Source organism: Anarhichas minor, unplaced genomic scaffold, assembly GCF_050575085.1.
Source record: "Anarhichas minor isolate MPS153535 unplaced genomic scaffold, ASM5057508v1 ptg000011l, whole genome shotgun sequence".
NCBI classification, from domain to species: domain Eukaryota; kingdom Metazoa; phylum Chordata; class Actinopteri; order Perciformes; family Anarhichadidae; genus Anarhichas; species Anarhichas minor.
Window position 1 is genome coordinate 10736528 of NW_027466457.1, and position 71400 is coordinate 10807927.

At 43.0% G+C, this 71400-nt stretch overlaps 4 protein-coding genes across 6 annotated transcripts; 1 reads left to right on the forward strand and 3 right to left on the reverse strand.

Annotated features, from left to right (window-relative positions):
* Positions 1-1233: 1233 nt before the first annotated feature.
* On the reverse strand, positions 1234-10972 carry gxylt1a (glucoside xylosyltransferase 1a). 2 transcript variants are annotated; one of them, XM_076089403.1, is made up of 8 exons: positions 10620-10972; positions 9990-10082; positions 9103-9286; positions 8737-8868; positions 8398-8649; positions 7709-7832; positions 6925-7097; positions 1234-3767 (listed from the first exon to the last, which is right to left on the reverse strand). In XM_076089403.1, exons 1-8 carry the CDS (start codon positions 10835-10837, stop codon positions 3606-3608), a joined length of 1338 nt encoding a protein of 445 aa, XP_075945518.1. In that variant the 5' UTR covers positions 10838-10972; the 3' UTR covers positions 1234-3605. The 2 variants fall into 2 exon arrangements, with proteins under 2 accessions (XP_075945518.1, XP_075945519.1); XM_076089404.1 differs by lacking the exon at positions 9990-10082.
* Positions 10973-11673: 701 nt separating this feature from the next.
* LOC142947664 (YY1-associated factor 2-like) lies at positions 11674-15022 on the reverse strand. Its single transcript, XM_076089405.1, has 4 exons — positions 14874-15022; positions 14389-14517; positions 12740-12892; positions 11674-12619 (listed from the first exon to the last, which is right to left on the reverse strand). The coding sequence occupies exons 1-4, from the start codon at positions 14960-14962 to the stop codon at positions 12379-12381; spliced, it is 612 nt and encodes a 203-aa protein (XP_075945520.1). The 5' UTR covers positions 14963-15022; the 3' UTR covers positions 11674-12378.
* Positions 15023-15825: 803 nt separating this feature from the next.
* LOC142947665 (uncharacterized) lies at positions 15826-30156 on the forward strand. 2 transcript variants are annotated; one of them, XM_076089406.1, is made up of 10 exons: positions 15826-15934; positions 16611-16676; positions 16866-16939; positions 17423-17644; positions 18069-18130; positions 20448-20510; positions 20801-20955; positions 23597-23676; positions 24306-24440; positions 29365-30156. In XM_076089406.1, coding segments are annotated over exons 2-10 (987 nt in total). In that variant the 5' UTR covers positions 15826-15934; positions 16611-16675; the 3' UTR covers positions 29560-30156. The 2 variants fall into 2 exon arrangements, with proteins under 2 accessions (XP_075945521.1, XP_075945522.1); XM_076089407.1 differs by having other exon boundaries at positions 15864-16054.
* Positions 30157-30832: 676 nt separating this feature from the next.
* Positions 30833-37224, reverse strand: prickle1a (prickle homolog 1a). The gene is made up of 7 exons (XM_076089967.1): positions 37036-37224; positions 35121-35234; positions 34127-34264; positions 33181-33384; positions 32766-32952; positions 31801-32673; positions 30833-31695 (listed from the first exon to the last, which is right to left on the reverse strand). The coding sequence occupies exons 1-7, from the start codon at positions 37222-37224 to the stop codon at positions 30833-30835; spliced, it is 2568 nt and encodes an 855-aa protein (XP_075946082.1).
* Positions 37225-71400: the final 34176 nt, after the last annotated feature.

Below are 71400 nucleotides of genomic sequence, written 5' to 3' on the forward strand. Positions count from 1 at the left end.
TGTGTTGGGCCATTTGCCTCCGACTGTTTTAATTTATGCCTGAGCTTTAAATTGCTATCGAACATTACGGAGGCCAAGTGGTGCAAGCAATAACATGAATAATCTATCGGCAGTTCCTGTTAGACCGAAAGAGAATGAGACCTCCATCACCCTTATACTCAGGGGAGTGAAACCAGGCAGTAGTAGCATTAGCCTTTCCCCTTAAAAACGCTATATATGCTTCGCACATTGAAGTTGTAAACATCCATCTTACTAAGGGTTGCGTTTGACGGAGGTCAATAATGCCATTGAATATTTCTCTACAAAGGTATAATCACAGGATTGTGGCAGAAATAAATTGACCTCGTGTAGGTCTTTTTTTGCTCACTCAGCAAACCAACATAAGCACTCCTTAACCCCTAAAAGACAGTGTTGTGAGATTAGTACCAAGAGCGTCTATCACAGTGGTTCTCTATTAAATATATGAACCAGAGCCAGCTCATAAGCCTTTCTTATAGCCATGTTAATTAGCTTGCAATACAACTAAAAGCTTTTCTGCAAATCTTAAAATATAGAAGATATTTTCCCAACTCAATGCACACTTGGTCATTTCTCAGGAAGAGAAATGCATACATCGAACAGCTTCTTAGAATAGTGACCACTTTAAATTCATCATGCACATCGATTGGCTATTCCAAGCACGTCTGTCAATCTGACTGTGAAATGAAGAGCCAGAGGCTACTGGACCCAGACACATCGGCTTCTTTTCGGCCATCTAACAACACTTTCTGAAGGCTTCACACTCGCACATTAATTCCTTATTTTTAGCTTGCTGCTTCCTTCCGGGACATGGATCATGCTAGCTTTCGCTTGGAGTGAGTTGGCAACAAGTATAGTTTATGTAAGGTGGTTCTGGAGGCTGGTGCACACGACTTAATAAGAATACTAAATAAAATGGAAGAAACTGAGAACCGAGCAACTGAAGGAATTTCAGTCAAATAATTCAGTTACACCAGAATTAATTAGCCCTATTACAAAGAGCACATTTTTGTAATTCCTTACTTTTTATTGCAATACTCTTATCAGTTCTCTTAATAAAGTCTATTTGTAGCCCAAAATACTGTGCATTTACTTTAAAACCAACAAAAGGAAATTTAACACCATATAACATACTTAAAAGCTGTGTCACATTTAAAAATAGAAACTTATCACAAGCGTATTTTAGAGATACTACATCACAGACACCATTGGAAATGCTTTTTTAAAAATATTTATTTCCCATACATTTGATATACACTTGAACGTCTGTGCTGGTTTTCAGTGAAACATTATAATCACAGATATGATTTTGTGATATGTTACAATCCCCAATGTCTCACATCAAAAGTGCAACTTTTTTGCTGAACCTGTCTTGGAGCAGATGGCGCTTGATTGAGACCTAACTGCCGTCTATGACATTGTTCCAGTTATAATATTATGTTCATATTGGCAGTTACTGAAAATACTTAAATGCTCATACAGTGTACAGTAAACAATTATTTGACAAACTCCCGTACCAGAGAAAATGAAATGATAGCCTCGTGTTACAGTTACAAGGTAGACATCAAAAGTGCTTCCTGTCACAGATGTCCAACAATAATGAATACACGTTTAAAGTATTCTTAATGAGCATCTGTTTTCTTCACTAAAAAAAAACAAGACAATTGCTGTGAAACTAACAATAACCCTTTTTTTCCCCAATATATACTGCAGTGACTAAAACACTAGTACAAAACCTGTATGCACAATTATATTAAAACAGCTCTAATAAAATACTCTGGATAGGAGTACATATTTAAGTACCCTGCTGTTTCTTTTTTCCAAAAGACCTGAAACAACAAAGTGATTGTAGGTTCTTTCTCAAAAGTGTCTGTGCATTTCCCACCATGGTGAGGAAGCATTTGTGATCCGATAGATACGTACCAACATTGGCTTCACAGAAGAATAAAAAACATAACCTGTTCCACAGACCCTTCACCATTACTAATCTTGATACGCAGTTTGTCAACGGACGACGGTCCAGTGTTGACCCGAGTCTGTTTGTCATCCAGCTCAATGTCTCCACAAAGGGCAGTCTTACATCGTCTCCGCCTACCAAAGGTACACCAAAGTAAAGTTTAACTACCATCGTCTATTTACATGCATGGGGACGTATCGGAGGGTCACGTGGTGTATAACGCGCTGGCATTGGTCGAAATTCTGGAGGAATAAAACCTCGACCGTGACTCACATTCTGGAGCTGTTTACTGGCGGAAAGAGAGGTCCGAGGTTATTACTACTTTTTAATCTTTGACCAGCAGCAACAGTGAGTGAACCCCCTGTGTGTGTGTGTGTGTGTGTGTGTGTGTGTGTGTTATTACATTAGCAGAGCAGAGGCCTGTACTGCGAAGCGAGTTCAACAGGGTATCTTTTGGTTGTCTGGCTTAACTAACCCTAACAACTGTGATCCAGCTAAACGGTCCCACGAAGCTGCTCATCAACTCGGTAAATCCTCTCAGGGTTTCTCAATCTGGCTATGAGTGCGGTCACATAAAATGTTTGCAGCATATGACCAATCATAAACAAGCAGAGTGTGTGAAAGCATAAATTAGTCACGGCCCCATCTAGAGCGCGAGTAGATCTGACTACATTACATCTGGGTATTCTATTAAATGATGTTGCTTAGATGTAGTCTTTCACAATAGAAGACACTTTATTCTAAATGATGGCGTGCATGACAATTTTAGCCTTATTTTTTCAGCTGCAACCCTGGACTTGGAGCACATAAAATATAGCATGAATATTACAAATATTATAATACAAATAGTATAATACTAATAAGCCTGATATTAGTGTAGTCTAATCTTTATCCAGTTTGAATGTCAACGTTATGAATGAAGCTTCGATCTATTCAGTACAGCCTGACTTACAAGATATGGAAGTCTACTTACGTCTTTAAATCATTATAGCCAATATTTTTTATTTTTTTTGCTTTGAAGTCTGTTTCACGCTGCCGGGGTTGAAGCAGAAAGAATGAGGCTCAAATATTGGTCTAGATGAGGCAGTGGTATTATGAACCTTCACATTTACGCACAGATTTTTTGCCAGCTTTCCTTTCTGCTTCTGGCAGTTAAATATGTGTTGCTTTCACCCTGGATTATGACTTTAACTTCTTTGTATTTGTGTAATATTATCTCACGATCCGTTCGCCAGGCTTTGATTGGTCAGTAGGCGGTGCTTTTAAACAAGTTGATCTCTTATATCTCGAACATAACCTGCTCCGGAGCCGCCCTGAAGTTACCTCCCAAAACCCTAAATCCTGCTTCTTAGCACAGGCCCCAGCTGCAGCAACAAGCGCTCTGTGCATGTGTTCCTGCTACGAACCAGTAGACACACAACCTCTGCATGTCACCGTCCCAATATGAGGAGCCACCCTAAAGACTTTGGATTGGCTCTTCTAAGTAGCTTTTATTTAAACTCTATAATTCATTCCACCTTAGTTCTAGAAAGGGAACCAGAGGGATTGTCTGCAGTCTGTGGTTGAGACGGACTTGTGACTCTACCACAGGAGCGTCTTACATCCAAGACTCTGCTTCCACATCTCATGATCATCTTCTCTGTGTGACATCTGGTTGAACAGACGCGATGCTCTGTTTTAACTTCTTCGTAAACAGGTGACTGGCTCTTCCACAGTAGGTATTCGTGGTGGTCTGCAGCGATGCTTCCAGCGGCTGCAGCAGCGAGGTCTCCATGTTCTCACCGAATGTGTACTGTGAGGAAGAGAAAAAAGTCTGCATGCATTATATTTCTCATTTCAGAATAAAGATCACAGCTTTGAACATCCAGTTACGCGTCTTTCATTTCAGCTCTTCTCCCGACATTACTCATAAGAGACTCAACGTGTTCTTTTGTGTGTTATATTATATACCTGTTGCGTGCTGTGGCAGCCATGATGGGACAATGAGAACCGCATTCAAATCACAAAAATGAAGTGCCACATTTATCACTGTCACTTCCAAGACAACAACATTCTGCATTTGATTCATAACCGTCAATTCAGAGTGTTTGGATGATGAATATCTGTTACTACAACTATACAAGAATGCGCTCAGTGAGGCGTAACTGCATTGGTGGGAGCTACAGCTGCAGCATTCCAGATATGCTTCATTATTGACTGCTTTTGTGTCACCAAGTGAACAGCAAAGATAAAACTTCCAGCCCTTAAGCCGGCTAATATAAGCAGCGACGGCTTTTGTCACGTACAGTATGAAAATAAGGATGCGGGCCTTTTGTTCTCATATCTAGGCACGCCATTGTTTTACTGCACTAGTAAATAAGAAGAAATCACTATTTTACAGCATCTCATTTGACTCCAGTTTGGCCAAGCATTAGGTAAGTCAAGGCACACTTTCTTTATTATCTTTCATATACTGCAACAGGCAATAAAGCACCATTAACAGCCGCCTATCGATTTTTTTTTGTGGATGCTGTGGGTGCTTTGTCCACACAGCCATCACGATGTCTCAAACTAGCATCAGCACTAAAAATTTTACAACTCTTCTGTGGGCTTGGCTGCGTAATGGTAGCGCTCTTTATTGCAAGCTCCTCTGCTGGCTGGGAGAACTGGGCTGACTAAGGAGCTCTTGGTGGGATGGAAATGAGACTTTCCTCCAGAATTGCCTGCTCCAGGCTTTAGGATGCGGTCCTCCAAGGACCGAGAGGGAACAAAGTGGGAGGGGGCCCGAGGAGCTGGAGCAACAGGAAGCGCGGATAAAAGCTTCAACAAAATATAGCAACAAAAGGACGAAATGCTCTTCAGTCACACTGTGCCCTTTCCTAATAGGCTAATTGTACAACAAGGTCTTGTTTATTTAATACAGGACTCGTTTATGATTACTAATGACAAACCGCAGCACTCCTCCGCCTCCTAAAACCAGGTGGAGTCTGGCATTTAGTGTCTTGGATGCTTTATGTCTGTGCTGTCGGAGAGACTGATGGAAGCATGAGGGCCGAGTGCCCCGTAATGAAGGCCGCTCGTTTACTTAATGGCTGAGAACATTGCCCGCGCTGATAGTGGCCAGGCTGGGCCCTGTGGCGGTAATGGATGGAGACCAGCTAATGAGGCTTCCCTTACTCCCCCGATCGCTGCCTGCATGTTGACCGGTGTGCTGAAATCAACAAGAGCCGATCGAAGGCGAGCCGCCAACGCAGCAGAGAGCTCTCCGGCTGACTTGCTCCCTCGTCGATGACGGATGTGTGGCGGACTCTTAAGCTATGAAAGCTGAAAAAACGCATAAATAACGCAAAGTCAATTTGACAGATGTCAAACTTTTGTTTTAATCCCAGTTCTGTCTTTATTTTCAAGAGCCAGAAACGCACTGGCAGCGCTCTTTAGGGCGTCGTACCAACTTAAAAGGAAATGTTCAGAGTTTACAGAAGGCGTAAAGATGCAGCCAGGCCTCACCAGCTGTTCCAGGCCAATGCACAAAACCAAGAGGAGGATATTACAGCATGAGGGTGGAGATTATTGTCAACAAATCCAATGAAAAGACCAAAACAACAATGAATCGCTCCTACTAACAAGCATTGTCTGTGTGTCCCAAATCTGATAAAAGCTTATCGCTCTCTGCCAAAGACTTCCATTGATGTCCAAGAACTTTTAAAAGCACATCAATGAGCAACACAATTTCACTGGCTGTTACGTTTCTTCACTTCATCTTCTTTTAGCCTTTTATCTGACAACATCTAAAGCGACTGAAGCAGGGTGGGGCTGATTTGTCTGGTTTGGGAGAGCTGAGACAGGATGACGGAAATGAGTAGCAGGCTATTGATTAAGCACTGCAATGGCCTGGAGTGCCTATTGATAATGTAATGACCACCAAATAGTCTGGACCGACACAACTGCCCTCTAAAGGCACAGAGGGACCAGCGAGGAAGCATAGAAATGGTTGCTCCTCACTTAAGAGTGGGCGGTTATACTGCTTTCATCACCAGTTGCCAGTATCCACGCTCAGCCACAACATGGATTTTGCAATTCCTGATGAACTGCATCACTCCCACACAGTGTATAATGTGTATGGTTGTGTCCAGGCTGCTGCCGGTCCGTTTTAGCAGGTTCGGGCAGCCACAAAGCCCGCCTGATGTCCACACAGACAGCATTGCTGCTTCGGCCGGCGCTGCCACTGCCAGCCCTTATCAGATCATTTGGTCTATTTCTGCTGATAAAAAACAGGCCGCACAAGCTCTAGATGAGCCGCTGCTCACCGTCCATGTGTCCTTTTTTTACGGTTCTGGTCCAAAAGTGTCTCCACTCTTTCTTCATGTGGGTTTGAATATAAAGGTTATGTCAGGGTTTGGTTTCTTCAATGATGTAAATTATTTTAAGTGTAATGTTATTCTCATTTCTTGTTGCTGAAATCCAGGTTATAAAATGCACTCACAACTCAAACCAACAGCATGGCTGTTACTACACATTTACATTACGGGGCAGGCTACTGCTTCCAAAACACGTGCAGGTCTAAACCTCATCTTCATTCTTATTTGGAGCCAATAAAAAAACATCAGCTTTTGTTCCCTCACATTGCCAATAGAGGGAGAATTGGTAGAATCATGTTTTTGAGTTGAGTATCCCTTTTAATTTTATAATATCCTGATACAGTCACCATAAAAACCACTAAAAATACCGTGATATACATTTTAAGTCATATTTCTCACTCCTATCCGCACTAGAATAAACAAAGCCTTTCACAAATTACTTCCCCTTACATTAAGTTATCCACTTAACTGTCTGGAATGCTCTTTATAAAAACGACTTCATTCAATTCAGGAATTTTTGTAGAACACGTTGATTGTTAACCAATAAGAACCCTGGAGTTGTTGATTTGACTGTAGAACAACCACAGACTCCTTGTTAGAGGCGGACTCTACCTTTCGGATGGCCTCGTAGACGGCTCGGAAAGCCGGCTGCTTGTCATCATGGTAAACTCCCCTGTTACCATGGAGAATGAAGACACCTTCTCGATCGGCTTGTTGACAGTTGCTGCTGTAGATGCAGTGGTCCGGACGGTAGTTCCACTGGCAGGGAAACACATACAGGCTTTCTGTAGAACAGCAAGAGACAGAAGAGACATTCTTCTGATATGTTGCAATACCTGTAGGCAGTAAGTGCTATTTGACACAGGGGCACGCTGAGATCATTGGATCATATTAAATCAACTGGTGGTAATTGACCTCGTGCAGTCTCTCCACCTTTGCAAAGGCCCTCCATGATTGAGGGATTAATAGTAGTTTTGGTCCGGAAGCTCTTTGTGGATGGAACCACAATAACAAGAAATCAGATGTGTGCTAGCATGTTGTTACTTTTGTTTTTTAAGGGCTGCGCCAATGCGGTGAAGCGTAGAGAAAGCAGGAGAGAGAGATAGAGATGCTGAATATAGTGCAAAATTCATTACAGGCGTTGCATAGTTGAATATCGTTCTGTTATCGTGGACACGTGAGGACCGTTATCGTGTAGACTACAAGCAGACAGTGACACGCTTCATGTGGTTCCATTCTCCCCCAGAGCAAAAAAACCCAACAAAAAACGAACATCATTACAGTAGAGCATTAATTTTAGGACCTATACAATCATATTTAAGACAGGTTCAGACATTTAACTCCATGGAATTTAAGAGTCATGACAAAAAGTGATGCAGTATGTGATTGCACAAACCTGGATTATGGTGAAATATGATATTAAGAAGGTCCTGGTCCCCCCAGGTGATGTTGAGTTTATACTTCTGATAAAGGGGCATAAGAATTTCCTCCCACTTCAGTGCAACTGTTGTCATGTCATTCTAGAAGGAGACAATACAGCAATCAAGAGAACATTCATACCAGTTTGCATCAGGAAGTCATAAACAGCAATTCTGCTAAATGAATCACTTAGTCAACACTTCACATCAACTCAAAGAAACTGTCTTGTCTTTCAAGCGAGTTTGCTCATTGTGACGGTTTAGAAAGGTATTACAAGAGTGACCTCAGCTGGTCAGTCTCGGTGGTACAGCTGCTCCTGAAGCCTTCAGCATTCTCAACTATTGTACAATGTCTACATTTCACACATCTCAAGATGTCTCAATGACTAACTGAATGAAGAGATGTTGTTTGAAAACTGAAGGATTAAATGTTCAGATGAAAGCTGCTATATGTGAAGATAATAAAATAATTATTAAACGATAGAAAGATTTCTATAGTTATCTATAGTGATAATAATAACAGGGAGAAATTGCATAGTTTTAAGTGAAACAGCTTCAAATTTCCTTGGGGGTTCTTGGGGATCCCCAAATGGTAGAAATTCAGAATGTAACAATGATTGCACTACACACACACACACACATAAAAACACAGCTACCTGCACATTACCTTAAAAGATTTCTCCCTGAGGCGCGTCATGTTCATGAGCATGACCCCTGAGTTGATGCCAGTCTTGCCATAGTAAGGGTGGCGGGCAAAGCGGTTGTACCAGCCGATGCGTGGCTCCTCGTGCTCCGGAGCCATGGCCGCTAAGTGGCTTGAATTGAACTGAGAAAGAAGGGCCCAGATGTCCTCTACTGGCTGCAGAAAAATGATATCCGTATCCACGTAGAGCAAAGAATCCACCTCCTTCAGAATCAGCTGGAAAACAGAATATAAAAAACTCATGAGCTTGCTAAATGTGTTATTGTTACAAGTTATATGCAGTAAGGATGAGTCTAGACCTACTGGCAGGAAGAGCCTCTGGGAGGCACAAGGTTTGAAGAGCTTCTTCCACTCTTTTGCATTCGCATTAGGAAACGTGATGGGGTAGATGGTGTAGTTAAACTTGGTCTGTACTGTCCTGGGCCAGGAGTCCAGCTTGAAGAAAAGATAGCACAAAGAAAGGTTTTACATCAACAATATCCACATGTAAGATTTTGACTTGAGTTGCACACCTTGTGCAATGGTTGCAATAAGGCCTTCTTAATGTGATTCTCTGACAATAGCATAAGACACAGTCATAATGGGCTATTGCTTTAAGAATCTATGTAAAACCTGAACATGAATACACAAGTATATGCAAGTCCTGGTGTTGTAGGGGAAGACACTTACAGCATTTCTGAAGTGGTCCTGTAGATCATCCTCAGCAAAGATGTAAAAGTGCAGAGGCTTTCTGCTGAGGAGAACAGCAGACTTCAACATGGTAAGAGTCTCTTCTAGCCGGGGGCCACAGGCCACCACAGCCAGGTGACTTCTCCCATCGCCATGCTCCTTGACTTCAGAGCCTGATCTCTTTCTAAGAGCCAAGACAAAGTCAAATAAATCAGTAATCAAGCTCAGTTTGTATTCATACAACAGCATGGATACACTGACAATTGCAATAGTAATGAAGATACAGCAGGCTCAGCTGACTGGTGCTCAGCCATGTAGGGTTGGAACCGTCATCGGGTTTAATGAAAGGTAGAACAGGACTATCTCTCATGAATGTGGTAGTATGGCAGGCCTACACAAATACACAATAATAATTGACTAAATCATGTTAATTTTGTACAAGACTCTAGTTATTAACATTTGCATCTGATGATGCAAGCATAGGTTAAACTTGATCAAGACAGAAGTCTGTAAATAAGATACTGGTATGTTTAGTGGTGTGTATGTGTCTATCTATGATAGCAACATTGAGATTTCAGGTTAAAATGTGATATAGAAGAAAGTACTTTTTTCACCACATTAGCACTGCCTTTATGTACTCATGATCATGAGATGGCTTTACTCTAACAGCTCAAAGTGTTGTCAGTATGTGTGTTTCTGAGAACTGCTTGTGTTTATGACTTCATGATCAAGAGTAGTTTCAAGGTACACTGTGAGTGCAGCAATAGGCCCAGCCTTTACTTTGAACCGTTGACCCATGAAGTATGTGAGAGTTGCAAGTTGAAGTCTACTGATTGTAAATAACATTGGTGTATATATTAATAAGAGATGCACAAAATCAGTCATACCTAATAGATGATTCCAATAAGCAGTTCACTCCACAAACATCAGCAGGCAGTCTCCAATATGGATTCCAGTAAGAAACTGACAGTTTTCTACACCTGACAGAATGAAAACATGATCTTTTGGATCCTCAAAGTTAAATGAATCTCTTAGACATCAGACATGTTTAATGATTAGATCTGCCCTGAACTACCTCCTACAGTTAACGTTAGTTGTTAGTTAGTTAGCAGTAATGTTAATAGTTAGCTAGCTAGTCAATTATCTAGCTAACAGGTGGTAGCGTAGCTATATATTTATACAAGAAAGCATTAGCAATGTGAAACACATAACCTTATAGACCGTGGGTGTAAAACAACACAATTAACAGGCTGAGCATATTTTCAATTTATCCAGACAACGTTAATGATTAATTATCAGCTCGGCTGAGTAGCGTTAGCCATGTCTTGCGTTAAAGATAGCTTTAGCATGTCAATTAACGTTTTAAAAAGGTATATAATGTGTTATTTTGGTCTAACCTAACATTCACGCTAACCTTATAGCAGCTAGCGTACAAATGTAGGTAAAGCTAAGTTACAAATGTGCTCAGTAATGAAATGAACGTTTGATGACATAGATTAGCTAGCTAGCCAAGCTACCTGTCAAGCCCTTCATCGCGGTCTCGAAGGCCTGCGAGTCCGGGCTTTTTCCTGAGAAGGTGCCCGGTGTCACGACTGCGCCTGTCGGGTATCCCCTGTTCGTTCAGGTCCCAGCCGTCTCCGTCCTCCAAGGTGGAGGCTAGTTGATTGAACACATACAACAGTGAAAAGAAGGTGCTGACCATGCATAGGAGAAATGCTTGATGATAGCATCGCATTTTGCGTTTCCAGTTTTATGCGCTAACTCAACATTTTTGTCGTTGATCTTAGCTACGATGCGAGCTTAACAAATCTATCTCACAAAATCAAGTCAGTAGCTACACCGAAGAGCACAGTTAGCTGTTTACAGTTGTCTGCCCCACCCACATCTGTTACACGTGTTTAGTTTGATTAACTATCTGTCAGTAACGTTACTGCATTAGACAGACAGGTAGATACCAACGACTCAAAGCTCACCGCAAAAGTACATACAATTCCTGATGTCACACAGGATGGGAACACCGAGTCAAACATTCTGGTAAATGGTTAAGAAAGTGACTCAACCAAATTCCCATCTTCTTGGCTTGTAAGTTAAGAATGAGGACTGTGGAAGTGGTGTGAACACTGAATACAGCAACCAGACCTTTGCTAAAGTACATCAAGGTTTCACTTATGAATGGTAAGGACGTAAAGTTAGTTACTTTCCATCATTGCTTCTCAGGGCTTTTCTTTCAAGACAACTACAGCAAAGATAAGGAGCATGTTGCAGGGTACAAAACAAACACCCACATACAGTACGTTGAAGTGTGTGTGACTCATTGATTGACCTGAACTGGCTACGAAGTCTTTTGCCTTTTCATGTCTTGCCTTTATGGAACGTATCGGTCATAATGAGGGTAAAAAGGTTAACAAACGCATTCAAACATATAATCCATTGACTGTGGGGTTGATAAAGCAAATCATTCAGGGGACATAAAAGGTATGTTCCGGTAAAGCACCGTTTAAGAAATCCATGTGTCTTATGAACTGTTCCTGTTTATGATGAAAACAATTAAATAAAAACATATCCAATATATATCTACAACTTATTTTATTTAACATTATTTTACAATATAAACCATTCTATAGATTAAATCATGCTTATCTCTACCAAGTGAATGAGAAGCATACTTAGAATAATTATTCAATATTTTTACTCAAATGTTAGACAGTAAAAAAGAAAAAAAAAGAAAAGATGATTGCATCCAATGGCATAAAATAAGAGCTGAATGAAGCCAGTGACCAGCAGTGTTATGATTTACTGACAATGGAAAAGTGGAAATAATGCTAAAAAAAATGTTATCATGAACATAGAACGCCATTAAGTGCAAATAACGATAACAAAATACAAGGATAATCTACAATTCTGAGATGACTTTTTTTCTCTTTCTTTCACAATGCATCAAGTATTCTGTGCAGCTACGGTCAACCCGGTGTGTTGCTGACGCAACATTGAAGTGTTAAAACATAAGTAACCACAACACGTGGCAGAAATCCAGGATTTAATGCTACTGTTCCTTTGTTTCCAGTTCATCAGGACAGATCTCGTTGCAACAGTTCTTTGCGTTGAGCACACAGTCCTGAATCCTGAATTCTTTATCATCGCGGGGAGGCAGTGAAAAATACAGCCCCCCCAAAAACAGCTATCACATTGGAAGCTATAGTATTATTAATGCAAGTCGAAGACCAATCTCTGATTGAGGCTGTAGAGAGTGCAGAAGAATGGGTTGTGCTAAAAAGGTTAGCGAGTCTCTCCGTTAACCGGCGAGGCCTCCACGTGGGGCGAGGAGCATCTGGAGACCCCTCGTTCAGTGTTGTCGGAGCTTGAGCCGCTTTGACTGTGTTGGTCCGCTGAGGCAGCACTTGTCGACGTGGACGTGGGTTTGGCTTTCTCCTTAAAGTCTGTGATTATTACTGTCAAGTCTCCAACTGTGACCTCTAGATGCTGGGCGCTGCTCCTGTCTACATTTTTTAACCTGGGCCTGGGGAGGAGACAAACAAACAGAAACAAAACAGATTTGAAACCTGCTCCTCAGAACACGATACGTCGACCAGCAACAAGATCAAAAGACCCCCGAATAGACGAGCATGTGCCAAATTACCTCATCTTTTTATGGTTTTTCTTTTTCAGTGTTGGTTCTTTATCACTCTTGTCTTTCTCTGATTTTTCTTTCTTCTCCTTTTTGGGGAGCATGGGTGGTGCAAACTGTTGATTCGCTTGCTGTGCAACCAGCTGAGAAACAGGCCGTGGTTTTCTGAAAGAGACAAAAACAGTCAATGGCCGTCATAGTTACCTTCATATCACGGAACATACGAGTAGGGTGAGCGTGTGGTTTGACTACAAAATACATCAACACTTGAAATGATGAAGGCACTTAAAAATGACAAGGTACGTGCACGAGTTAGACTGTATTTCCTGCGTCGTCCTAAGGGGCTAAAACCTTGAATTTTTTGAGTGTACCTCCGAATACAATTTTAAATGGAAGCTCATGAGACTGTGGTGTAGTTTGTTTACAGCTTAACGTTAGCTTTTAACTTTTGTTGATTGAACTCATGCTTAAAAAATAAAAAAAAAAATCAGGAGTATCATAAACATGTGTGAATTTTTATTCTGCAGTAATCCACTGGAATAATCTCATTGTTTTTTTGTCGAGGGAACCAGTGCAATGCTAATATCTGGGGTTGGCCTACCAGCACTCAATTTCTCCCTTTCTTCTCCTACTTTCATCATTTTAACTTTACAAGCTTCCTAATTTCATCTTTTTAAAGTTACTTTCTGCTTTTGTTTTAAGAGCATTGGTAAAAAAAAAAAAAAAAAAAAAGTTCAGACCGATTCCCCTTTATTTTTGGTTAGAGATGAATTTACCCCCATTGGGTCTCTCTCTATTTCTGTGATAATTCAATACTGGCAGACCGTCTGTGACACAAAACAAAAAGGGATCGGGACTGTGCAAGATCATTCTCGATAGCACCACTGTGCAGGTAAAACTGCCCAGATATTAGTAAATAGAGGTATTTTGTGAGATGCCTTCGTGGACCCAACTCTCGGGCTGTAAATTACCCTTTTCTTCTTTTCTTACACCTTTCTAGATATAATCTGTGATGTAGTCCTACAGAACAGATTTATTATGCTACCCTATATGATGAATTCTCCCCATCTAGCACATAGGTACGTCTTTGGCTTAAGTACCCAAACATACACTCAGTTGTCAGTTCATTAGATCCACCTAACTAAAACTACTGTAGTCTAATACAACAGCCCTGCAATAAACCCTGGCTCATGCTAGGTTTTGTGTTTTATAGATGTATTCATTGAACTCTATGGACATTGTGGAGACTTTGGATTATAATGATGTTGATTGTATTGTGTAATACTGAGTGTAACTTCTGACCCCCCCCAACACACAATAAGTTTTATTAAAATATTTTCATTTCATCTTTTTTCCCTTAAAGGTTATTAAATTTGCTAAATTCCCATAAACAATACTAAAGACATGACCTCATTGGTACTGTAGATTACTGTAGTTTACGGGCCTGCACTCTCAACTGTCCATAAAGTTAAATCAGCAACTATCTAAAACCTTTTCAACAAAAACTGGACATTAAACCCTTCATAAAGATAAGATTTTATCGCAACTTGTTGTAATGGATAGTTGTAACGTGACCTGATGAACCTGCAACTGAGCGTACAGTTAAAATAGTCCTGCGGAGCTTCGGTTATTTAGAAATGAACGGCTCCAGCAATGCTTACCGAGTTGACGTACCCTTCCTGACATCACACATCATGCACTTGAACGCCTCCGCGGTGTTCTTGAACGTGCACACGCTACAGTCCCAGTACCCATCGTCCGCGGCAGAGGGCTTCGATTGCCGCTTTGGCCTTCAGACAAAAACAAAACAAAAACACTGTGATAACGCCATGTTTGCAATGAGCGCAATGATTTCAAAAGAACCCCCCGCCCCCCCTTCCGCTGTTCGGTAACGGTTACCGGAACAGGAAAAGACACGACTCTAAAGTTGTGATCTGCCCAGAAAGTCAGTCATTGAGGAAACGGGAGATTTCAGGCAGTTGCCCCTTATTAAACCTTCAGCCCAGCCGCCATGAACACTTCAGTTAAAAAAAAAGAAAAAAAAAAAAAAAAAAAAAAAAAAAAAAGCTCCATCCATTGACCGAGCTTCCTGCTCTCAAACGGCCCGATAAAAGTCTCCACTCACAGGCACCAGCGACTGCTTTACCTTGTGGGGCTCTTCTTGTCACCCATTCTACGAAACTTCGACTCAATGGAGTTAAAAATGATCTCTGTTACAGGTGAAAAGAAACGCATTTAGCTGCTGCTCAGCTGTCGGGGAAACTCCTGTCGAGGACGGTCACGTGACACGGGTTCACCCAATCACCTTTAATGTAATCACTACAGACAGAAAGAGCAGTAAACGGGACACAACGTCCATGAAAGTCGCTTTGTACATTTTTGCATCATAAGAGGAAGGTGTACGCGCCAAGACAGCCTAACGAGGACTGGGGAAATGTACATGTTCATAAACTGCAATAAATTGACACATTAACATCCACTTAAAGTGACACAACAAGTGTATTAATACACACATTATATCAGGTAATAAAGGTACATGTACTTGTACTTGAATGAATGGCATTGGTACATGTTTACTTTACACCTCTGCTCCTCAACATTTTTTTGCAAATGTTGTACTTTTTTTTACTTCATTTATTTGACAGCCACGGTAAGATACATTTCACATTATACACAACCTATGAAGATTTAAGAAACTATAATGCATTATTGCGTTATTGATTAAATTGAAAAACAGTACATGCATTTGTCAGAATTAGCTCCACATTTACTAAGCAATCAAAGTGATAGAGTAAAAATATTAAGTATAAAAGATGCACTATATATACAATAAAATAACAGAGTAGAACATATTAAGTAAAATAAAAAATGCACAGTATAATGAAATAGAATAGTATTCATTTAACTTAAAATGCTGCCATAAAACATAACACTGCAAGGGACCAGGTTGCTGTCTAATGTACAGACTGTATATAATAAGTAAAATGAGTACTTTTACAGTATTGCTACTTTAATTTTAACCAAAGTAAAAGATCTTCCACTACTGGCCGACATGAGAAAGTGTGGACACTCCCAACCGCCTACAGAGGGCGGCAGAGCGTTGTTTACCGGAAGTACGTTGTTCAGCGAAGAAGAGTAGACAGGAAAGTGGTAAATGCTGGTAGCTCTGTAATGGCACTGTAGCTGGGAGTGTTTGGGCTTTAACAGGTACACGAAAAGAAAAGTCGAGAGTGGTTTGTAACTTGGATTTCAGTAAAAGTCTCCTTTAGCGGCACGATAAATATGTACAACGCACTGTCTGACCAGGACTTTTAAAAGCATTATTTGGTGAGTGAGTTTCTCACGACTTCCCCTTGCTCTGTGATGCTAATTTTGCTAACAACAGTGCTAATAGCGTGGGGCTTTCTCATCCAGGCAAAACAACAGCCTCCATTTCAATCATTGTCACTTGATAGCAGAGGCTCTATTATGTGTTGTCCCATTGCTCTCATTCATTGGCTCTGTTCACGTTTCCCAGCAGTAACGTTATTTAGTTATAAGAAGGAGCAGTGGAGTAACAGTTAGCAGTGCTCCTTGCAGAAGCCTGTTGATAAGTAACGTTATGTGGATGGTTGGGGACCCATTAGTTAAGTGTATATAAACAAATTATTTTTGAATCAATCAAATATTTGAAAGTCTATGGGCTTAAATACACATGTTTGTTGTTTTGGCATGTCAAAAAGGACTATGTGAATGTAGAAATGTTGAACTGAGGTCAGAATACTGTGTATGTGTCTGTGTGTGTCTGTGCGTGTGTTATAACGCTCTAATTTGGGGTATACGTCGAAAGTTTATTATTCTGAGTTGGCTAAATAAGGCTATACCTTTTTTCCTCCTATTCTAGGTCGATCATTCCCATTTGAAACATATTGCACATACCAGACAAGGAACCACAATCATTCCTTCCACAGTAAGTGAAAACAGTATTTTGCATGTTTTACAAGCACAACAATTAGTAGTCGTTAACACAGACTTCAGCCTCTAACTGGACTGTTTCGGCTGTACCACTTTCTTCAGCATGCTGACATTTTGACTGCACATTTTCCAATGTACTTTGAACGCCTGGTCTGACCAGTACACAACACACTTTTCTTTACAGTGGCATATCGACGTGGTCAAAAATCAATTAGGGAGATATATGACGAACGCTTCTCAGCAATGGATTCAAGAGAGGTAAGGGGAGATGTTGTTTTGCTAAATATATTAGTTAGACTAAGAGGGGAAAACTGCTGAGTCAACAATCTTTTATATCATGATGCTGTTTCTTAAGTCACATCCTTTTTTTTGACCATGGTAGGTCTTTATGGTAGTTTTGAGTAATCATTCACTTTTTCATCTTTTGTAGTTATTCTTTCGGGGCATATCAATGATCTCATGAAACGTTTGATCTCATTATGTCTCATAATGCTGTGGACGCTGTTATCTTTGTCTAAATTAGGTTGAAAAAACTATTATTTGTGTTGTGCAACTCTACAAACCAAGGTACACACTCAGCCCTTAGATTGCAGAGACTTATCTCAGGACATCTTTATTATGATTGAGCATGAAATCATCAAGGAATTTGGAGAAATTACTTGTCACACCTTAATTTAATTTAGGACAATGTTACAAACTAAACCTTGTTTAAAGAGAAGCTGTAATATTTTGTCATTTCAGGTGACTGTCCATCGAGTGGTTAATATTGTTGATAAGAGGAACCCTATGCCCCGGCCGCATGTGGAATTTGACGGCGGTTTTGATGATGACCAGTGGTATGGTGGGCCTCGACGTTACTACGATGAAAGAGAATGCCACGAAGAAGACAGTTTTCCATCCAATGACCGTCGCTACTTTGATGACAGCTTGCACGACAATTTTCGCAGAAATGCCCCGCAAAATGTAAGACACGTTTGGTTTGCATATTTTATAAACTGACTCTGTTTTGTGTTCCAGGTTCGTAAACAAGTGTAACTATAGCCAGAGCAGAGTGTTAAAGTGCTTTTGTTTTAGCTGATTAAATAGAAACATTAACAAATGGCACAACGATGCATCTGACTCCAACTTAAGTATGTCAGGAAGTTAACAACAGAATGGTCAATTGCATTAGTTTAATTGTTTTTTTGTCGTTCCCAATAACGTCACGATGTGTACATTGTATTTCCCAAACTTCTTCCTTCTTGTCTTTGCTGGTGCATTGCACTATATCTTTGTGCACTGCTGCCACTTGTCGATCAGTGGAATATGCTGAAACCACGAACAGGAACGTGTGCTGCGTTCCACTGGGAACCTTAAAGGGTTGTTGTAATCGTGATTTTGTTTTCAGGAGGGCCCGTACTCGCAACAGTCTTATGGCAGAGATGATTTGAGGCATCAGTTAGGCTCAAGGTAAGTCATAGTGATTGTTTTATTAATCGACACAGTTTTTCTTCACTGAAATGTTTGTGTAATGCATCCAACTGCCCACAAGGTGGAGGCAGAGTTCAGTCTTTTTAAACGTGAGTGTTGTCAGCTTGATAGGTGTTTGATGTGTGACTTTCCTGGCATGTGATATCATTGAGGGAATAAAATGGGTAAACCAAACTCATGTGTGTAAAATCACTTTCAAATGTATTTTTGAATTATGTTATTACACATTGTTGCCTTGGCAGAAAAGTATAACTTTAAAAAGAAAATGGAAAATATGATGAGCATATTGCAATGATCTGTGACCACGCTGCTCTTGAGATAAGATGAAGAGCTTAACCCCACACAATGCCGCTAAGTCCAGCATCAACACACTACTTATACATCAACAGACACTCTTCTCGCCCCGGCCACTTCAACATACCAACAGTTTGCGGGCCCGAGCTCCCCTTTCCAGGAGTCATACCAGGCGAGAGAGGGGGACAAAGGGCACTAGTGTCTACTCACTCAGTCAAACAACCCCTCCCCCCCAGCCCTCACCCCACCCTGAGAGGAAAAACAGCTGGACCACTCCCTCCTTAGTCAAACACCACGACACTTGTCAGATATTCTGAGCAAAGTATGTCTTGTGTCTCTTTTGGTCCTTTCTGCAGTGAAATTACACCAATATTGAATTCCTATTAGGTCAATTTAGGGTTCCAAATTACCCTAAAATCTCATCTGTTGAATGTATTTTTCACACAAAACAGGACTGTGGATTTGAACTCCCATCACGTACATTGGAAGCCCTTTAGGAAGAGATATTATAATGAACAGGAGGAACGATTACAACCACAAATGTGTACATAGGGGAAACCTCACTATTGTTTTAGGACAGACTTTAAAAAACGGTCACACACCTAACCCATCCATGTAATAATGCTCCATCATTTCTATCACAACAGTATAACAACAGTGTTTTGGTTTAAGTGATGCTCATGTCAAGAGCTTGCCTCTTACCTGATCCTATCTCAAAGACAACGAGGCAGGAATTCTGACCGTAGGATCCGTTCTTGCACACGGTGCGACAGTGGCCATGTTGACGAGGTGGCAAATATGAAACGATCTCAATCTTAGCACAAGACAGAATCCCCTGGCACTCCAGGCTCTGTAAGCCAAAGCAATGGTCACAGTCATAGGGAGTAATAGCGTAGCTTCTGCGGCTACGTGCGGCGACTCTAAAGCAACACTGTTATCTTACTGTAGCTATAAATGAAGCTCAAGGTGTGTGGGATAAACGTATTAATGTTCTGTAGTGGAGTCTTGGTGACACACACTTGAGGGGTTTATTGTGCTCCCTTGTGGAGGTTTTACCTGCAGATTTTACCTGCTTTGCGTGATTATTAAAGACAGCAAAGGGAATAAAGATGCAAAGTTGTTACTATTAGTTTGTTCTGTCTCTTGGGACCGACCATTGTTTTAAGGATTCATGACTCATCCAGTTATTGCATTGTTCTATTCATTTATCAGTGTATTGGCTCTCAGTAGAGTATGTTTCATAAGAGTATATACAATTTTAGTTTTCTTCCAATATAAAGTACAAAAAAGTTTTTCTGTGTCTGTCTTCTGTAGTCCACGGATGGCAATTAAGTGTTTGGCAAATGGCAGGCCGAGTCTTGGCTGCTTCAAACAAGGCCACGAGTCGTAAACGTTCGAGGTCTTGTTAGACCTGCTCTTTGTTTGAGAGGTGGCTCGAGTTCAGGCCGAGGTCATAACAACCAGGTGCCTTTGGGTCCTTTATACCTCTGGACCTAAAGGTTGTTGTCAGGACACACGGCTTCGGCCTGGAACATTGTGAAAACAAAGTACAAAGACGTTTCAGTGTTTGTGCTAAGACCTATCACGCATTTAGGTGGATGCTTTATTGCATTACATGGTTGAATAGCAAATTTGGTGACCGTGCTTTGTGACTTCAGCTTCATATTAAGGCTTAATCATGACTCTGCCTGCAATTGAAGACATATAGGAGTGAAAGAAGACCAAAATTGCTCCAACTGTCTGCCAACAGTTGCATGTTCCAAAGTGGAAGATTGCCTCAATTCAACAAATTGATCAGTGCCCCACTGAGACTGAATTTAAGTCTCTGTGGTTTTGTCTATTTATTCTGTTTCCATTACCCAACTGAAGGCGTTCTCTGACGAACACTTTGTATACATCATATTTTGCCTTGACTTTTCTTTAGCTGCAGAGCAGTCTCTCCAGAAATTGATTTTGGTCATTTTTGAGTCTGTGTTTTTATTTTTTTCCTGTTTTCCTTTAGGCACAGTGGCAGAAGTGGTCCTTATTTCCGCAGCAGAGGCCAAGTGTCAGGCCCTCCTCTAAGGTCAGTGTCACTGCCCTCACAGCCATAAAGTCTCCTAGAATACATTTATCAAACTGCCAACTCTGTTAGCAGGCAGGCCTTAAAATCAGGTGTTTAGTTTTTAAAGAGAGGGCTTCCAATCAACGTGACTAAATAAGTCCGTAACGAGCATTGACCAGGAGGCTATTGTATTAAATGACATTCAAACACACTAGTTATATCCGTCTCGGTGTGCACGAATATTACGATAGGGAGCATTAAATGAATCAACAACCCGTCACGCTGCGAGAGCTTTGTTTTTATGACTGCAGGAATTCTCCGCCTGTAGTAGCCAAACGTGAGCGCTCTCCTGGAAGGAGGGGAGCCCATCCACCTGTACCTGTCCGCTCTGGATCAAACACCAGCAGCCGGAGCTTCTCCCCGGACAGAGAGAAAGGCTTCACCTACCAGCAGGCCCAGCAAAGGCGTACGTATATATCAAGTCTCAGGTTTACCGATTTCAAAAAGCCCCCGTTACAATCTTGCACTGTGATCAGCTGAGGGGAATAACAGGAAGTGCTACCAGACAAGCAGGAAGGGTTGTTGCAATATTGCATTATTAAAAGCATATTTGTGTCATCCATGTCTCCACACCTACTCATGAATATCAATAATGAAACTGGGGCGTAATCGCAGGAATACAGAGGCAGAGAATGCTCTCTTTTATTCTGTTAAATGTGTTGCAAAGAACTAGCAGTGACGGACCGAGCTGTGTGACCGGCTGCCCGAGTGGATTGTACGACATCCAATAACACACTCTGTGATCGGCCACGTCGTGCAAAACCCGAAGGAGCACAGATATAAATAGGAGGGCTACAGAGTTGTGAATTCACGCGTATCTAGTTTGATGTTTGTCCTTGCAGCTGTTATACGCTCTGTAATGGCAACAAAAGAGAGACTTTTCCCATTTTCACAAAGGCATATGTATAATTATAATGTGTCAAGGCATTAAGCCATTCCAGGTGAAGCATCTGTTTTCAGAGGTGGTGTGTAATGTGAAGGGTCAGGGTGTGCTGAAACACGTTAGGATGTTAATTACACTAACACCACACACACTTTCAGAGGCTGGGAAAAAACAGATAGCCTTGGTTTATTGGGGTGGTTTGGTTTTGTATTCAGAACTTGACCTTTTCTTTAGTTCATGCGTTGGCTTAACAATGTCTTCAAAATGACTTTGGGTCTGTCACTTTACATGAGACTTCTACAGGGTTTACAACTTAAATTACCAAATGCTGAGCTAATGAAATTTATGGATTCTCATTTTACAAAATAAATCTAATTTAAAGTGATCTGGCGTAAGCAATGTTATTAGTCTGAGGCAAAGCAGTGGGGACAGTAACTCCTCCTGTGCTTTGATTTCTAAGACACATAAACATATTAATGCGGTGAGGGCTCAGCTCCATGTACCAGCCTTTGAAGACGCAATAAAACTGTGAGAAAACAGTCGTACCTCCCGACTCCACTCCCATCTGGGATACTAATTAGGCCAGCTCTGGGTTTTAGTGACTTTGTCCTGCACACACAAGCTGTATGCAACGTCTTTTTGCAAAAATCTAGGTCTATGATGATGACTATTATTGGCGAGTAACACAGGGGCTGCTGCAACATGGGCCCACCAACTGCAAGGCTATAGTCGAGCCTCAGGAACCAAACACCTGGATGCAGGCTGGACTCGCACCTTTTCTCTAGTTGCCCAGGCAGTGCGTTTACGTGCACTCAAGTAACCAGGTTATTTAGAGAAACCAGCATACGTGTAACATGTTTACACACATTGTAGTACATACATGCAGCACATCAATAATCAGATGTCTCCACTACCCCAAAGTTAGTTTGGACTTGTTGTTTATCTCTCTCTGGAGATAACCCTCACAGCACAGAAGTGCCTGAATTTAACAAACAGTTAATTGTTCAGCAGTGGAAAACCGACTTCCCATGCACATGCATAACTGTTAAGAGCCAATTAGAAACGCGGTTCCCCGTATACATGGCAGAGAACTCTAGCTGGGGAGATCAGCTTTCTCTAATCCCCGACCCCAGTTATGGAAACCAGGTTTACTGGAACGTTACTGAGGGTGCGAGGTGCCGGGCAGGTGGGGATACTCATGATCCCCTTTTCCCAAAACCGACAATCTGAGAAACACTCGTATGTTATACACAGCAATTGGCCCGAGAGGTAAGATGTACTCTGCTCTGTTATTGCCATTCAAACACTTACTGCATTAAGCCCCTCCTCCGTACGATGGCAGGCATTTCGCCCTTTAAAGCGCGGTCATTCGGAAGCGTTATAAACACTTACGCCTTTAGACATGTTCAAACACAATGTCATATTAACTAGTTTGTTTTAGGCATACCCAAGCCTCACAGTTTTATGTCTGTGTGGTCCAAACTACGGCGTCTGAGTATCCAGTCTTTGTGGGGTCCCAGAGAGAGAGCGCCACATGAGCGCTCCGTAGTCTTGCCGAGGGACTCGCATTAAGATGGAGATTATACCTTGGCTCACTCTAATCACTGTGGGAGATTCCTTTCGTAAAAACAAACAACTTGCTCATATTTGTTTGTTTTTTTACTAGACACATTGGAGCCGGCAAAGGACAATATTTCAATTTAGGCACAGCTGAACTCCTCGACCGCTATTGTGCGGGAGGATCCAACAAGGGAGTATTAAAAAACAACATTGATTTATACTTTTCAGCTGCCTCATAATGCCTTGGCTTCACAATTGTTCACAATGACAAGTGAGTCATTGTTTGATGTCTCACCGTAGAGAGTAATCGTTCCCCAGGGTGTTTAAAGAAATATACTATTTTCTAGTTATTAGACAGCACAGTGGAACGAGCTGAGCAACGTGTGGTCCCGGACCCTTTCCAGATTTGAACCGGGGATGCTGCACTTAACTTGGCCTGCGTCCCGGCTCACTGGCCCACCAGGAGGCTCCCCAAGGGTCTATTTAAATACAGAGCAAAATTAGAAAAAAAGGAATGCTGTGGTCGCCCTCACTATTGTTTTTAGATCAACCTCTTTTTACCTGCTTGTTTTCTCACTGTTCTTTCGTGATGCTCTCTCCGTAGATAAGACCAGCGTGCTGACGAGCCACACTCCCAGCAGCTCTGTGGAGGAGGAGGATCCTCACAGCTCTGGATCTTCAAAGGTAACACCAGCATTTGAGGGCAACCAGTATTGCTCTTACAAGAAACATTTTGCAACATTAGTCAACACACCACCACGGGTTTCTAATATTGCTATAAGCGTCAAACTTTCAGGTCTTAGATTGTTCTTGAATTAATCAAAAAGAAGAGTTGTAAACCGTGTCCTTGACTTCATCAACTGTGTTGTGGTGACAATGTAACTTTAAGATTTAACAGGACAGTATATAAATATGTAGTACATGTATAATCAACGGGACGAAAACGGACAAAACCACCAGTATGGTACAGTAAAGACTAAAATAACATAAAAAAAGAATATGCTCTTTGCTTTGTGGACATTTAGGTTAAGTGTCTTTTAACTGTAAGTATAACTGACCGATCTATTTGCGTCAGTGGGCTTCTACTTTGATCTTTGGCTGTACGGATCCTTTAATCACAGAGATGTACTGTACATGGCCCGTCTTTGCTGTTTACTGTTGACATGCAGCGTGCATAATGAGACATGTACCAAAACAAGACCTCAACACTCGTACGAGAGCAGAGTTTGTCTCCGTTTGAAACACTTTGAAATCAGAACCAGCTTCTAAACCGAGTGACCTCCGTTCTAACCCTTTAACCTTTGGCCCGCCAGGAAAAAACTCCTGCATCTGCAGCGGAGACGGAGGAGGTGGTGGCTGCCAGCATGGAGCCAAAGCCGACACCAGAGGAAGACTTCAAGGCTCGCCGGTCGGAGGCCATTAAGGCGAAGGCTCTGGAAATTGAGACGGTAGCAAGATTTTCTCCATGAAACGACCTCACTTCTGTTAATTCTCCATAATATACCTTGTCTCCGCTGTCTTTGTTAGATCCGGAGCTTTCTCCATTCCTATCACGGGGTCTCCTATATACTGCAATACCCCTTGACTCTTATTCACCACACTTAATATCCAGAGTCAAAGTGGTCACACAGAACATGGGCAACGGTCAGGGAGTGTGTCAGTGGGCAGTTGTAGAGAGAAACTAACAAACAGTATTAAATAACACACTTACTGTAGCACTTGTTTTTATACAGAAATCGGTAGCTGGGACATTGTAGCCCCAAAACGGAGGTTCCTATGAGTTCCCCTTACTGTGTTCTCTCCCCATGTTACACATGTGGGCCTTACCCTGATCTCGAGGTGCGTCACGTATCCAGACAACCCTGGTTCACACTGGTTTTACGATTTGGCTGTGAGTCAAGGGGTTGATGTAAAAGGCGTATATAAATGTGCCTTGGCTTGCTACGCGTAGTATTTAAGAAATCGAGAAACATTTTTTTGGGTGGAGAGAAGGAGGATAAGTCAGCAGAAAAGTCCTTAGCACCTCAGGTCGGGATGCCTCCTGTGGCCTGCTCTTTTCCCTACCCTTCATCGCTCCGCACTACAGTACCACTTATCTGTTCCCGTTAAAGCAGGGCAGGAATTGCCCTGCAGGATGCAGGTGGCCCACCCACAGTGTGGTACGTCTCTTGGCATTAGCACACACATGCTTACCCTGCCATTTCCAACTGCTTCTACAGATGTGGTGAGAGGCAGAAACCTCTACCGTGTCTTTTACTGTAACATCTGCCCCCAGGCGTCGTTAAACACCCACCGATCTATCGCTGCCGTGGATCGCCAGACTGAGCGGATCGGATAGTGGGCCGAGCTGGATCTCAGACCACCTCGTTTAAAGAAATGGCTCCAATCCACAGCATTTTGTGTAAAACAAGTGCGCAACACACACCGAAATAAACCACTCCATCATTTTCTTGTCTTTCCTAAATGGGGCTATTTGTCTGATCAGAACGGTCTTAATAGCCCTGGTAGCATGGGGCCGGATTATTTGGAAATGGATTTGTCACACCAGCATAGCTCATTGTTTTTCGGCTCAGAGCTTGATGTAATGCATACTTTGAGTGGGGGTTTCAGGGTTATAAATGAAATTAGCAACCACAAATTCATTGAAACAGTAAACATCCCCACTTATGACATCGCTTGTCATAAGATGTGTCAAAATATGTTACAGGCGTAATGACCAGCATGCAGTTGTTGCAACAGATGGACCAATGGAGCAATTTATCAATCTCGGCACTGACCACAGCTCAGCACAATCTGAGCTTGTAAAATGAGAATAACAACAACAACAACATCGAAAATATCTAGTCAATACTGAACTAAGTGCCTGGGAGTAATTTTCAGAGAAGTCCATTCCTCATCCCAATCACCGCAAATGAAACATATCCATTTCAACTATTAGCCCCTCCATCGAGAGGTCCGGTTTGCAGCTTGAGTGATTAGAATGGCTCTTTTAATATCCCCTAATGTGTACCAGCCCTCAAGTCATTACCCCGCTTCCCCTATTATGCAGGCCCCCTGCCTGCCTCAGTGCTCATTTGAACAGAGCCTCACTAAATGTCCATGTGAGTGCCTTATGTATAATCTCAGTCAACCTCTCCCCAACCTCTCATCCCCCACCCGGTACCCCAGCACCCTCCCGTCAGTATGTGCACAATTTGGACCTCCACAAACATCCGATTTGGGCAGAAGCCCACTTTTTAAGGCTCCTCCTTTTATGCCCCTAGTGTTGCCGGTTTCTCTTGGGGCTCCAGCCCGTCCTGTGTGGCCCCTTAGTATCAAGCTTAAAGATCAGCTCATGGCTCCCACTGAAGGAGAGGGGGGTGTTGGATTTAGGCAGAACCTCCCTGCAACCTTTTCTCACAACACACAGAGCACGCTCAGGTCAAAAGCACCCTTCCTGTTTGTTCAAGTAACGTGGAAGCAGTTTTTTACAAAAAATAGCAGGCTGTTTGAAGTCACTCCGCAATTGTTCAGTGCTGTAATAAATGTGGAGTGATGCTCCACATTTAATATACACACATCTTTATCACGCATTTATATGCACAGTCATGCGCATGTAAGCACATGACAGCTCTCAGTCTTCTTAGCTGCGGTACCAATAAGGGAAATCTCTTCATTTGAGTTCATCGTTCATTATAAGGCCACTATTTCCAACCCCGTTCCATAAGGCTTTCTAGTGTGTAAAACTGTGTCTACGGGATATAATGAAGTGAAAATGTAATCACTGGCAACAAAGGCTGTAGCTTGGGAAGCTTTTGTTTTGAAGGAGGCAAACATAATCAACCGTAAGTGATTAGAGGGGTTGTGGTTTGTGGGACACGCACCACATGTTAGTGTCTCATTCAGCCCATGTTTCCTCTTGCATCTTCAAACCTGGAACCCATCTTTGCCTCTGCGAAATAATTCTCGCTCAAAGGAGAGATCTGCACTCAAAGAGGTAGAGGTGTGGAAATCCACCCGTGAAGATCATGTGAAACGCTTAAGAATAGCCTGTGAAGGGACTCGTACATGTAGAGCATGAAGACAGAAGGGTAACCTGTGCTGTGGAATGAGTTTGACCCTGAGCTTATAGCTGGCCACACATGTCGTGAGTCTTTCGCTTCCTTGTGGTCGGTGGCTGAAGACTATCATTACGCGGGGGCCGCGAATGCGCTTGACATGATCTGCAGACATTAAATCATCAGCAGTGAGTCCAAACATCTCCCACAGTCTCTAGGATATTCCTGTCGGAGTTTACTCCACTCGCCTTCCTCCGTGTGTTTACAATGCGTGTTGTGATAAAGTGATATAATGACCTGTGTTGTTATAATACTCATAGTTGTCACAGTTTTTCACCCTACCAAAATATTTGATACATTTTTCTGGTTCCGATGTCATGTCCCCGTACCACAGAATGTGGGTTAGGGATGCGCGTATGAACAGATTGGAGTGCATCAACTATCTGAACATGCTGTTGCTTGTTCAGCAGGGGAGTTATCAGCGGGAGAGAGTGAGAGAAATAAAAATGTTTAAAAAAGCCATGAAGGAGGACTGACGTGATCGAGGTGCTGGAGGCATCTGGCATCATTGTAATAAGCGGGTAGAGCAGAAAATGGAGACCCTTTATTTTCTCCCTTTGTGTGTGTGTGTGTGTGTGTGTGTGTGTGTAACTTTATAATTTCTCGTAACCTTATTTAGCCTACTTCGGTCCTACAGGTGCGCTGAATAGCCTTTCTTTTAGCCAGTGAGTGGTTCCCATGTGGCACATTGTCTCCATCCTTATTGTTCCAAACTGAATGTCGTATTATTTTTGTTTCTTTGACCTTTTCTGTGTGTTTAAAGCACCACCCAGACGAGTTCCCTCCCAGGTTTCGATGGAAGAGATCATCTTGATACGGACTGTGGTTTCTTTACAAAGTGTAGTGACGGCCATACACAGACATTACAAACACCATGAAATAATCACCATTTACAGTGAAGTCATGTGACAGGGATATAACAAATATACAAAAGCTCTTGTGAGCGCTATACAAATTGATGGATACACGATCACGAGTTAGCCTGGATACACATTGTGTAATGTGTGTCTGGGCAAAGTAACAGCAGCTGTGGTTTTTATATTTCCCCATAACTGACAGAACGCTGGAATGAAGCCGTTTTAACCGGTTAACCTCACATTCTGCTCAAGACTGGACTCTGATTTAAGTTGACGGGCAGCATTTTTCTTTTCAAAGTTAACAGCGCTGATGTTTCTTTGTGTGTTTTATTACATTTAACAGACAATTAATGTTCGATGAGATACTGTCAACTCATTTTTGACCCGCACAGCCCACATTCCTAAAATGGTTATGCGGTGAACATGACACAGATATACAATTCCTCTTAGGAAGCTGCACCCGTTTAGACCACTACTTTGAAGAAGTAAGTCATATCTCCTGCCACTTCAGCAGGATTGATGAAGTGGTTACCTACAGCCGATTGTAAAATACAAAGCATATTCTGTAAATGTAGATGTTTTAGAGAGATGATAGTAATTGGATTGGATTTCTTATTTGTAGTGGCCAAGTGAGTGGTTGTCTTGAAGCCACAGAGAAGCCTTGTGTCTGCCCCGGTGACTCTAATTTGAGGGGAGAGGTGATCTGGGCTGCATTAACATAACCCTGGAGGACCCTGATGTCCCAGACTGCTCCTTCACAGGCTGGTGGAGCCCTAAACATCTAGGGTGGCTTCAGTGCAGGGCCCCACATTTAGTCTTTTCTCCCCAGGTGATAAAGATGTTGTGAGCTTTGCACCTGGGACTCTAATAAAGGACAACAGCCGTTTTGGGTGAGCAGTAAAATCTGAGAGGGATGTGAGAGCTTGTTACAATGTGGTGTGAAAGAATGCTACAGCACCAGTAACGCACTCTGACACCTCGTGTCCCCTTTGTTCTGGGCGGACATGCACTTGAATGGGCTCGCATACACACATTCACACACCTGTTTCATGGAATTCACCGATTTTACCAGAGCTGGGTTCATTAAGTTCACAGTCAGGCGTTGATATAAGAGCCGGTCTGTAGTATTCAAAGAGCTCTCGTATAGAGGTGCTTACTTATTTGCGAGGTCAATTAAAATTCCCCTTTGTATATTGTTTATTCGGTATGCATATACGTGTTCTATGTGCATAAAATACAAACTAATTCAGTCATATGAGGTGGTTGGTTGGCCAAAGATTTAGAAGAATACCGGACTTCCAGATTGGGTGTTATCTAGAACGGTCCTACAAAAACATTGACCTTTGGTTTCTACACTGTGTACTTCATTTTTATCATCATGGACATTGATGTCCCTAACATGGTTGTTTTGTGTGCAGCATTACAGGAAGGACTGTGAGACGTTCCGCACAGTGGTGAAGATGTTGGTGGCCAAGGAGCCCAGTTTGGATAACCTGCTGCAGGCTCCACTGGATGAGAACCTGTTGGAGATCAAACAGCGCTGCCTAGATGCCCTACGGCACTTTGTGAAGGAGCTGGACGAGGTCTTAAAGCAGCCGGACACCTCAGCGTAAGCCACAAGTCACAACACTGAAATGTGTTTTTTTCACATGTATTATTAAGAAAAGACAGAATATCTGGCAGTGGCACTTTTCCACACGCTGAAAGATAAATTGGATTTTAGACTCAATGCTCGATCGAATAGTTGTTCAAATGGCTGTGTGGTGACATGCAGTATTATGAGTACAAACAAAGCTTCTTGTGTGTAAGATTCAGCTGCATTTTTATCACAAACGATGTTGTGGAAAACCTATGAAATGGTATTACGTTTAGTGGATTACAGATGAAATTTTAAATAGATCTAAATGAAATATTTACATGAAACGTTCCTATCACAACCTTCTACTCGGTCTTAAGTGATATGAAGCGTATTGTGCTTCCAGTAACTGTATTTAGATGAGGCAGCGCCGTGCAACTAACTGTAACAAGCACTCCCATACCAGTATTGAAGGTGCCAACTCCATGTGGGTTTTTTTTTCAGTGCAGTGCTATTTTATATATTAAGAGTTTTTATACTGTATGTATGTAGATCTTGAATGTTTTGTCTTATGAATTGTCAAACACCTTGTGAATATCATCCTTTTCTAATAAAAGCTGAAGCCTTGAAATTGTTTCTTGTATCCATGAAGTACTTCTGTGCAGGAAAGACGCAAATTACAAATCATGATATATAGATAGTTTTATTACAATTATCATCTATCTCAGCCTTATATTCCAGTTTGTACATTTATACAGATTACAATGATTTGTTAATACAGTGACCCATAAATACACCACTCAACAAGGCCTGTTAATACACACAGTGTTTCTCTCATGTTAGCGCTGAACAAGCCTGGAAGAAAACATGTTTGAAGAGCTTGGGTCAGAGTCAACTTGTCACTTTCTGACAGCCTCATGGAAAAATGGCTCTCTGTACCAACTGTCAATAGTTAAATGTTAATGGCTTTATGCTACAAAGCACGTCGTTAACGCAAGGGTATAAAAAATAGCCATTTTGGGTTGTTTTTATTCTACAATATATACATTAATATCGTCACTGTTAAATAAAGACAAGTTTAGATGGTGGTTTATAAATATGCATTACTCTAGAATACTTTACTGGCAATGTTTGCAATGATATGCATACACCTATGAAGGACTGGGGTCTTATACAGACACCTTGGTAAATTGAGTGCTGTGAAACCTTTAAAAGCAAGCCGAGTGTTATCGCATTTTGTACAGTGTACATGAGAGGCAGAGGTGAGTGGCAGAGCGTTATCCAACGCTAAGGATAAGTGTAATGAAAGTCTATGAAATTATACAGTTTTTCCCCTTGTGCCCCTTCTTCTTTTTGGACTTAGTCCGTAGGCCATAAGGAGTAGAGGACATCCCTGCCACAGGGCTGGGCAAGTCCTCAGTGTAGTAGTGTCTCTGGGGCCTGGGCTGAGGGATGGGCTGACCCAGGAAAAAGCCTTCTTCCTCAGAATCAGAGGAGGAAGAAGAGCATGTGGAGCACCAGTCATCATCATCCCCATACAGCTCCAAGAACCTCCCCATGTTTTGGCCCTGTAGCCCGTAGTCTGACATGGCAGCAGGACTGGGGTGGCCATGGAGGGCTTGGTGCCCCTTGGGGCTGATGGCGGCCCCTCTGTGGTCCACTTTGTAGCACATTTGGGCCCTCTCCTTGGGCAGAAGGTGAAGAGCATTGTCAGAGCGAGACTTGCGACTGCGATGCCTCCTGTGGTGGTGATGGTGGCGACCAGACTGAGGCTCCTGGCCCTGCTCCTCAAAGTGGTACACTCTCCGGCGAGTCCGTTCACTCATAGGTGGTTGGCGCACTGGGAGATCGCAATAATGGCCGTTGTCCACCACGTCATCAGAGAACTTGACTTGCTGCGGCCTGGATTGTGAACGTGTCCTCCTGAGGGCAGGGACATGAGGTTTGATTCTGTCCGCTGGCAGAGGCACCTCCTCTTCTTCTGGGACATTTTCCTCCACCTCCTCCTGCTCTGATACAAGGCTCTTCAGGGAATTTGCACTTCTGTGTAGCATAGAGGAGTTGAGGGTTCCCATGTTGCTGCTTTTCTCACAGTCTTCTGTCTCCAGTTCATGGAAGCCTTGCAGGGAATATACCAAAGGTCTATCTTTACTATCACCATCTACTGAGGCCCCTGGAGGGAAGAGAGAACAAATTATACAATGTTTGCACAAGTGTCATTGTCATCTCATAAAAGAATATTTTCTAGGATCTGATGCATCTTGTCGCAGCGACTCACCGGTAATATTGGAGAGTGCCAGTGAGTCCATAGAGTCTCGAACACTCTGATCCGTCTTCTTGAACTCGTCTGTGATGCACTCCAAGGAGTCATTGTACCATCGTGGGTCCTCTCCCTGGAAGCCTCCTTCAGCCCCATGATCCAGCTCCAACTCCTGGATCTTTCTGCTGCTCGCCGGACCCGGGTGGCTACCATAGGCTGAGTCCCCTAGCCCATCCTGTGACTGGGCCCAGTACATGTCAGCCTGGTACTTCTTACTGGCCAGACTCCCCCTTCCTCCAACACCACCAGTGCCATCTTTTGATGACTCCTGCTTTGACTTGGAATCCTTGTCAGCAATCCAGAAATCTGTGGGTCTGGAGTCAATGGCTTGCTGGAAGGCCCCATGTTCCCCAAACTTTAATAGCAGCTGAGTCATGTAGTCTTCATGTTCCGCCCACTCCTCCTCCTCCTGGTCCTCAGGTGCCTCGGTCTCCTCGCCACGTTCCCTCCAGAAATGCTCATCAGACAAGTTCAAGTGGGCAAGCTTGTTGGTCAGGGTGTCGTCAGCATTTCCGCTGAAGCCAGGGAACTTATAGTTGACTGAGGGGGAGAAGAGGAGCGACTGTCGGCATTGGTCGGCTGAGCGACTGCTCTTGCCCATGCGCACACTGCGCCGGGATTCACGTGAGCGGGCTGACTGGAAGGCAGAGTCGGAGGAGTCAGAGGCATGCACGTCTTCCCCGAGACTGCAGGCCTTGGAGCAGTAAATACGGCCCTGGTGTGGCAGGAAGGGGCAGCCCAGGAGAGAGCTCTTACACTGGGCACAGCTGAAGCAGCTCTCAATGGCATGCCAGTGGAGCCCTTCATAGGTCATCTGAGCATGATCGACACCTGGAAATCGGGATATGTTGAGATGGTTAGCAATACTACTAGACAGTCATGCCGAAGTGTTTTATCTGAACTCTAGAAAATCATCTTCTTACCAATGTGTTCCCCACAGGCCTCACAGTACTCTGCATAGAGAGACTCAAAGCAGCCACAACAGTATGGTCTGCCGTCCTTCATGATATAGCGCTGCCCCCCCAGGATTGTCTCGCATTCAAAGCAGGCAAAATGCTTCATGTGCCAATGGCGGCCTTCTGCCTCTGTGCACTCATCAGCAAAGATAATCTGTAGACATAAATGTACACTGGATGAAACAAAACTGCCAGCTTTTGCATTCCTGGCTAACATCAATCTATTTATTTATATATATTGGATTTATGCATAGCAATGGAGATATAAATTAAATGTTTTTGGTATCCCTAGTTTAATTCGGAATGGCCAAAAACGTCAAACACTGGATGTTTTTTCTTTACTACATTGTTTTGTCTCAGTATTCCAGTCTGGTGGTTTTACCTCGTCGCAGGCTGAGCAGCGTGGTTTGAGTAGCTCAGCATGGTGCCTTCCACAGTGGATTTTTCCATCATGGTAGAAGTAGATCAAATCCACCAGCACTTCGCTGCATGTGGAGCAGGCAAAGCATGCGGGGTGCCAGCACAGCCCAGGGCCCGCCCTTGAGGAGAACACTGCCATTTCTCCACCGTTGATCTTTTCACCACACTGCAATATGCGGACACATGGCTTATTATAACATCCTGTAATGACTGTTGTTCCAAAATATTCTGTCATAAAATAATCTGAATCCTGCAGAGGTGATTATATCTGTCAGATATAGCTCTGGCTTCAAGCCCACATGTGCTCCTAATGTAACACAAAGCCTAGCCCATAGAAACTACAGCATCATATTGAGGTTGTAAATAACTGCACTCCCAGAGTGGCCTTTCTGCATTATATGAGGAGATATGTTTTTACATCAACTACAGTGACTTTGAATAGGATGGACAATTATAAAGAGGAAAACCAGAGACAGCATAGATTTCTATTGGAGAGTTACATCAATGGGACTATGTTTTGACAAGGTTTATGGGCACCCTCTGGCTGCTCAATAATCATTGTAAATACTAAGTGAAACACTTGTCATGAGCCACTCCAAACCACTCAGCAGTGATGTCTGTATGGCTGCAAACCCAGCTTCTGTTTGGTATCTCTTAAATAGCATGGCTGACACTGAGATATTTACTTCAGCTTTATTTCTGGGTTGTAGCTAAAACTGGATTCACATTAGCCAAATATCAAATAATGTCCATGAAGCTGTACAGAGGACAGGCAGTAAACCTTTTTTTTTTTTAGTACCAAGGTTGACAAAGGCTTTTGTGTTTTGAAAGACTATAGCCTTGACTTTAAAACAACTATCCCAGTCCTCTCACAGTCGTAAATGATACATGCAAGTCAGGGAACTTACATGCTCACAAATGCTGTTCAGAAGATTGCGGGGCAGCAGTTTCAGTGTGCCCCTTCCCAGTGCTTCCTTCTTCCTCTGGACACTGAACATAAGCAGCTCCTTCTTCTCCTCCTCACTGAGGGACTGGCAGTAACGCACCTGGGGAAGGAAAGTGATAAGTTACGGGTACGAAGGCCAATTTCACAATCACACAATGACTGGGATTCCTTCTTTTAAAGGTCTAATACAGTAAAAAAAACCTGCTTTTTCCAAGTGACCTTTTTGGATTACGCCCTTTTGAAGGACCCAATTGCAAGACTGTCGGCCACTAATAAAGGTTATAAACTTAGGTAGGTATGAGAGAGGGCAGAGTGCATACCAGAGCATGCTGAACAAAGGCAATTCTTGACCCCTGCTTGGCCTTCTTACACCCCCTACATATCTCCACCCACAGTCCCTGATTGAGAACATCATTTTTACAACAGGCTTTTTTGATGTTTCCCAAGAGGGAAAGCAGACGTTTACACAAACAAGGCCTGTGTTTAGAGTGAAATCAAGAGGACGGGCAACAAAGGAAGAGACAGCCAAGTCGAACTGTGGTGCCACTGCGGTGGTGGCATCACATAAAGCCTCTTTCAACCAGCAGCCCCTCTCTCCCGCTGAGCAGTCCTTGTAAAGAAACACTGCTATGACAGGAATCCTGCTGGTGGGGGCTCCTGGCAAACATCATAAAATCATCAACTCAAAAGTCACATTGTGCCCACACTACACGTCTACAAGATTGTGGAACAAAAATCCCCCAGTGGGATGTCAACGTGAATGCCAAGGGCTCACATTAGTGGGGTGGCATGGAGATGGGGAGGCTGTTAACACCGTGGGTTTGCGGGCAGATACGGCCACTCAAACAAAATGGAGAATAAATCTTTTCTGCAGCCGCGTGGCTTACATGAGAGGACGTGTTGGGGTGAATTTTATGTTACTTGTATTTATGCACACGCACACAAAATATTCTCACCTCATTATCATGCGGTGGAAGTTGGTAGAGGAGCTGCTTGATTCTAAACTTCTCTCCCGGACTGCTCACGTAGGGAATCTTATCCTCAGGCAGACAGGAGAAATATAACTGGACCTGGAGAAATCATGGCATGGAGTAAGAAGATGAGGCATAGAAGCATTGTCTAGGTACTTGCACGAGGACACAGCTGAAAAATATTTAAAAAATCCAAATATATCATTGATGATGAGAACAAAAACGTATACGGTTCAATGAATCCCCACACAAGACAAATGAAACCCGTTCCAACTTATATATTTTCAAGAATGCGTGGTTATCAATCTGAACATATAGCTCTTTCTTTGGTTCCCCAAGAGTTTAAAGGCTTTTTTTTTTTCTTTTTTTTACCCAAATCTTCATCCATGGAATTGCAGCAATACATTCTTGTTATGATCTTGGACAGAGCAGCCCATATTTATGAAGACAAGGAACCAGAGAGCCGACAGATTCATTTGTGATGAGACACATTCCGGGACAGCTTTGTGTAAAATCTATGACTTTGTGGAATCAAAGTGTTTGCTTGAGTTTTTCCCGAACCCCCAAATCAGCTTTATTTCAAAAGCACAACACATAGCATTGATGCTCATTGGTGATGGCTCTGGAAGAATCATTCTCTTCATAAATCTGCACTAAAGAAGTCAAAACAGGTCAACAGGTCAAATCAGTTTGAAGGTTGTATATCCAGTCATACGCTTGTCTCTATAGGGACAGGACAAAGCAGCCTGTCTCTGTGGCACTTTGACCCTTGGGGCTGACAACTGAAATATAAACTTTATGAGGGAGGGGCTATTACAGCCGGCCAGATAAAGAGGTGGGATGTGCTGGTCTTGTGTGTTGGGGGGGCTTCCTGCAGCTTTGGCCGTCTAGAGGGGGGTTAACAGCAATTTACCCTGACAATCAACCTAGCGTTTGCCCCCCGCCATAAATTATGCACCTTTCCATGCTGCTATTACCCCTCATCCAGCTCCCGAGGGGCTGGGGAACAGTCAGCTATCACCCAAGCCCTATGTGTGTCTTCACTGTAATGATGACCCATAATACATGGCCCATTCAGGGAAATGGCTGCACTAAAGGCATCACAGTTGACCCATGCACTTCTAAAACAAAACGCCCTTCATGTTAAGGAGTTAAGGTTCTCTGTCGCTGCTAACCCTTCTTTATTTTGCCCATCTCCCCCTCATTGCTTCCATGTGTGTTGTTTAACTAGGGAAGCGGGATGGAGAGAGAGATGCAGAGGGGGAGAGAAACACAGAAAGAAAAGAGAGAGAAATGAGTAGAGAAGAGAGGAAAAATGCAGCCGATTTGGGAAAAGTGCCACATCACACTGGCTGCCCTGCAGACACATCTAACAGCCCTGCCTGTGTTTGTGGAGGAGAAGGCTTGTTAAAAGACAGCCCCTCCGTTCCTGATCCTGCCAGCAGCAGTCGGCGCAGCCCACCAAGTCTTCCTCCTAACAGATCTCTGATAATCACAAGCAGACTTTGCCATACCGCAGTTTGTAAATAAAAGTACACACATCCTGCCTGTAAGTGGCTGCCTGGTGGAGCCTGACAAGTCTGCCTAAAACAAAGGGACCAAGAAATATGTTGTCTGTCCCATAAGTGCCAGTCTCCTGACACTCTAGAATGGTATGTCCCTCAGTGATGTGCTGAGTAGCATTTATCTGGGCCAGGCAAATGGGCTAAAAGGGAAAATCAGGTCAGGTCTGTTTTTACTCTCCGTCAGGAGAATAGACAATTATTCACTGTGGTAAGGATTTGTGAACCAATGAAATAGGTATTAAAGAGAATAATATTATACAGTAAGTTTTCTTTGTAGGACATTTGATTTCATGAACAATAGCAATAAAAATAGTCCATTGAACGCAATTTCTCACCTGTTCAGGCCTAAGGCCAGGTGGAACCCAGGCGTACTCCTCCAGCGCACAGCCTGAGTCATCGTCGGAGGTGGAGCTCCGCTGGAAGCCAGAGGTCAGCTTACTGACTTTGTGCTCCATCATCAAGTCTCGCTGGCGTGCCCCGCCCTGGAAGCCAGCCGCCGACACTGCCGCACTCGCCAGGCTCATCAGGCTCTCTTTTTACTGGACAGACAAAGCAAAAAATAGAAGGATGGGGAGGAGGAAAGGAAGAGAAATTGGGGTGAAGATCGGAAGAGGGAGGAAAAGAAAATGAAATGTTGGTTAACAAGCTATTACATCAACCAATAATGCTGTCCTCACTCCATCTAATCCAGTTCTCTAATGTCAGAGCCATTCCACTAAATGTTAACCACTGGCTGAATCACACCATCTCTTTCATGAGGCCCACAGCCCCCCCCCCCCCAGAAGCCCATTATGGTATCTGAGCAAGCTTTTCTTGGTTCACTTCTGGTGATGAGTCTACTTCATAAAGGCACTCATAAAGAGAACTATACCCTTTCACTGCTATTGTGGTGGCAGTTAAACATGTGCCCTCCTCGTGTGGCTTTTGAGGATATAAAGGCCATTAGGAAATTCCCAAAACTTCATGAGGTGACGTCTGATCTCATTATAGTGACAATAACAAGCAGTTAGCTATTCATATATACATGGCGAATTCAGAGTTGCTCACATGTACGCCCAGCTTTGGGCAATGTTGCACAGACCTCACATTCCTTTCCTATACTGTAATTCATTGTGCCATCAACTCCAAAGCAAGAACAACACCAGACACTGGCTGTTAAATCTTTAGGTTTCACCTTATCTGTGGAGCTTGGGCCTGAATGAGTCATCATTCAGCCTGTTGAGATGCTACGTCATACTTTGCCCCAAGAGAGGGACACCTTCTGGGATCTGATGCAGGCTTGATCAGTTGAACCTGAGGTCCGTATAAACACAGGCTTGGCCTTAAGACAGGGCCACCATATGGGGAATGTCCACAAGCCTCATCTCCCCGTTTTCTTTGGACTGTTTGTTTTCCAACCTGCTGCAGCGAGTGTCTGATCATCCTTTCATCTTTTAGATGGACAGAACAATGCCAGACAGGTGAAGCAGTAGAGAGGGATGATAGAGGGGGAGATGGATGGATGGGGATACTCTGATGGATACCGACAATGCCACAGAGGGGGAAAAATAGAGCAAGGAGATCAAAGACTGTCACAGTGTTGATCTATGTGTGTGGTGGCCAAAGTCACTGATGCTTTACTTTACATCCGCACATAGCTGAACTGCTGTAGTAACAAAGACAGAAACAAAGTAAACTAGCGCTAAGTGGATAAAATAAAAATAAAATTAAAAATGAACTACTGTAATCTTTACTGTCAAGTAAACCGATTCAGTAACATCTGTTAAGTAGCAATATCGGTCTGAAGTTTGCTAACATTAGCCACAATGCTACTGGTCATACCAGATACCATGAGCTCACCCCTATAAGCCTACTTTAATTCCTGTGCTGCTGTTAGCTTTGCAGGACCAAGCAGACATGGAGATGATGAATGTGTGTCCAGTTGTGGTCATCTCTCACAGGCCAAGGGCTCTAGCTGAGATCAAATGGGAGCCCAGCCAGTGTCCAGCAGCCTGGCCATTACACCACCTCCCCCAGAGCCTCTACCCCCTATGGCCGGCAAGACAGCTGAGAAAACCAGACACACTTGAGGGCAGCCTTTGAACACCGGTGTGACAGTAAAGGGGCCTGAAAATCTGTGCTTCCTCCTGGAATGATATATATGCCTGGCTGCCCCTGGGAGCGTGCGGCTCCTATGCACACATGAAGAGGGAATGCACACATTTATGCTACTGCCAACACTGAAGCAGGCGTGCAGACTCGTAGACACGGGCTACCATAGGCTAAGCTGGTCCACACACACACACACACACACACACACACACACGTACAGTAACAGCAACACCCTGTTAGAGTCTGCTGCATGCTTGTCGTTTAGTGACAACTCTTTCTGAGATAGTGGCACACCAGACCCTCCTGTGACTGATTAACTGCCGCACACACGGCATGACAGGCGAGGTGGCTACTGGCTATTCATATCAACTCATCTTCCTCAAGGACACGTCTGTGGCCTCGCCGCCAGAGACTGGCATGCACTCCTCTGGCCTGCCCAAAGACAGTCAAGCGTGGTGGATAGTGGTGGCAAAGGAATCGTGTTTTTTTTTTGTGAATTTGTGCCTGCATTACACCGCAAAGTGTCAAGTCAGGCGGATTGGCTTATAACACGTCCCATCAAAACGCCTCTGATGTCCTGAACAATGGCGTCTTTGTGAAGGAATCCACTGAAGGCTTGTTCCATCAAGAGCCTGTTTATCTCCCGTCACGTTTTTTTTCCTCCTGAAGATGTGGTGTGTTATCTCCTTATGCATGACAGTTAAAGCCCTCAAACCCAGATAACCTGTCTTCAGATGAGAGAAGGGGGTGCAAGAAAGAAGACACTCTCTTGTTCTATTCGCATCTATTGACTTGCAAATGAGACCAAAATAACCTGCAAAAATGTGGCCTTGTTTGAGAACAGCTTGGGTTTCACGTGGGAGATAGCTAACTATAGGCAGGTTCAGTCAGGAGCCCAGAGACATCGACTTCACAGCCTCACATGTTATCAGGCGCAGACTCACTCATGCGGCACATTTGTTAGAAAGATGTTTGCTTTCACAAGTCTCCACGACGATGTCTCACACAGCCAAACCTGAGTCACAGGAATGTCAGGCTTGAACTTAAGCCAGGCTCGCAAAGACGCATAAAGGATGTACATGGCTCGCTGTTAGGCAAGGCCCCTTTCTCATACAGCCACATCTGCTTGCATGCTAATCTTTCCTTTAGATGTCATGCAGTGTATTTCCTCCAACTTTGCCCAGAGAGCTTCTGTGACTTTTTGAATGGCAGAAGCAGTGAGCCAACTAACTTAACAATGCTCATACTGACTGGCCAACTCACTGACTCATCACTTGTGCTGGCTTTTTAAGTTTTTTCTCCCAACAAGGGTTCCAGTTTTACATCTCCCCCTTCTCACCGCTCCACTCCCCCTGCCTTGCCCTCCTCCCACACTAGCCAGACCCCTGTAGTCCTGAATGTTTAACAGCCCCTCAATCTTTTGTAACGGCGCTTGTTAACATGGCTTTGGGAGCTGTGGTCCAGCATATCTGACTGATCTGCCCACAGAGGGCCAGAGGGTGATGGGGGGTGCTATCAGACTGAGGCTAAAAAAGGGTGACTGATGTATAAGAAAGTTAATGTGTCCACAAATGAGATGAAATGTAAGTCAACGCAGGTGACTGAGGAAAGCTGGAACACATGCTTGCTTTGAATGGTTTTCCCTGAATGAACATTTTAAAACATCCCACAAGATATTTAGAATGAACGAAGTTGACTGTGCACTAGCAAAAATAGTGCACAATGACCACGATAGTCTTGTTGCGCAGAAGGTTTATATTCCAACGAGCTCTATATAACAGGAGCTCAATGAACAAGTAGATGAACAGCAGATTTGTATGCACCCTTAAAGCACTACATAGACTTGGTAACTACATTATGTGTTAACTACAGTTTAATGTTAGTTATCACTTTGTAAAATACAAACCTCTCACAGGACCGCATACTGTGACTGACCGATAAATATAGCCGTCAGTGACATTTTTAAAGAGTATTCAACAACACTTAAACCAGAGTCCCCCTAAAATCCAGACACTGGATCATTGGATTAACAACCCTTGAGAGAGTGCACAGGGAAAATAAGCAGCTTCTGGTCTGAATTACCGTCTATATTCCTCTAGGAAGTGGATGATGGACATGCACACAACCCAACACAGTGCTCTCTGTGAGTTTGGACCGGCCCAACATGTTTAACTTGGCTCCTGTAAGCTCAGTGGTGCAGGATAGGCTCTACTTGAAGAGAAAAACAAGATTTTCTGTTCAAAGTCCCTGCTTACTTGAGCTTGAACTCAGATGAATCTGTTTTTATGTCAGAAGAGATATGTCTTAACTTGCAGCATAGTATTGCTCTCTGCGATCCCCGTCTACAGAAACATCTTCAAATGACAGCCTGTTAACTGTTGGCGCTTAATGTGCGGTTTCACTTGTGAAAACACAAAAGCGATCCAACAAACATCGTCAAACTGCTGCAGGCCAGATCAGATTGGTTTGACAGTTCAATTTTCTTTGTGAACCAGGACACGGACAGCTAAATTAATCAGCAATTAAGATTAAACTCATAATTGAATGATCCAATAAACCAACTTCAACATCATTAAATCGAGGACTGAAATACAACACTGGTGATGTTCATTCATGGATTTTCTGTCTGCATAAGATTTGGATCCAATCTGCTTGAAAAACGCAAAAGGTGGAAAAGCTGCTGGAAAATCTGAGTGCAACTGAAGAGACCCAGAGAGGAGCTCGCTTTATGCAGCGTTGAGGTGCTATGGCTGGAGTTTGGTCATCTTATTGAGGCCTCCTTTCACGGCCGGGGAGTGTTTTTCCAAGACCAAATGGATGGGAGTGACATCCCCAACAGAGATCTTCACTATGGAGACCACCTGCATGCGCTGGCCAGACTGAACTAAGACTCAACACACACATGTGCTGCTGTCACATAGCAAGACATCAAACACATTTACATCCCAGTAAATTGAGTTTGCATTGTAGCGGACCTAAAATCAACTCTTTGAACATTGGCGCCCTTCTCACCTCAATGGGAAAATGTCCCTCTGAAGGTAGAGTTTTGACTTTAGCAAGGGTCAGTTGTTGCACAAAACTCCATCCGTACACGTGCTGTGCTGTATGTCTTGTAAATCATGCAAAACACAGATTAATAATTAAACCACCCCTCCCATTGGACTGAATAATCCAAGAGATTTCATGTACAAGTCTTAACTGTACAAATCTGCATCAGAGTCAAAGAAGCATGCTCTTCGTACCTACAGACAGTTCAGGATGAGGTATGGCATATTTAACATTTTTCTTTCAGCCTCACACACGAAAGCACATTCCTCTAAAAAAAACAAAAAACAGATTACATCTTCAGTCATTTCCCTGTCGTTCTTACCTCAACGTAGGCCAACTGTCCTGAGGCGGCCAGGAAAAGGGATCTCGTCACCACTATATCCAGATCTAGATTCTTCTTCAGCCTCTGGGCTCCATGTCTATATGCAAGACCTTCAGAGCTCTAATTCCAGAACAGAAGCAGTCAGCCTTCTCTACCAGAGCTGTCAGCACAGTAACAGCCCATATCAAAGCTAAGACTGTAAAAAGTCAGTGAGATGTCCGTCTGAGTGCGTGGGAGAGAGTGTCTGAGAGGGGTGTGTGCATGTGCGTGTACATGGAGGAGCTCAACCAGATGGTCATCCCACCCTTCTGTCTCCCACCCACCACTCCTCCTCCTTCACCTCCTCCTCCTCCTCCCTCCCCCAACCCAACCCTCCTAACCTCAGCCCGGCCCCTTAACCCCAGTACAGCCAGTCAAGGCAGGGTGTGGGAGAGCGAGGCGTCTCCCCTCCACCGGCCCTCCCATCGTACTTCAAACACATGCTTCCAAATGAGAACCACCGCTCACAGGAACTGCGCTTTTAAGTAGCACATCAGTGATGCCTGCGCTCGTTTCACCACACTGACCGCCCCATCTCCACACAAGCTTTCACATGACATTCTTCGTTCTCCTTCCCTATCAACAGCTCAAAGATGTGGGGAAGGTGGTGAACATTAGAGTCAGGTTTGGATTATCTGGTGGTTTGTCTCTCTCCTCTTGTGCGCTAAAATGTCACTAAGTTACAGAGAGCTGGTTGCTAACTACAGCTTTATGATTACAGAGTGATTGTTGTGTACAGAGTGAACAAAAGATGCTTTATTTATCCCGCTATGAAAAAATGCTTCCTACCATCAACATCCTGGCTCAGCCTCACATAAGCCTTCCCTCTAACTGAACATGATGTCAACCAATCTAAATGTGTCCAGCTATCAGGCCTTTCATCTGTGATTCACTCACAGAAGGGCTTTACAAAGAAAGTACTTTAACCACAAAGCTGTTATTATCTGTTTAACATTGTCTGAGTGAGGGTTAAAATGTCCAACTTTGTTCAGCTCAACTCTGTTAAGTCATGCAATACCAAAAGTCTGCAGACACTACATGATATTCATTTCAGAGCTTAAACTATTCATCCATCAACTGGTTAGCCGGTTGACAGAAATTGGCTGGTTCATTTTTCTCAAAATGTGATTTTAGGACTTTCCCGAACATGAAAAATCTGGCAAAAACCATCAAAAGAGAACAATACTACATGGCTAGTATTGGCTAATATCCAATCTTTCTGTTTGTCTTAATAATACAGGTTGAAAATAAAGTTATTAACATTTTCTATAAAACTTAATTGTACATTATCCGCCTGTCCAGTAAATCTCCCCGGGATGCTGACCTCTACCTCTCCTTCACCTCTGCAGGAATGTCACAACGTGATTCTCTTCCTGTTGCCTCAGAAAACAAAAGTGAGCAGTTCAGGTCGAACTCCGGACAGTTGCACCTTTTGCATCCCTTTGTGGTTGTTTGGGTGCAATGTCAAAGTGTTACTTTTTCCCAAAAGGACAAGTTTTATATTGTTTCTAAGATCACTAAAAAGTTCCTCCATCCTTCCGAGCACAAGGGTTAACGTGCTCTGAGACTGTAAAACAAAGCAATAGAGCATTTTAATAGGACACAAGGAATCTATTAAAACAGCTAGAATTGGTTTCTTTATTAACATTTTAGAAGCCGTTTGATTTTGTGAGGATGACGTCAGGGTGTAATTCTGTGAACTCAAACACATGCGCGAAGCATTTACACTGTGGGGTGTCTAAGAGGGGCTGATATAACAGGGGTCACAAGGGTCAATACCTGTGTAACGAAAGCAGTGAAACATGTGTCTTCACATTGCATCAAAAAGTAACAACTACGACAAAATCTTTCATTTACACTCTCAATTTTGCCAATGATTTGTCTTCAAATCCACAGTATATTCAAAAGCTAGTTTGCTCTAAGTCCAGTCTCCTTCCATCAGATCACAGCTCATGGCTGCTATGATGAGCTTAGTACAACAGAACATCATTGTCTACATGTTAACTGGTCAGAAAACCTTCAAGTAAGCATATCTTTTTGAATCAAAAGAAAAAAGAAAGGCCAAAACAAGGCCCGTTCCTTGTTCAGCACACCTTTGCATGACTGACAGCATGTGACTCTGCTCACCCACACACCTCACTTTCACACCATTATGTGTTAAAATATCACAGCGCGGGTGGCGAGTGGTGACTGTCAATGTTATTTAAATTTAAAAAAAAATTTTAAATGCAGCTTGGACAGTGTTGATGAAAGTTTTATCCGAACCAGAAAACAAACATGATTGAATCAATTGATGATTGATATTCTGGGGCTTACATACTAATATTCGGGCGCCTGCGTGTTGCATTTGCTGTAGGAGTGTGTGGCTGTGTAGACAAAAACCCCATTGTCGCAGCCAAGGCCAGGGGAGGAGAGGCACCCTTTCACAGCAAACCTCAGGCCTTTGTGCTGGTCCAAATGACTCTGCCCCCTGCCCCATTAGCAATTCTTAGAGGGGAGGGACAACACAGCATCCTGCCTTTGGGGAGACATTCATGAAATGCAAAGCTAGGATGGTAAAGTAATCTGGACAAAAGTTGCAATGCCTATTCATCAACGCCAGTATGAGTAAACCGATTTTGCCACATTTGAATTTAAGGGAAACAGTTGACCTTCCTTAGTTTCTCGTCGTTGCAGATTTGGAAGAAAGTTCAGTAACAGGTTTGAAAGTTCAAGGAATCTTCAAAGTTCACATCTTACACTGAAATTGCAAAAGAGAATCACTGGCCTTTGACAATGAACTTAGTTGAGGACGGCTATTAACAGGCATCTGTGGATTATCTTTAGTCTCTCAAACGGGAACCTGTCAGAATAACAACATCCTGAGCCGGCACAACTCTATAGTTAGAGGTAGCTGGCTGCACAGTTCAAGGTTCGCCTCAGATGGTTGAATAATATAAAGTTGGACAAGTCATGCATCCCTGACCTTTGGCCCTATGAGAGCACCAGATGACCCATAAATCTATGGCCCCGGGGCTTTACAGCCCATTCCCCTGTCATATCCACAACGACCTGAACAGCACCTCACACCTGGTCTGCACCTTCTCACCGCTGTAAAAATGAGAAGGAAAAAAACGCCCTGTGCTAGCGGCAGGGTAGTCCATGACCAGCATGCCCTGACAATGACAGGACAGAGATGATCACCATCAGAACCAACGCCCCACGATAAAGCTGCATTCTTCTCTGGTCCAAACACGTCCTTGAGAACGGGGACCCATAAAACAAAGAGCTGAATGCTAGTATCCAGCAGACTAGTAATCCTGTGATCCCCATGTGAAACATTGTGTAGAGATGGACAATAGCATGAATTAAAATCTAAAGTAACCTGTTTAGACGAGACTAATTTGAGTCCCGTAAATTGGGGTATACCAAAGGGGGCAAAGGGAAGGTCAGTCTCTAACTTACCGTCATTGATGGCCATTGTTGAGAGCAGCTCTCACTGGTGTGTGAGCTACCTTATAAAAAGTAGCCATTCTCAAGGTTTAAATGACTTGCCAACGGTTATTAGCAGGACACAGGCAAAAACAAAAGCCTCAGTTATAAAGGCCAATAAAACCCTATCACTCTACTGTAACAACAATCCTTTTTACGCCTTGAAAGAGGGAGGAAAAGGTCAACTGGTGGAGCAGTCAGCGCATTGATATTGACTTAGCTAGATTGGCGCTGACAAACTCAGGTCAGACTGTGGGCTTGTTAGCCCTATAACCCTCACATAACCCCTTTTACTGTTTCACTCTGACACATTGGAGGCAGCTGAGGACAAAGCTTAGATCCAAGCTTAGTTTCTGACTTGAGACATTTGCAAAAAATTAAAGACAAATATCTACTCACTTAACGCTTGACCTCACTACAGATCAAGCGTTTCTCAAGAGCGCTGAATAGGAAAAATCCAAATAAAAAAAGGGCAGGATTCAAGATTTATTAGACTGAATTACTTCTGAACTTTTCAACCCCATAAAGAAATATAATTTTCTGACTTCCCAAGAAGGAACAAAAAAAAAAAAAAAAGGTCACCATACCTAAATCCTGAGTCCGTAAGCTGCCTGTGTTTTATTATCAAAATGACAGAATGTTATTGTAGAAAACCACGACATAATACTTAAGTAGATGATGTCAGTTTGTCCCTGATTTCATGGAAGAATTATATGAACATTTCACTTAATTTCTGCTTTATTTAATTTGCTGTAACCCTGTTGTGTCATGTATGATGTAATGCAACATGAATGTCCAGTTTGCATGGAGTACCCTGTAACACATGACATAGCACATCTCTGCTGAACAAAGCCTGGTGTCAGCACACTGCTTGTTTCTTCACTTTATCAAGAGTACACTGCTGTCTAACTGCTTTGCCAAACATTGCAGAGACGTACGATTGGGACAGCTCATATTTCACCCTCAATTTGACACCCTCTCACCTAGTTGTAAAAGCCGAACCTCATTGGGAACAATAGGAAGTGGAGCGACAGAGCTCCTGGGGCTGTTAAAGGGAGGAAGCCCCTTTATTTGAGGACACTATAACTCAACAAAAGCCTGTGGCTGTCTGCACACAGAGCAGGCCGAGGATGAATGGGCTGCTCTTACACCACTCACTTGCACTGACAAAAGCACTGGATCAGCAAAGGGCAAAACCTATCATGTGTGGTCCCCCCTTCAAAAACTGAGAATAAAATTACAAAACAGCACTTAAAACCAATGAGTTCACCCAACAGGTCTTTGTTTTCACCTTCATTTTTTTTTTTTCAATTTCTTAAATGTAATTTAAAAATGTTCCACATGACCAAGGACACTGTCAGCTTTTCCATGACATGTGAAAAGGTTTGATCACTCCTGTTGAAACAGCACCCTGTCAATGTCTGGGTTCAACACGTGCGACCTTTAAGACTTCACTACATTTTTAGCTTATAACCTCACACTTCCAGAAAGTCTAACTCACACACACCACTTAAACCTCGCACCTCACACATCTGGGCTTTTTCTCCTCACCTTTCCTTGAAGTTCAACCGTATATCCTTCGTACGGCAGGAAAACTATTTCCTGTGTGTTTCCAGCCCCGGGCTCAAACGGACACATGAATGAGACCGCCGTAACAAAACAGCCAATACTCGGGCACGACTGCTATGAACAAGTCTTGTAGAAAGAGAGGATGCAGTTTTTTTTTGTTTTTTAATAGGAAGAGAAAGTTGGCAAGTCCCACACGTGGAAGCATTTTCCTTAGCCGCACGGCTTTAAAAAGCAAACCATGGAATCCAACAATACTCAAACAGTTAAGAGTTGCTCAGTCAGGATCCCACTAATGATTAACATTCCTGGAGAATCACTCCGTTAGTCTTTTTAGAGCGTTCTAATTAAACACATGCTCCAGTGCCACAGCACAGAGGGAACTCTGACGACTGAGAGCAGGGATGCTTCTTTCCAGCTCTGCTTAATTGGACACAATTAAAGTCATTAAGGTGGTAGTAAAAAAACAGCAGAAAGAGCAGAGGAGAGGCCCAATGATCTCCTATTTAAGGCTCCCTGTTGCTCTGATGTTCTTGACCCTTTCACCTCCTCATGTGACTCACATTCAAAAGTACAGGAAAATGGTCTGGACCGACTCGTTCATTATGAGATGTCCAACCGGAGATTTACTCTTGTTTGACTTTGAGAATGTATTGATGCTTGTTTTATGTGTGTCTAATGTTTTCACATTTCTGAAGAGGACACAGAGGTTGTACATGTGTGGCGGTCCTACATCTTGGGAGGTAAATGTATATCTGATTATTTATGCATCTGTTTGCCACATTGAGTTGCTTCTCTCTGTGTTCTTTGTGGCTTTGACGTATATTTTTTGACACTTATGATATATTGTAATTTCTCAGCCCCGCATTTCCCTTTTGCTCTCCATATAAAATCCCAAGTGTCCATATAAAAAACAAAAAAGTTAAACTTTAAACTAGGGATGCATTTATCTACCCGTTCAGCAACAATACCGATTCAAGTGTCCAGTGTTGATTCAATACCAGTGCTCTCAAATGCCCAAATTTAAATTCTGCATAGCTCACTGCATGGTATTATGTTATTTAACCTTTTTTAATTCTATGTAAGATAACAGGAGGATAGGGATTGCTATGACACTAACCAATGAGTTGATGGCCTGCCATGGCTGAATGTAACTGCTCCGAAAACACTGAATGTTATAATGATATTTTCAAAAAAAAACTGCATTCATTGTAAATTGGTCACATCATACCAGATCAATACCAGAGCGCAGAAGCTTGTCAGTGGAACATGTGTGCAAGCTATGCATTGTATATGTATTCAGGTCTAGTGATATCCAATCTGAAGCAGTAGAGAGGCCTCACTCAGTTTATACAGGCCAGACATGGGGTCATTAGTGCCTGGAATCTGTGTGCGAGTGTGTGTGTGTGTTGGCACAATGTATGTGTGCCATGGAAAAAAGGACACAACTGGCTGCCTTATCACCCCCCAATTAAGGATAGCAGTCCCCCTGGGAGAGCTTATTCTTAGAACCCTCACATGTAAAACGTCTGTTTCTGTCTGCATCAGTGTGTTATTTTTGGAGCTGCTAATACTGAGGTCACCAATGACACCAAACCATTTTTCAGTCAGCATGTAGGAACATATGACAGAGTGTGCATACCCGCTGTGAGTATTTAAAAAAATAATAACCCTTTCCATAAAATCTGAGATGCCTTTCCTTCAAGTTTTTATTACTTCTCAACATCATAAAACATTCTTCCCCTATATGGTCAAGTGTGTGTGTGTGTGTTTGGACAGGACGCACGTGCACAGATGTACACATCTGGTGAGCCACTGCTCTTGTTTTCTTTGGGAGCCCAGCCCCTAACAGGAAGACAGTGCGAGCATAGCAAACAAAAGCCCGGCTCTTTGAAACCGGCCTCTCACTAGGAGCTGCCGTCAGGTTGTTGTGGCCAAACGAACTGTTTCTGTGTCAGCTCAGTGGGCCCATTGTGGGCCTCAGGCTGCTGCTCTGCAAGACATGTCCTCAGCCGGCCTTTGTCAATATTGACCCATCTGCACGTCATCCTACAACATCGACCTTTACTGCGATGCGTTTCCAACTGACAATAAGACATTATCTCTGTGTGAAGAGGCAAATTAGATTATAAAATCCTAACTTCCGTGATAGTAAACTTAAAAATAGTCAAAACTCGCTGTCAATTTTAAATAGTGGAGGTGGAAGAAAACATCTGACAGTCACTCCTGACTTTCATGCAATGAAATGGAGGATTTGAATAGAATGTTTGATAAATAATAATGGACAGAAAAGTAATGCTGCTGGTAAATACCAGATAGGAAGTCATTCAAAATCAGACTTCCTGAATTAGTTGAGAGCGACAGAAAGACAGAGAGAATACACAGTTTTTAGACTGATTTGTTTCGTGGCCGGGCTAAATGGTTCATTTTAATTCATGTATAATCCTAATCTATGTAAATTAGATTTACACAGAGCAGAGAACAAGATATGCTTTATACACTTTATTTGAAACGGTTTTAGCTGGCCTTGCACGTGGTCTTGTTTGCTGAAGCTGATTGTGGGGCGATATTACTACAACTGGGGACATTTACAACACAGACTTACATCCGTAACGGCATCATCATGTTAGACGGCCTCCTTCTTAACGTGACCTTACTTTTGCTGTATCACAACTGTCTTAACGACATGAGCATTAAGGTTGACATAATGAGGATGGACTCACATTGGGTCCAGACTTTGTTTGGAGCAATTGATAAGCCTAACCAATACACATGTGCCAGTTCATTTCCAGGCAGCTTTACTTCCTTTTCTTGATATCCAACCCTGTCAATGTGCAACACTAATTCACTGCTTCAGATGAAATGGGAAGGGGTCTAGTGTTTCATTATGAATGTAAAGCATGTGCTGTGGTACATATATTGTGGTATACAGAGCACTCTCTATTCTTGGATGTAAGATCCCATTAAGGAATTATCTTTGAATTAGCTCACATAAAAATTACCTCTATTGAAAAACAAAGAAAAGAAGAAGTTTTAGTTGAAATATATTCCTGAGAGAGCCGGAAGGGGATATGGTATTGATTTATTGCTTTGAATCCCCTTTAATATTCTTATAATGTCTTTTAGGAGATGTTCTAATGAGTTGTAATGAGATGAAATCAAGTACTGTGTCATTTGTGAATAAGCACAAACTCTTACATTGTTTCCAAACCCAATTAATTGTGGAGTTAAATCTACGGGATGAACATTTTAACGAGTTAATGTTCTGAGAGAATTCTGGCAGACATCCAGAAACTGTCTGCACTGTCTGTAACTGTAACCTTTCATGAAATCTCAGGAAATACCTTTGTTGAAGTCCAAAAATCCCTTGCCCTGCGGAGTGGATTTTTAAACCCCGTTGACCTTTTCCATATCATCCACGCTCACTGACTCCACCCCTGTGACAATGCCAACAGGGAAGGAGGAACAAGAGCCACAGGAAGGGGAGAGGGGGGTGTGTGTTTTGCATATTTCCAGCCGTGGGTCCGGAAAGCTTTGACTAAATCCCCTGTTGTGTGCCGGGGAAATGAGCTGGGATTTATAATGACTATCTCAGAGTAATATGTTTTCTTTTGCTTCCAGCCCTTGATGTTGTGATTGCTTGGATGGATCCCCGTGGATGAGGAGGACAGAGGAGAAAACATGCCCTTCTGTAGGCGGCCATGTTTGTGTCAGTTTGGTGTAGAATGAACTTTCCAAAAACTCCATCTGATATTTGGCATCTCTACAACCGTGATCCCCTTTTATTAAATGCAGACATGTTGGTAATAACCAGTTTTGTTGCGCTGCAAAGTGGTTATTGTGCAGTACTCATCCAGAACTGAGCGTCATGCCTATACATGATGGTGATAATGAAACATGTGTCAAGCATGACTTTTATCATTGTGGTGGTCTGATGGTTAGTCCCGCAATTATGCCGTGTGGTTACCAGAGATCTGCTGGGAGATTCAACTCCAAACCCGTTTTCCTCTAACATCATCCTGCAGCTCCTAATAAACAGAGTTGTGCCTGGAAGCGCTAAATCACTACCTTTAATCACTTTATGCTTAGCATGTGGATCCAATGTGTGCCACTGCTGCAGGCACTGACTCTCATACATGTTCAAAAGTTACAGGAAGGGGGGGGGGGGGGGGGGGGGGGGGGGTCTGTGCACAGCATCCACAGCGGTTACCCCGCGATACAACTGCAGTGTGACAGTGCCCTAACTTTGACCATCCAGGCCGCAGATTCAGGGACCACCGGCGTTTAAACAGGCCATATTTCATCCAGTCTCCTGCCAACCTACCACAAACAGTTTACAGTCAAAAGCGCTCTGCTTTCTGGAGTTCGCCTGTGGCAGCCCGACGCCATGCCACATCTCCCCGTCCAGAGCCATGAAAGACTGGCCTCCTCTGACAGCTCCTCACAACACGCGGCCCTGTGCTGCTCTGCTTTTAGCCCTGCTGCGGTGAGCTGGACCACGTCTGGGGATAAAAGGCTGCCAGAGTGTTTGGCTTGCAGTCGATTTACATGGACGCGAGGGTGATTCATTCTGGCTTTGCACAAACAGGCCTCTGTGTACATTTCGCTGGTACTGGGCTTTTAAATCAACAGTGGGGAACGTATACACACGGGCACTGGGACCTACATTCTGCTCATTCACACTCAGCTGGGTGTCCGTCTGTAAGTGTTGGAGAGTGTATGCGTGTGTGGCAGTCATAAACACATATAGGTGACTACTTTGTCTCCGTCCATCTGCTTCTCCCGGGCAGACACACCACGACATGCCCCACTGTTTATGTCTGCGACTGGCTTTATGTCTGCGATTTGTCTCCTCCTCCACCACTCTTGCTGTGCACTAATGCTGTGGCTCACAAGGGTGCTAATGTCATAGCTAGATTATCTAGCTTAAAGGTGAATTATGAGGAGCTCATACGAAAAACAGGGCTTTCTGCCGCCAAGTGTTAAATCCTCCAGTCTACATGCATTTTGGTGCTCAAATAAACCATAAACATATCCCACAACGAGCACTCGTAAACATCAAGTTGGCAGAGGAGGATCAAAACAGTTTCTTTCTGCTGTGTCCAACAAAATGTATGACAAGGCCAGCTATTTTATTCCCCTCTTGCATTTACACACACAAAATACTCTTTAAGTCTTTTGATTCTATTAGTGGCACCTTTGAATCACTGCAGGGCTTTGGAAATGAGACATGGACAAGTCTATAAATAACTTAATATTCACGGAGAATTTCTCACCTGCAGCTGATCATTGAAAGTAAGAGCTCAGCTCACGTCTCCCCGAGCACAAGCCTCGCCTTTACATCATTTAGACATTAAATAACTGCAGCTGGTGAAGCACGAGACAACAGATAAACAGTTCACATTTACAGTACAATCATTGGTTGGTTGGTGAGAATTAGAATATTGGTCTGACAACACAGAACTTGAGTTTCTGGATTATATGCTGGGTCTCAGATGTAGGCCATCATTTTGTATTTGTCAGTAGTTACAATGAAAAATAGTTTAGAAAAAAAAGATTGTGTTGAAACAGCTGTCCTCCAACACAACCTTAAAAATGTTTGTGAATAAATTCAGGTTGTCATGTCAATGGTGCTGGCGAGCTTCTACCTCCAAGGTGTCAACCTCTATTCTAGCCACTAGGTGACACCACCACCTTGGTTCTGTGCTCTGTCCTCCCTGTATCACCGTCCACAACGCTCACACTCAGTATTTATTTCTTTACCCTCTTCCTCTACTGGCCAATGTCCACAGGAAAAATAAATATATCAAGGATAGGATGGCTAACAATGCTGTAATCGAGGATGGTAGTGACCACGTTTCAAAACACCTTCTGGTGCAATAGAGCAAGATTGTGACCTGGTGCGTCACACTTTGAAGTGGAACTGCTGACATTGTGCAGAACCTGTAGCTCCTCCTTTGTACTGTCAAAGAGCTAAAATACTTAATTTATTTTCAAATCAATTTTCCCTTATCCTGCACTTCCTCAAACCACTTTCACAATCTACCCAATGTGTCCAAATATAGACCAAGGCTTCTCCTGAGTTTGTCCTCTCACCTCTCTGTCAGGCTTCAAGCTGAACTGTCCCGGGATCAGCAGCGTTCTGTTTTTGTCAGCTGTGGCCATAGTGACAGATTTCAGGCCAGCCTGACTCTGCGTTCTTTTGCGCTCGGTCTGAGCCGTCTGTCACTCTGTCAGCCCCCAAGAGGGCATGCACGGGACTTAATGGCTTATGGTGATGTTTGCTGTGCTCCAACGAGAGCAAAATATTATCTTAGACAGCCATGGTTAAATATAGCAGTAACTGCTCTCCTGTGTCTTGTAGGTTAATCACTTTCTATCACAGCTGAGAATGGAAATGTTTGAAACTGGTGTGGCGTGTCATTGTTCTCCAAAGGAAACACTTTATGGCATGTTTAGCTCTGTGAGAGGTCCACAAGGAGTGATGAATTTACTCAAGCAGCGTGCAGGGTTAGTTTTATTAGAGCAGACTAGACTGCAAAAATGTCCACCCTAGTCTTAAAGACTCAAGTCTCAAAACCAGTTTTCCTTGTTTTAGATAGAAACAATGCAGAATAGTGCTGACGAAACCCGACTCAAGAATGTTCTCTCTAAGTTGATGTCTAGTATAAACAAGTTGCCAGATGTATTCACTTACTTTAATAAACATTTCAGGACTGAATCTAAATGACTCGTCAGAGTGGATTTTTCTTTTTCTTTTTTTTTTTTTGCAGCTGGTGCAATTTTTTGGTCAAGCCTTTCCCACCTTATCCATCATGGTTGGAATTGAAGAAAGTGAGAGTGACTTTTCATACTGTATGTGACCGGGGTGTGTATGACCACATTCTCCCTCACTCAACAGCACTCTTGACAGCTATGGAGCCCTGCAGTGGCGGACAAGCAGCGGTCACGAAGTGCCGACCAGTTGTCACCAAAGTGACAGGCGACAGCTGAGTCCATACATCTGGAGGCCCGGGGGACTCCACTTCTTCCACCCGTCCCACGTCTCCGACTCAAGTTTTTTTTTTCAGCTTTAGAGAAATGAGGTTACACGCAGGGAAAGTGAAATGTTGAAATGCTGCGTAAAAGCGCAAAGCAGCATTGGAAGATCAGAACATTAAAACCAATTGGATGACTTTTTGGGGCTGACACAATATGACCTCTTCAGAGTGTGAGTTTGACTGATGGAAGTTGCATTGTTCAGACTATATATTGTAGACAAAAAACACACGAATTAAGATCGACATCTCCCATTTTTCGTCACCCCTGCATCACTTAGAGCATTTTCTTTGCGTAAAAAAACAAACAAATAGACTGGTGCAATTGTAGATAGTGAAATGATTTAAAAACGGTCCAGACTCCTGAACTTAAAGTCCAAAAACTACTGTTAAAAGACACCAAATGACTTGGTCCACTCACCCCCAAAGCGTTCAGTTGCAGTAAACAGAGTATCCAGAACCAATATTCCCGAAGTGAGAAAAGCGATTCACGCTGCGTCTCATTGGCATAAGATGAAAAGTCCAGAGAGGGTGCACCACTGTGCCGCAAAGCTGAACCCAGAGCTGTGCAAAGCGATAAGCTTAAACTCCAGGCTGCAGTGGAGACGAGCGCTGAGAGAGAGAGAGAGAGAGAGAGAGAGAGAGTGAGAGAGAGAGCCTGGTCTGACTTCACCCGCTGTCACCACATCTCAGTCATTACAGCGGCGCACGGTGCGCTATGGTGCTCCTCTCGGTGGTCACAGTGAAATGACATTAGAGTTGCTCCCTGCTTATTGGCTTAAACAAGCAGCCCCCACCACTCTCTGAGAAACGGACCAGTCTGGAGCACACGGGACAAACGCTCCTGTGAGTTTTACCTCCTGCTGCAGCAACTGGGCGAACTGTTTGCGTAATTTAAGTGCTTGAAAACTACTAAGTGAGTTAATCTTCCTCCGTTGCCTACATGCTACCCTTACCTTTATATTAACGGTTGCCTTTATCTGGCCTATATAATGATCCAATAAAAACTTTGTAAACATTATAATATATATTTATCTATTTGAAATATGAACAACTCCACCAATTCATCTTGTTAAATTCAGTAAGTCCTTGAATGTCACCACCTATAGAAATATGATCCTTTTTTTTTTGCAAACCTATTTGTCCCTCTTGCCACCAATATGACATGTTCACAATGTGCTTTATGTTCTCCCACACAGACTGTGTAACACTACTCCTATTTGCAGTGCGCAATGAAAGGTAAGTCTATACGCATAGACTGAAAAGAAGCTAGCTGTCTATTGAGTTGGACAAAATGTTGTGGGATGATCATAGATTTGAAGAGAATGGCCACTACCCATAAATCAGTGCATGAGCATAATACGATAGTAAGGTTTGCACTGCATTGAAAATCACGCAAAAGATCATTTTTAATGGCATCGTCATTCATGAGTGCTAAACACACGTCAGGTGGTCCAGTGCTGACAACACTGTAAATACAACTTAGATTTCATTTTTGACCGGTGGACCTTTAAAGAGCTCTCTGACCTCCTGCGACCCCGATAAGGCTTTTGCATGACATCAAGAGTGACACTGCGCCCCTAAACAACTCAACCAAATCTGGATTGTTTGTTGTGTTTGAAATCAGGATCTGACGGTGCCTTCGGAACTCTGCCGTCTCTAAAACATGAAACATTAAATGTGACAAATGCATCCATTCAATGGCGTGCCCTTTGACCTTCATGGCTCTTTCTCTCACCGGAACAGACGCTACATCTCTAACTGACCTCGGTTACGACCCAGTGGCCGTCTCATATCTGAGTGTGCGAATGCATCTTAAGTAAGAACAGGTTTAGCGAGCTCAAACCTGTCAGTCATTCTCTACACGGCCCTGGCATTGAGCAACGGAACATAATGCAGCACCAGTTATTTTATGGACCAGATGGATAAACGCTATTATGTGGCATCACTCTTCACTGCAACCACTTTATGTGTGTCATGTTTATCAGAGCTGCAGATAATTCATAGAATTCAAGTTAATCCAAATGAGGTATCACAATTGTGGCACCTCATTTACATTAATCTTTCACTTCACCTCATACAGGTCAGGAAATCGGTCAACTAACTGATTTTTTTTTCTTTCTTATCTCATTTTTGCATCCGAGCTGAGAGTTTAAGACAGAGATATTTGGCCGAAATATAATTTCTATCCTCATTTGTATTTTTCAAAACTATACACTGAAAATAAGTCTCAATAGGATAGGTAGCATTATATTGAGGTGAGGAATATAAGTTACAGCACAACATCTGAAAGGAGGACAGTAAAACAGATGGGGTGTGCATGTCAGGTTTCTGTAAAAACAGCACCGAAGGAGATAGATATCATTTCAAACCACTGATTATTTTGAGAAGCCATTTTGCCTTAAACCAGATTGTCGACTGGCTGGACCTGAATGTTAAAATGTCTCTCGATCACTTATCTTTCCTCTTTTCAGAGCTTATCTGCAGCTTGTCGAATGAGATATTTATGGCGGCGTTGGAGAAAATGAAAACCTCTGAGCAGCATCACTTACATGAATTAGGACCGTAAAGATGCTCGGCATACTTTCCAGCGTATGTCTCGTTTATGTGGCATGTGACTTTACCCCGTGATTTTAATGACATGGAACTAGATTCTGATTGCTGTGTATCAAATGTAATCCTGCTGAATTGCTGAGCATTTGGGCCTCAATTGGTCAACAAACCAACATATTTTTTACCGTCACAGCTGTTTTGTATGTGTTGTGCTGTGTGACAGTGAATGTGTTGGTTTAATTAAGAGCCCTGAAACAAGATTAGGAGCTTAAGGCGCTGTAACCCCTGAAACAGGAGCTCACCAACAAATCTGCTTTAATTACAGAAGATGACGTTTTCTTCTTTATAAGTGCTATTTACTGTTTGCATGTTAATCCATCTAAGGGTGCAATGACTTCACACTTTTCTTTGTTTCTCTTTGCACTCTTCTGTTCCTGTCTTGTAGAACGTTTGTCCTTCAATGGAAGCTCTCTTCTAGTAATTATTAAAGGAAAATCTCCAACGTGTTTTGGGCTGTGCAGAAACAGTAATGGAGCATTTCTCAAAGTCAGACCACTGACTTGGAGACCCAGTTTTACAAGCTTGTGGGAATTCTGCATTCTGCTTTAGTGAATCCCATCCGCATCTATAGTGTATGCTCAGGAAGTGTAAATGCATCCGGTTGAGTGGTATAGTGACATACATTTGGGAACACACGTTTTTACTACTAGAGTTGTTTGAGTTTAGGCCTGAAATTACAGTCCAAGAGGCACAAGTCTCTATTTAGCACCTCACGCCACCAACAGTAATGTAGTTATAACATTGGTTGCCAGGTTGAATGAGGACATTTGCCCGAGTGTTTGTGTGGTCTTAATTAAGCGGCTCGCTTTCCATGTTTGCTCTACTTTTTATGTGTTGCTACATGTTTGCTTGGGCCCAGGGTGAGTGAATATGAAGCTAGACGTGGAAAACCAATTTTGCTGAGATTGTTACCATGCAAAATATGACTTCCTCTAACCTACTGGGCTATACCTAACAGATGCAAACGGTGTCTGCCCCATACACATATTCCGTACACACATTTCTCCCTTAATTCCATTTGCGATATGCAGTAATTGTTTGTTGCTGGTACAAATAAATCCTCATTCAGGGTCATTCAAACACTTTAGGGGATTCTTTCTCTAAAGGGATCTTGTTTCTTTGAGTTTACACAGGAGATCTCTAGTCCAAACAAAGGCAGGAAAACAAACAAACAAGTGACTGCAGAGGCTGATTACTGAAGGCAAAGGGGGGGGGGGGGGGGGGGGGGGGACCAGTCGACACCAGCAGCTGGACCTCTTGACCAGTCCCCTGGCTGCTGTCCATGCTCAAACACTGGTGACCAATTAAGGACCAATGGTCAACCCCTGAGCCCCAAAAGGCCCAACTTTACTTAGTCTGTTGACTCGATTTGTTGTTGGACAGCTTGTCACAGATTGACAAATGGGATCACATTACTAAAACAATCAAGTTAATGCATGAGCTGGAGATACAGAGATTCAGTCAGGTCCTGATTGGTCGCCACTGTTTCTGTGAGAATTCCATAAAGAAAGGCAGTAGCAGACTAAAGGGCCTACATGAGCTGCTGCAATAACAATAGGCTATTGGCATTCTGTTTGGTTTGATGATCGAGCATTCTGTGAATACCAGGCTGTTATACTGTAATTGTTATGCTACACTTTCGCTTTTGTAATCTCTAATTGGCTCTTGCTCAAGCTCTCCTAAAATAACTACAAACAGCCACTGAAACAAGAGAAGGCTTGTTTGCTGACAGCATGCTAATTATGGAATTGTTACAGGATGGAAGCAACCCACTGCTCTTGGTAGTGTCATGATGTTTGCTGGCCTCCATCCCTGTATCTCTATTGGGGTTTGCTATCATTGTTTGTAAATGGTGTGCAGGCAGAGTAGGAGGGAGCACAAGGCGGATCCTTCTACCATTTGGTAGATGCTTTCTTTTTGCCAGAGCACATGTCCCCCCTGGATCCATATTGAATTCCTTACGTTAGAGATCTTTTGTAGGAATAGTCGGGCAAGAAACCCTCCGGAAACCTGCAACGTGTTGTTTTTAGACTTCAGTTTTTGTAGATATGACACATCAATTAGTGAGCTTTTAAGTGTTGTAGTTTAGTTGGATTTTGTTACCTTTATTCAGAGCCAGGCTAGCTGTTTCCCCTTGCTTCCAGTCTTTGTGCTAAGCTAAGCAAAACTTCCTCTGACTCCAGCTTGATATTTACCAAAGAGCCATGAGAGTGGAATCAATCGTTTCATCTAACTCTTTAAAAGAAAGGGAATTAGTGTATTACCAAAACTCTCAATTTCAGTTATGCACTTCCGATTGAGGTTGCACAAGAACACACATGACATTTTAGTTCACATTGGGTTGGAGAGGCTCCTTTCAGCAGTTATTCAAAATGAATGTATTTTCCTGCCATTGTATCTGCCATCTGCAATCATACTTCTACTTTTCTCCCCAACAGTCATTTAAGAAAGAGCTGCATCCTTGAGAATTTCTAAAATGAAGGTTCCACTTAATGATTTATGTGTATCCTGAAAGAAGTTTACATATGCAATAATCCTGCTATGTGATGCAAATATTCTTTAACCGAGTAATATTTTTAGCTTAAAATAAAGCTTGGTACGGTTATTAAATTAGTTGCCAAAAAAGTTCTAGTGCTGGTTTAGCATAAAAAACGGGGCACTTTTCCAGAAGTGTACCTGTCATACAACCATCCAAGCTCTATTAAACGCTGGGGCAGAGGTGGTGCTTCTGCATCTGCTTAACATGGCTTTGATCTTTGGCCAATTTGTTGGGCTTTATTTTGTGGTATTTCAGCCGGGAATGTGTGTGTGCAGGTGGACGAGTATGAGTGATTGCATTATTTGACGTACACATTGCTCTCTCCCAATCCAAGGCACGCTGACTGCTGAAGGTTTGTGGGCCTCCAGGCAGGAAATCCAGCGAGTTGGGCGAAAGACAAACACAGAGGGTTTGACCGAGCCTTGCCACCAAACAGATCTGAGTTCAACGCATTATCTTCCCTACTTTAACAGTTCAGTCTGCATCTTTGTTCGTGTGGGCGAGCTTCCTAGCTGAATTTTTACGCCCCTCTAAATGTTATGCCTCAAACTGAAATAGTCTGAGGATCAGTTTGCTGGTTTCCGTTGCTTTTTTCCCCCATCTGTGTGTCCTCCCTCAGCCTTTCATTCTTATCCCAGAGACTGCAATGCTTCAGCTATTAATTCCCCAGCTGGGGATTGAAGCTCCTTTAGGCATGCTGCATTCCGCTCTTCTGTCGCCTGTGAGATAGCACAGAGCACACAACCTGCACTGCTATTAAGATTCCTTATGTTACCCAGATAAGGGAAACAAGAGGACCTCTGCTTTTCTTCTGCCTCTACTTTGTTTTTGTCTCTAATGTCTTCCTTCCTCTTCCCTGTCTTCAGTAAGGACCACTGTTGCTCCTGTATTTGCTTCATCTTCTACTCCCTGTCTGAGTTTTCAGACCTTGTCCAATCACAACTAGCACACTGGCTCCGGTGTTTGGTTTCTGTATCACTGCTGGTGGCTCTTTGACACCCTGCTTTGCTGGCACCCCAGACTGTAACCAACACCTCCCGAGGGATCTCTCCCCCAGCAGTTATCCCCCTTGCCAAAAGAACTATGGAAGACTGACATAACACTTCAGGCAATATTTCATGAAAAGATATACCCAAAGTGTATGATTGCAACTCCAGGAAAGAAACTGATGAAGAAATTCACACCTTTATACACTCAGCACACGCTTGAGATTCGCTATGGTCGAGGGATGCTGCCTGGGAGCTATTTGTATAATTTCTTACCCTGCTGTATATAATCCCCTTTCAGAATGATCCTCTCTTTACTTGGCAATGGAAACCATCTGCAAAGGGCCGACCCAGTGGATAGTGTCTGTTTCCCTCATAACAGGGGCTCTGCATCTTCAACTGCAATCCTGTGCAGCTTTCAGCACCACTAGGCTGTAATTTAATGTGTGCCTGTGGAATTCAGCGTCGGGTCATATTGCTTCAGTAAAATACCAACAACAGCTTTGTTCCGCCACAAAAAAATACATTAACAAAATGAGGTCAGCCACATTTCTGGGCGACACTTTGCGTACTACCCATTACTTTTTAAAGACTTGTTAGAGGCTGAAAAAGGCCAGATAACCAGAGTCAGCACAAGCAGGCTGAGGTTCCTGCATTTTACTTCAGCTTCAACTTCATTGTGATCGTGGAATTTACCCTGATGACAGGCGTCTCTCCATGCAAGGCTTTTATGTGTTTTTGTAGATCAGTATCCTGAGGATCATCAACCTGGGACTGCGCCAGTACAACTCTGTCTGCACCTCTGCCAGACTGACAGGCTGATGGGGGAATGTTTTTTGGGGGGGGGCGGGGGGTGGTCTTGGAAAGGTAGTCTGAGGGTAGCAGCCTCTCAGAGGAATCTGCACCATTCCCTAAATTCCTAGGAAGGCAACCTGCTTTGGAGGAACATGTTTCAATTGGAGATGCTTGCTTGCCATGGAGTTTTCCTGCAACTCTGGAAAACTAGGGGCCCTTCCTTTTTGCACCCCTTTCCACAATCGCTTAAACTCTCCTTTCTCCCTCTCTCCCTTCATCCCTTCCCTCTATCCCTCCTTCCTTCCAACCCTCTCTCTCGTGGAAATGCACCATTGACAGATCTTTATCAGCAGCCCCATCCCTGCTCCGGCTCGCCGCTTGCCTTTGTTTTATTTCACCGACCAAGCGCTGAGCCAGGATGAGGGATTTGTGTGCGCTTCCCTCTCCAGCTCTGCAGCCCTAATATAAAACTGGTGTATTTGTGGTCGTGACAATCCTTTTCCACTCCACGAATGTTGCTCTGGATGATAATAACAAGGGTCCGTGCCTGGGGGACAGCGCAGTGTGGTCAGGGTCAGCCGCAGATGGTTGTGCCTGTGGAGGATATAAACAGCGGAAATGTCAAAACAACCCTCGGACAAATAAAAGGAGAGGAGGCAAATTACTGAAAAAAGTGAGACAAAAAGGGGAAAATGTGCCAGTGAGCAAGAGTTAAAGACAGATGTAAACAGGCATTATAAAGACGGAGACTCTAAATATAGCACATGTAGAAGACAAGAACTGCCCGCTTGTCCTTGTTGGTGTGATTATATGGTGGTGGTCAATGGAAAGTATGTCGAGCATAAAACACAAGACTGTGGGCAAGGGGTGTCGCCTTGCATCCCCCTGGGCTGGGGACAAACAGGCTGGATGAGAAAGGACTAATTCCACTCAGGCCCCTTCGTACTCTTAAACTATACTATATCATCCAGAAGGCACGGCCACCAAGGCTTCCAACGGTTGGAAGAAAAAGTGTTAATCCATCTCAGCTCTCTCTATTGGCAGCAGCTATACATGACACCATATGTGAAGCATGTGTGCTTGCAATTTAATTTTGTCCCCTGTCCTTTTTCTTACTATATATCCAACTATATAATTATTATCTGAGAACCAAAATAGGCCCACATAAGTCACAATCTACAATCTACAGTTACCTTTCAATAGGCTCAACTTGAACAAACGATGTTGTTTTTCTGATGAGGATTGTCTCCTCTGTTTGACCTCATGTCAGAGCCATAAAATATAAAAAATGTGTTGCTACGCTGTCTGGTTCCTTCATAATAGTCGAGTGCCTTTCTCACATTTGATTGTCGAGAACGCAGCGTCCTAGATGTGCTTTTGCCAACCAAACACTGAAGCCCAGATGCGTGATTTGAAGGAAGGAGCCCAGAATAGAGACGGGTGACACATTGCACCATCTTTCAGTCTCTGTCTTATTGGCTCGCTTTCTGTTTCTTACACACACACACACACACACACACACACACACACACGGTGGCATCAACTGCATGACTGGGAATGTCTCCTCACAAAGACAGTTTGCCTGTCAATCAACGCTTTCCTAATTAGACACACTTTATCTGTGAATGCCGTCTGGTTTCATTTGAGCCTCTTTGCCTTCAAAACGATCTGCGTCTCTCACGTAGTTCAAATTTAATGAGGTGGGGACAATGAAAGAAAGCTGGACCATGTGCGCGGCTTCTGTGCTACTCTTAATGACCCAGCTATTACTATTGTCACAGCACATCATTACCATTTCCACTGTGTGATTTCTATTCTACACTGTGCTCATTAAAAGTGTCACAAGAGAGATTTCACTTCTTAAGCCTGAAATAATCAGACTTTGAGGGAAGGATCCGTCTAATTAGCCCAGAAACAGGATTTCCCCCTGAGATCAACCTCTAAAAACATTCACTTGACTTTTTGAAATTTGGAAAACAATCCAACACCTGTGCCAGGCAGGGAATTACTTGAATCTGATATTCAAAGAAACAATGATTACCTGTGATCTCGCATGTGTTGTGCATTTGTGTTCAGGTGTCAAGGTCCCTGTTAGTGTACTCCATTTTTAAGTTGTAAATGGAAGGTTTTGTATTGCAGGTGGCCACACCCACACACACACACACACACACACACACACACACACACACGCGCACACACAAACAGAGGTGGGGGTCATGCTGGCCCATTAGCAGCCAGTCTGTGACGTTCAGAGACAAACACTATTATAATATTTATGACTTATTTTCCAAAGCTGCCATGTGTGGGAAAATTTGATAAATGTTTTCTGGGGAAATGACATATGGATGACTGCGACTGAGGAAACTGTGATGGATTGTGACTAACTGGTAAAATGAATCAATCAAAAGCTGAATAATAGTCATGCAGTGCAGCTTGGAACAAAATGAAGGGATTGCTTTAGAGAAGCTGCTCTTAATTCTCTCAGAGTTTTTCATATTTTCCTTAGTATGGGTCCAACCTTGAAAGCTTAAAGTCAAGGTGTGTCAGCATTTACATGACAAGCTGAGTCTTCTTGTATGCGTCTTTCTTTAGGCAACCCCGCAAAATTTGTTTTGCATATCAATTAGAACGATCAAAAAGTGTCAAAGAAAACAAATTTTGTTGTGCAACGTGACACATGGGATGTGAAAACACAACGTACTCTAACAATTACTTGCTCGGTGTTTCAGACCATAACATGTGCAAGCAATAAGCTAAGAATCCTGGATGGGGGTTTGCTGTTGTTTAAGAACCTCAATGTGATTTGGTCAGTCCTGCTGTAATTTGCCTGCACGGTCTTTATAGATGACAATAGATGATAAAACCCTGAATTTCTACTCACATATTCATACATACAATTCACAACTTGATTTCATAGAAGACTGCAAATTTGACTGCTGGTTCAGCCAGTTCTCTTTCCCAGGGCGTCAAATACACTTTGTCATGCCCCTCGGCATCTGATACCAACGCACAAGGCACCCCTCAGCGTCTGTCTGAGACGCACCGAGTGGTCGGAAGACTAGAAAAGCGCTATACAAGTACAGACCATTTACGTGTTTTCCATAATGATGTTACATTGTTTGTGTTTTACTTATTTTACCTAGTTATTAGTTACCTAGTTATTACATGACAAAGTGTCAGTATGTGACGAGTTGGAAAGAGAACGTGCTGTAGGGTCACAAAAGTGCTGGTGGCAAGAAGTAGTTTAAAGGGACAGTTCACTCCAACATCGTACTTATTTTTCCTCTTAGCTGTGGTACTATTGCTCAGTCCATATTGTTTTGGTGTGAGTTGTCTAGTTTTGGAGATATCAGCCGTACAGATGTCTCAAATATAATGGGACTATAGCACATCTAGATTGATGAATAGCACTACGGTGTGTGTGTGTCCTCTGACAATTAATGGAAATCACACATGCTCACTAAATCTTTGCTCTAAATAAGCACATTACACACTGCGTAGTTGTAGAATCAACTTTCAGAAATCACTGACCCTGAGTTTTTTTATAAGCTCATCACACAAAAGAGGCAGCAGCCACTTGGAGATCAGTTATAGCAAAGTCTGAGGAACTGTCATGTTAACAAAAGGTGTTGCCACTCAGAGGGTGTAGCATAACCTCTGTGTATACACCCCTGTCAACTGCCCTCTTTCTCTTGTTCAAGTGCTCATCCATCAGTTTAACCCAACACTCCCTCACTGTCTCCTGAATAATCAGCGCGGTGTGGAGTGATCGCGATCACCCAGGCGACCAACAGCCGCGAGCAACGGAGAGTGTCATCGCCCTCCTTTTCCTACTTCAGGCATGAGGCATTTGAGACACTGTGCTATGGATCATATGCGCACACACACACACACACACACACACACACACACACACACACACACACACACACACACACACACACACACACACAAAACTATAGCTACACACTTTCAGGTCAGCGAGGTGACGGTGGGAGTGTCGGAGCTGTGTCCATCACTGCGGATATAGTCTGTCACCATCATAATGGCTTGGGATTTTAAAATATGCCCGCAAGAGACAAAAAAAAAGCGCTCTCTACAGCTCGGATGGAGCAAGCTTGTTTAAGGGTTCACATTCTCTGCAGGCACTTTTGATGAAGACAAATTATCCTCTTTCAGCCCGCACTGAAACAGCAATTGAGTTGGACAATGGGGCCGATCAGGCCAGTATGAGGATATAAATACAGGGTAAACTAGGAGCATAATTCATTGTCATGGCATACATATTGTTCTGGGTTATATTAGGCGGTTTATTCCAGAGAGTGAGCGCGAGCAAAGAGAGGATCACGCTGCAAAAAATATCCGTCTTTGAAAAGGCCCATATTCTTTTAAAAAACCCATTTGATCACCCATTTCCCACTTGCTTGAAGGGAAAATCTATTCTTAGACTAAGTCCTAAATAAACTCACTTATTTGGCTATTTTTGAAGTCCTAAAAAGTAAAGCAAAGCAGTGCTTCAACTGAGCTTCTTCAAACTGGGGCAGGAAGCTTTAAAATCAATCAATGATTTTATGAAACAATGGCAATGTGCAATGTGAAGTGAGTTGCTTATTGGGGCAAATCCACGTATAAAATGATCACTCTGCAGTTCTCTCTGCAGTTAAGTGTCTTTTAGCTCATTGGTTCGGTTTTACTGCCCACATCTTTGCTGCTTTGGTTCACTCTCATTGCTCTTATTTACCTTGTGTCCAGCTGCAGCGGGCACTGCTTATCATTTAGTCATGTCTGCTAAATGTAAATAGGCAACGGATTGCTAACATGTTAGCCATGAGTTCCGCTTGCCCCAAGTGGACCAAAAATGCATTAATGCTGCTTTAAGACAGTGTCAGCTTAATAGACAATGTCATATAATTCAGACATGAGCAGAATGGTTACAGCTAATTTATGAGTTGTACAGATTGGTTAATTTCCACTGCTAACACTGCAGTGATACTCATGTCTTAACAGTTGCTTAGACTCTCCAAGTTCAAACTATTCACGACTTCCCTTCAGGGCAGTTAAACTCTGGTGAACATTACAATAAGACATCAGAAGAAAATGTGACTTGTTCCAGTCTGTAATTATGCTGGTACCACAGAACAATGCCAGACAGATGTCACTGGGAATGAGACAAGCTGTGATGAGAAGATTGAAGCGGTGTCATGAATGACATAGTTTAAGAGACATGAGTCACTCTGCAGACTGTTTTCCTTACTGTTGTTTCTCAGACTCAGCATCTGACTGGCTCCTCTGCCCGAGCAACATAGTTCTGGGCTGGCAGGGAAGAAGAGTGAGCATGTGTGTGAAACAGAGAGAGAGACAACAAAGAGAAAGGAAGAGGTGACTGTGAAGAGGATTTGTTCAATCCTCCCGATGACTATAGACTGCACTTTGCTATGAAGAAAAAAATAATGAAAAAGTTGATATTTTGAAGCCAAATTACCAAAAAAGTAGTTTGCTAACTTTTGTAAATAAGTCAGAGTTTTTCAATGAAGTCTTTTGATGATTAAACTTAAATTACCCCTGCTGCGCCAAACCCTCCAGGATATCTCTGGTTGTCCATAATAAAATAAATATCAAGTGCACTGTGTCATAAAGCCAAATTGGAAACACAAGAAGGTCCGACACTCGGTACAGATTTATGTTGGGTTCGTGCTCGGAGGATTTACACTCTTTTGCCGAAGCACAAACCACAGCTGAAATAACCCAAAATGGTCCAAACCCTCAAGCAGTCAGTGCCACTTTAAGTGGTGCAAGAAAAGGAGCATGAATTATATGGAACATTCTCTTTTAATGTGTTATAACGTATGAAGAAGAGGGAGAAAAAGGCAAAAATGGTGTCATCCTTGCAGGAACTGACGATAATACAGCAGTACATTGAATTATTCTACTATTGAGACACAACCAAAGGACAGTTTGTATGTCTTGTTTTACAGAGGGAGGGATCCAGTGGCTGGACCAGTGATGCTTGATTCAATCCGATCTTTGTCAGAGCCCGCGGCCTGTCCACCAGCTGTGTCCAAACAACCCACAGCCAACCCGCTGCCCGTGTCTGGGAGCATTGACTGGAGCTGGAGGCGGTGGGAGGGAGGCGAGGGTGCGGGTCATCTCAGGGTGTACCAAAAGCCCCCCCCCCTCCACGCTACAGTAACTTCTGCTTTTGATATGTGGAAGCCCTGAACTCATCCATCCTCCCCGACAGTTCAGCTGTTCATACAGACGGGAAGGTAAACTGATTTTGAGTAGGCCTGCTGCTTTAAAGTCATAATCTGTGATGTTTTTTTTCATTTATAGAAATATTGTTCTTGGCTCAGCAAGCTCCTATAACACTGGTAGTCAGAATTGATTCGCATACCCAGCTGTAAAGCAGTTTTTTTTTTTAAATACAGCTAGCACGAGTCAAACTTCAACAACATACACAGAACAATGGCATCAAGGTACTAGCCACAATAGTTGTGATGCAAAAATATTAGAGCAATGACAAATTGCAGCAAAAGTGTTGCAGCAATTGCAGCAAAAGTGTCATAGTGGATAAACACTTTATTTGTAGAACAAACTCCTGAAACTCTTTGGTCGCTCTTTGACTGTCTTTACAAAGTTAAATAATCTATGCACGTTGAGCGATAAAAGGGGAGCAATAATAAAAACAATCCTCAGTGTGCAAGCTGGCTCGTCAAAAGTTCCGTTCTACATCACACAGATCCTGCCTCAATAAGGAGCCAGGGGACAGACTGAAAGAAAAACCTGGAAGAAATAAGAGAGACGTTGCAGTGCAGATGGTGTATCTTAATAGATGTGCGCTCAGCGAGCTGTGATAAGGGACCATGTCTACTTTGAGCAGGCAGGACAGGCAATCCCTGCTCAGGGGTCTGTGCAGCATCTGCAGCCAGACACTAATAGATGCCTACGAGAACTACGTTGACAAATTGAATGCCACCGATGAGTAATGGCAAGAGACGGAGAAAAGAGAGATCGTTACAGGGAAACTACGGACTCAATTGTTCCCAAATGCACTGGTGCATGTGCACAGTAATAGAGAGGGGGTGTACCTAAAATACTGAATGCCAAATTTCTGCTCTGCAATTTTATTTTCTATAACATTTTTTAGGGAAAAGGATCTTAAAACCTTCATTACTCTACCAGCTCAGCAGCAAACAACTAAGCTAGACATGTGAAAGTGGTATCAATCTCCTCATCTAACTCTCGACGAGAAAGAAAAAAAGCATATATTCCTTTAATAATCCCACTACTACCAGCATCGGCTTTTCCCAAACAACTGATACACGCACGCCTTGAGACTATGGGTATAGTGGCTGTGGATATTCTGATTTTGCACAGGACCATGTAGTGCAGACACCCTCTGGTCATGCATTTGCTAAACATACATGGTGGCTTTATCCCTCTATAGTGTTTGACAGTAATCTTTCAGCGTCTTTGTAAACTATGTAAACACAGAAGGTTGTGGCCGTGAATGGGCAAAACGTAGTCCGAGTCCAATCTCTCGTCACACTGGGATGTAGCGATACCGTATTAATAACGGCAAAGAAGCTAAGGACCGAGCTCAGCTTGCCTAAATGTGCGAGGACCATAACAGACTTTCAGTCGGCTGCATGCTGAGAAAAGTTCTGTTTTCCCCAACACCTTTCCCCCTGACTGGCGATGTTGCAGCTAAAAACATAGTGAGGGATTGAGTCATATGGTTTCACTTTAAGTACTATACTTTCCAACATGCTCTCTGAAAAGCTCCTGTTTCCATTTTTGTAGGTGTGGTCTTCTATTTAGGTCACAACAGAACTCAGAGGAGAGGAATTCCCTGTGTATTCATGTGAGGGAGGGTTTTAATGAACTGCACAGTGATTGATATGGGGCGAGTCAGCTTACTTTTACATGGAGGCACGACTGTGACTGCTTCATTTTGGGAACAAAAGATGCTTAACTGAGTACATTTTACTAAAAAGAAACAGGGGGAAATGCTCTTACATGTCTGATCAAGAATTTGATATTCATGTTGACAAATCAAAAGAAATCTGTGTTTCAGAGCCAAGTTTATCCACACATAGGAAAGAATTTGAACCAAACATGCTCAACTCTTCATCAGATTATCATAAACTACATACCAAATACTTTTTCACCCGTGCAAAAAGTGCACGTGCAGAGTACAGGGGTAAAGGATCCATGAGTTAAGGCCAGCCAGTGTACTTGCAGTCCAGCCAGAGCTCCCACTCATACCCCAGGACAGCTTCCTCTGCTGAATAAAAAGGATGCTTTATGGCCTCTGGTCCTACCGGGTTTTGGCCAGTCATGCACTGCAGCACTGTAGCTTATTCCAAACAGCAGAGAGCAAGCAGTCTCATTCAATGAAAAGTTGGTTTGTGAGCGAGTTTGTTACATTATACCAGTCTCGGGCATTTAAAAGCACCCTGCATGTGTTGTTGTCTGGTCCTCAGGGGGTGAAAAATGTAGCATTTTAACCAGCTGTGACAGCGTGTGGCTGGTATTGTTTCCGCCTAGTGAGTCTGTGTGTGTGTCATAATGGAGATATGTGGTCCTGGAGATACCTATTGTAGCGGGAACTACCATAGAAGCGGTCTTGAGCACTTTGCCAGGAATTTGTCTGTCTTTCTGTGGACAGATTTTGTCAACATATTAGCATCACAACAATCATAAAACTTTACTGGTGTGTTGTTGAGATTATATAAAGGCCGAGTTCGAAGATGGGTGTGGTCCAACAAGACGCATGAAGTGGGGGGGTAAGAAGTGGGGAAGGGGCCATTGTCCCCCAAACACTTTACACCACTGGCTCGATTTGGCGTTGTGGCTGGTGTCACTCGCCTGCAAGATGGTCTCTAGTCTCTCATTTTACACTCATTACTTCATGAGTATTCCAATTCCTAATTTGTCATCCTCTGAACATCACCTTGCCGGAATGCTTTCCAAACCACAAAACTATCAGCAGATGTTAAACATGTTGGAAGAATGTTTAAACCCACCTTTTAGCTTCTCACGAGACACAAAACATCACAAACTTTGGCCTCTATTGTTATATATACAAATGTAGTGGGATTGAAAGATAAAGTATCACAAAATGAAAATACTTGAGTAAAGTAGAAGTACCTCTAATTGTACTTAAGTACAGTACTTTAGTACATGTACTGCCTAGTTTGGTAATTATTAAATTAGCTTGAAAAGCAGCAGCATTAGCAGTTTTCTGAGATGTTTGTGCATGAGTAGGCACTTTTCTGCGTGTATGCATGTGCTTGTGTTCGTCCGAGCCGGGCGAGTGGATTAGGTCTGGTCTCTGGCTCTCGTCAGCACATGCCGGACACGGCGCTCTGAGGCCCTGCATTCATTCCATGTTGTTTTCATTCCCCCACCTTCGCTATGTGCACAAAAAATGTTTTCTCAAGACTTTGCATTCCAGCCCCCCCCCCAAAAAAAGCGCCAGCATTTACTTTTACACACACCTGGATCGTGGCCTTTCATTTGATACCCAACTTTTTTCAATTATGCAGCACAGCCCAAAAAATATGAACCATTTCTTCTTCTGTGCTAAATAGTTTTTGGCACACAGGCCAAGCAAACAAACTGTGGGGGAAGTTTGATTCAACACATATTTCCTAATCCTTCATTTATCAAATAAATCTACATTTACCTTGGCCATTAGTGCTGCTGAAAATAACTTTGAACATGATTCTTTTCCCTCACAGAGGGTCCCTATCACTCTTTTAGCACTGCAAACTGGAGCAGGAAATATCAAGGCCTGTAATTACAGTCAGATACAGAAGGTAAGGAAGTGAACAAACGTTCCTGATCAGAGTACAGCCTGGATGGACGACACACGCGACTTCCTCCATTACACATTAATTTATTAGCTTTTCATTAGGGAACTCACCCTCGGTTTGAAAGCTACACAGATTTTCCAAGAAGCAGTTTAAGGTTTTCTGCTCCTTTGTGGGCAACCTCGGGTCAGGATTTAAACCTCCGCTTTCAGTGTAAAGCTAACGAGAACACTCACCACAACACCATGACCAAACACTCTATAAACACACACATCATGGTTTCATCAAGCGCGGCATAACATTGTTATTCCATGTTGATGCTAATGACCCTTTGACGGCCTTTTGCTTTGATCCAGATGGCATCCTTTGACATTC

What these genes read in the sequence shown, in the direction of transcription:
- LOC142947665 (XM_076089406.1), top strand. An exon ending in GTGTCAGGCCCTCCTCTAAG is followed by an intron (nt 20,511 to 20,800) that starts GTCAGTGTCACT and finishes TTATGACTGCAG; the next exon opens with GAATTCTCCGCCTGTAGTAG. An exon ending in ACAGCTCTGGATCTTCAAAG is followed by an intron (nt 23,677 to 24,305) that starts GTAACACCAGCA and finishes TTGGCCCGCCAG; the next exon opens with GAAAAAACTCCTGCATCTGC.
- prickle1a (XM_076089967.1), bottom strand. Translation starts at nt 37,224, where the DNA reads ATGAGCCTGGCGAGTGCGGCAGTGTCGGCGGCTGGCTTCCAGGGCGGG. An exon ending in CTGGCCTTAGGCCTGAACAG is followed by an intron (nt 35,235 to 37,035) that starts GTGAGAAATTGC and finishes TGATTTCTCCAG; the next exon opens with GTCCAGTTATATTTCTCCTG. An exon ending in TGAACAGCATTTGTGAGCAT is followed by an intron (nt 33,385 to 34,126) that starts GTAAGTTCCCTG and finishes CGCATATTGCAG; the next exon opens with TGTGGTGAAAAGATCAACGG.
- LOC142947664 (XM_076089405.1), bottom strand. Translation starts at nt 14,962, where the DNA reads ATGCGTTTCTTTTCACCTGTAACAGAGATCATTTTTAACTCCATTGAG. An exon ending in AGGAAGGGTACGTCAACTCG is followed by an intron (nt 12,893 to 14,388) that starts GTAAGCATTGCT and finishes TGTCTCTTTCAG; the next exon opens with AAAACCACGGCCTGTTTCTC. An exon ending in AAAAACCATAAAAAGATGAG is followed by an intron (nt 12,620 to 12,739) that starts GTAATTTGGCAC and finishes TCTCCTCCCCAG; the next exon opens with GCCCAGGTTAAAAAATGTAG.
- gxylt1a (XM_076089403.1), bottom strand. Translation starts at nt 10,837, where the DNA reads ATGCGATGCTATCATCAAGCATTTCTCCTATGCATGGTCAGCACCTTC. An exon ending in TCAGGGAGAAATCTTTTAAG is followed by an intron (nt 7,833 to 8,397) that starts GTAATGTGCAGG and finishes GTCTCCTTCTAG; the next exon opens with AATGACATGACAACAGTTGC. An exon ending in TCTACGAGGCCATCCGAAAG is followed by an intron (nt 3,768 to 6,924) that starts GTAGAGTCCGCC and finishes TCTTCCTCACAG; the next exon opens with TACACATTCGGTGAGAACAT.